Genomic DNA, 71,576 nt, shown 5'->3' with positions numbered 1-71,576 from the left:
TGTGAATTCTTACCCAATTGGCAATGCAAACACTTTTTTAATAGGGTTGTTCATTTTAGATTAATCGTTATATAGAGTCACAGTGCCATCTAGAGACCCCATATAGATTTCGAACAGCTTTCAGATCTGATTTTAGAACAGAGAACCCTTTGTTAGCCTACTTACGTTTAATACAGTACTCCTTGAGAACAGTGCTTTTCACTGAAACAATGGCTTGCTTTGTGGTTATTATTGTTCCGTTTTGATCGTAGGCCTATCACTTGCCTTTGTGGGTTTTTTTTGAAACCTGATCTTAAATATGAAAATGCAAAGAAGACCGGGGACTGGTGGAAGCAGGCTTAAACAAAACTAACCTAAGAATCAAACCAACCCCTGAAGGATTCGCAACCTGAACTGCAGCTGTGTGAAGACACACCAGAAGGCACTATGCACTCGCAAGATAATCCTTGTGAACTTCCAAGCTAACGCTGGTGGCGTATGCTTTCCCTTGCTGTATTTATCGGGGTGGGGGGTAAGGCTCAGCTAGGAAGCACTTTGCAGTTCCAGCCTTCCTGGTAAGGGTTGTGTTGGGAAGCCTGTCTGCTCGGCGCTGGCTAACACGCTGTTTTCAAGCATGCAGCTTCACAGCTATCACAAGGAAGGGAATGCTGCAGGCACAGCGGAGCAAGTGTCTGGGCAGTGTTAATTCTGCTCCGCTCCATAATCCGTGGGGAACAAACACTTGGCAAAAGCCACTTACCAGAAGGACCGAGGTAAACAATCTGGGATGAGCAATGGAGAGAAGTAACACATTTTAATTTTTTTAATTAAACCCAAGAGATTTAATTAATGTCCTGTAATGACAAGGAGCCAGTCTGAATTTTCCTGAGACCTGAAGCATAAGTTGAGATCTGCCCCTGAATATAATCACCTGCAGCTGTGACAGAAACTTTGGGATTCAGGTGGCCCCAGGGTGAAGAGCCAGTGTCAGGAGCTGGGCAACAGGGCTCTGTAGAGCCATGGCCATAGTTTGTGTAATTCAGCCAGGCATCCAAAACCAGTTGGGTTACGTCTCTTGTCTCTGTGGAGAAGATACAAACATTTCATGTAAACCCCAAAAGGGCAGTCAGGACCCACAGAAGTGCTGCCATTTGTGCTTACACTTCATATCCTTGGTGCTTTGAAGGAGAAGGGAGAGGAAGGTTTAGAGGCCTGGGGGGCTTTATAGATTATTCTGCTGTACTGGCAATCCCACACTCAGCCCTTCTCAGTGTCTGAAAGCTATTTCAAAGCTGAGATGATGGCTACCTCCCACCCCTCCCAATTCGTTACTTTACACTAGATGCTTGAATTCATGTGTCTTCTTTGCATACCATGCAAGTTTAAACTCTTTTTTTTTTTTTTTTTCCAAGCAGAGTGTAAATGGAGATTGGATAACTGAATGATAACAATAAAATACTGTGTGGGTTGCAGAAAAATCACTGGCAGGCAACACTGGACCTCATGTCTCCCAAAAGTATATCTCTACATCTTCTTGAAGAAATTGCTCTTCTCCTGGCAGAGGGAGACCCTGCTTTTTATTGCTCCGGGGATGAGCATGTGAGGGTGTTTAACTATCATATCCTCACCTCACTATGTTGTTTTTGTCTCGTGAAAGGGTTTTTTCTCTTCTGGAAATGAAAACAAAACAGTGAGAGAAGCTTGATGACTACCAGCCAATCCTGGATTATCCTTCTGCAGGAAGAGCAATTGTGCATATCTGCGTCCAGGGTCTGCCAGGTGATCACTGCGCAGAGTCTCAACCCTTCCTGAGACAGCTGATAGAGGGTCTGTATTGGGGGCATCTAGGATTTTGGAGCCAAAAGAAGTCCCTGAGAAAGGGCACACCACTGCTTTTTGCTCATGCAGTTGCTGTGCAGTTGGGCACAGCATACTCCATGGGGCAGTCCTGCTCCTCCTGCACCATCACAGAGATGTCTCTGAAGAAACCAGGGAAGCCCCATGTTGAGTGTGCAAAACTCTGCCTTGCTGCCTTCTGTTCCTGTCCTTTAACACATACAAATTTTTTTTTTCCACCTTATACAGGAGTGGAATGAATCCATGAAAATGGGACATATTAAAATTTGAGGGCTGGCCTAAGCATCCTGCTGCAGTCCTCAATCCAGGGAGCAAAGTCAAAGCAAAAGGGATGCAGTGTATTTGGGGTTATCAGTCACCACTGGACACATGGTACCGTGCACCCATCAGCCTGATTCTTTCCCATGATGAGGAAAAAGAGCCTTCCTTTTTTTTTTTTTTTTAACTCAGCTGAATGAAATGTAAAAAGGGGGAGAGAAAATGACAGCATGTCCCAGGCAAAAATATTTAGGCGAGGGAGCCCTGAAGAAGTCTCTTGATCTCAGTCTAGATTACAGATCCAGTTCCCTCATCCCCCTTCACAGGACTAGTCTTAGAATGGCAGAAAAACCCCTTCTGCCTTTCTTTAGATAAATATACAGATAGATGTGTATTGCTTAATTATAACACAGTAATACAGACAGGAGATCTCTTTGTTTTGTTGTTTTATACCAGTTGCCTTGTTGGTTCCTTCTTAGTTTCTATACATAATTTAGTCACAGTTTAAAACAAAGAACGGGACAAATTCTGTAACATTACCCAGAAATCTGTTTTCTTTCCCACTATGAAAGGAATTTCTCGCATGTTTTGGGGGTCTAAAGTTTAACAGTTGAGTACCTTTCTAAAACCAAAGTCTACAGCCAAAGTCTACCTGCTGTTTGCCCAATACTAAATGTAACCATTGCATATTTGTCTGTAACAAGCCAAGTGAGATGTTATTTTACGAAAGTTGTTGAGGAAACCTACAGAACTCTTTTCGGTTTAACAGGGCAATTTGTTGAATCACTTCAACGTGACAAACCAGCATGACAGACCTTCCGCATTTTTCAGCAGTCAAAAAATAACTCCAAGCTAAAACAAAATGCCCAGCATGTAGTAAAGAGCGAGGGCTGCAGAGCAGAGGGGTCTAATTGGGCTCTCTCAGAGGGTGCACAAGAAACCTGATAGCTCTGTTTAAAATTGCTTTTTAGTTTGAGATTAATAATCTTCAAATTTGCAAGGAAGCCTGTGGGTAAACCCTGTTTTTGCTGTGAATCCAGATGTTCCACTTGTACAGTTTTACAGTCACGTTCAGGGCTTTCTCGGTGGGGACGGGGATGGGCTGGGACCCACGGCTGGGACCAGGGTTTCCTGCTGGGCCTCGACTGAAAGCAGCTCCTGGGTCGAGGTCGCACTCCCCTGGGGGCACCCAGGGCCCCCCGCAGCCTTGCCAGCTGCCCCATGGGGGGCTGCGATCGGGGCCCTTGTTTGTAACTGAAGAGTTTCTCCATTGCATTTTCTTTCTCTTTGTCCTAATTATGGTGACAGAGCATTTGGGGTTTTTGCATATATTTTAAGTGGTGTCCTATAACAAGTTTTTTCTTCACAGGTGAGAAATAAGGTCCTTGTGAATTCATATCTAAATATGTGTCTTCTCTAGATCATAGAAGTGAGGCAGTGAGCAGCAAGTAGGATGGACTCAATAAAACAAAACAGGGAGCGCTTGCCACGCTTTTAGTACCAGCATGCCAGGTTGCAGAGCTAAGAACTGAGACACTGGGAAAACTGCAGAGCAAGGTGTATTTTGCTGCTTTTTAATGGAGCACATCTGTATACACAGATTATAACAGTCTTTATGTGATCACATATTCTTACCCTTCTCTCCTCTACAGGAGGAGTTCAGTGAGCTTTATTGATAAACTCCCAGATTTCCAAAGAAAATGGAAGTGTTCATGCTGCTAATTTTCATTCCTGCTTCCTTCTTCATGATTAACTTAACCAGTGCAGTGGAGTTATTTTCAGAGACACCAAGTCAGAGAATCATTTCACATAGCTTTCATGCTGTGAGATGGAGCATTTGGGTTTGAATATGAATTTGATAGTAGCAACAATAGCAGCAGGAAGCTTTATCTGCCAAAGGGAGTCAAAATGAAACAGAACTGAGAGCTCCATCAGCGAGAGTTAGTGAGTTATAGCTGGGCTGCTGTAGTTCACGGCCTTTCTTTCTCCCCACTTAATCAAGTGGCAGAAAAAGTGTTCCTCCCTGGCTCAGCAGTTCAAATCCAAGCACTCTGTAAAAACGTAAAGCCCTTGATAACTGTTGGCCTCTACTAATTTGTGTCAAAAAGAACAGAGGCTCGCTAACTAGCCTGAGACCTAATTTTGTCAGAAGAGCTAAACTATAATCTAGATTCCTAAATCTTAACCTAATTCTCTGCAAAATAATCAAAACTAGTAGAAGACCAGTTAGAGGTTAGGGAGAATATTTCTCGCTGAGACAGGGAGGTGCCTTCGCAGGTAAATAGTAAGCTGCCAACACGATGCTCCTAGGCTCTGAAATCCACGGAACAGGTGGAAACCTTCACATGGCCTCCACTCAGGTCACTTTTAGAAACTGTCCTTGAAACAGAGAAAAGTTGCTCTGCTCAAATACAGCTGTGCCGGAGAAGATCAAAACTAGTCATGTGAATTTGATCAGAGAAGCTGAAACAGTGCAGGAAAACCATATTGCAGTGCAGTTGATGTTATGTTTACATGAAGTCATAGTTCTAACATTTCATACTGCTCTAATTTATCACTTGTTGTATGATCAATGTTTGCTTACATGTCTTTAAACAAAATAAGGTTAAATGGTCTTTAGATATTTTCCCCTTTATATTATTCTCTTCAGCCTTTGACTGTTTTTAAGGAAAATCAGATTTTGCCTCACTCGCTCACCTTTTTTTTCCCTAGTTCCCCTCCTTTCCCTGCTCTGGTGGCTTGCCTCCACCTTTCCCTTCACCTGTGGCGTACCTCATCCACTGACCTGTTGCATGGTTGTAACTGTCTTTGAGGCAACTGTTGCTTTTCCCATTATTTTAGTGTCCCCCACTTTAAGGATTCCTCCCAGGATCTCACTTATTCTTCCCATCGCATCCTGCTCATCCTGTGCCCCTTTTGTCTGTCTCTGTCCCTTCTATCCTGCGATTTGCTCTGTTGTGATTTGCACTCTCCTCAAGGGATTCCCTTTGCCTCTTTCTGGCTTTTCTTTGAGAAATCCCACCAGATTCTGACTGAGATCTTTCTCCTGCTTCTTTTTGCTGCAATCACAAATGCATCCACAAGTTGTTAACAACTCGCTGACAGACCCTTATAGGTTAAACCCCTCTGTCTAAGTTAACTGATGCATTCTCTGGAATCTCTGGCTACCAAGCCAGCCTTCCTTACAACCATTCCTCCCCTTATCTTCTCCACTGTGGAGCACAACAAAATGGACACAAAGCTGAATGTCAGCTTCAGTGGGGCATCTCTAGACTCCCATATTCAGTCTTCATCTGAACTTTGCAGATTCTGTCTACCAACCCCAGGGCATGTCCTTTCCTACTCATCTTCACAGACAAGTTTCTTATCCTAGTTGTCCTTCCACAGTTTTTATCCTCGCTTGTACAAAAACTGTATTCACTTTTGTACAGAAAAGTGTATTTCTTACACTTCTTTTTTCTACATATCTGCTTTAGTGTCCATTGTTGGAGGTGGGATATAAAAATGACTTTTGGTTCAAACCAGGTGGGCAGTTTTAATGCTTTCTTTGCTTTTGATATGCTTCACAAATTCTGCTTTAAACAGTTCTCCTAGCCTATTCTTTTGACCCAATTATTTCTATGTCTATGACTTAAACTCCCATTTGAGTTTTAGCCTAGTTGATACTCACAAGTATAAGCGTCTGTATGGGGATTCATGTCTGTTTGCCTTGATTGAAGACATGGATTCAAGCCCAGGCTCTATGTGAACTTGTCTTGTAAACTCTTGAGAGTTTGGAGCATCATTTTGTCCTGCGCATGCACTGCATCGTGTACTTGGAGAGCGAGCCTGGTTCTCTGATCACCCCTCTGTAGTGTTGCCCAGACAATCAGTAAAGGAATAGGAATATGTGAAGGAAGTTTGGTAATTGAAGGACAATAATTAAATGTCGCCATCAAAGTGGTTCAGAAAATTATGCAAGAGCCCTCTCAAGTTTGCATGTTGTCATCCTGTTTGTTTTTCTTTACAATATGCAGTGCCTAATTACTACAGGAAGAAGTGTTATTTTCAAGATTATGCAAAGATGAGAAACCAGCGGCACTATGACAAGCCACTCTTCCAAAGTGGCAAGCTGTAGTTGCCAGGTACACAAGCGCTCTGGACAGGACAGTGGCAACTTAGTAACAAGGAAAATGTTAGTAAGGGTAAAAAGATCTATTAGTAAGAGTAAACGGAGAAAAAGATGTCACTGTTGATATTACTCTAGATGTGAGGACAGGTGAACACCCTAGTCAGAGTCTTGTTATCAAATGGCAAGATAAAAGCTACAAAAGAGACTTTTATAGTGAAGTTATATTGGATGTAGCATGCAGCAGAAGTATAGAAATGTGATTAAGGGTAAGTGGGTTTTGTCACCTCCCACAGCTTTATTTGCACATTTCTTAACACGAAGGCAGTACTTTGGGGACATTGTGATGTGAACTGACTTCTTACTGCATTTCATGAATTGTTTATGTGATATTTGAGACCAATGATGTCTCAGGAGCTGAATTTTCAGGGTGTATAACAGTTAACATGAATCAGGGCTGTCAAACTGGGGGACGAGCTGCTTTTGTGAAAACGAAGCTGAAGAATGTGCTTTCTAGGTCTTGAAGACTAAGTTATCTTAGTAGTGTAGATTTGTTACAAGAAAGTCTAAGTGTACTTCTCACTAAGATCTGTGCCGTTTAGGATGGATTGAATTAACTTCAAGTAAATAATTTTCCTGGTGGAACTGGTGTCTCACTGAAGTCTACAGAGGAATTTTGGTGGCATCTAGCACCTGGAATGTGTTTCCAGTCAGGCTGAATTGTTCCTCTGCATTTGCGCAGCAGCTGAAGTGCTCCAGTGCCAGTGGGATTCCACATCCCTCAAGCATCTTTGGCTGGCCAAAGTCTTTCAGGAGGCACCAAGGTCTCTTTGAGGGGCCACTTTATGCCACCAGTTTCTTCAGTTTAAAGACACTGAAAATTCTTATGTCAATGGAAACCTTTTTTTTTTCCTCATCTCTCAGTTCTTCTGATTTTTTTTTTTTGCAAGAAGTATATTAACTTAAATACAAAAATTGGAAATATTATAAGCTCAGGGAGTAATTGAATATGGATCGCTGAGAACCCTGACAACAGGGTGGCCAGTGAGAAGGAAAATGTTATTTTGTGACTCCATCTTGCAAGTAAATTTTCAAGCAAAATTCTAGATAATTTCAAGACGAAAACCCACTACTTATACATACTCATATATTTTATAGCTATAGAACCTTTTTTAATTGTTTGATTCTATAACTTTTTAATTCTAATTTTAGCACAGAGAAGTTTGCATTTTGAAGGATCATTTTCAATTTACTTGTATTTTAAAAAACAGATAATATGTTAAGAGGGTTATAAATCAGGCTTTTCCTCCTAGGTTTACATTTGATTAGAAAGCTAATGGCAGAGTTCTGGAGCCTTGGGGAATTATTCTGGCACTGCACATACAGCTCTAGCAGCAATCCGTAAGTAATAGACACACTAGTTAAATTTTCTTCTTGAATTTACACTATAACGATTTTTCTTTTGGTCTAAAGTAAATCTTGCCATTATCAAATATCACAAAAAAACCTTTGTACCCAGGCACAATACATTGCAAAAGTACAGACTGGTATAGATATCATGCTACAGTTGTGAATTTTGCAAAATTAAACGTAATTTGTTACTATAACAGTGCTTCTTGCAAAAAACTTTATTGGTTCAGTTTGTACAGTAAGCGACAGTACTGTGACTGCCTAGCAACATAGCTCAAGGAGAACTCAAATTTTCAAGAGACTTAGCTAGAACTCAGCTTTCTTTCTGGTTTTTTATCTTGTGTTTTTTGCCATCTGGTCAAACAACAAATGACCCTCCAGCTTCCTGCTTTATTCACATCAGTTGTCAAGCACACCGGATTTGCTTTTAGATGCTTTTGACCACAGCTTTCAATCTAACCCTGGTCTCCCACACCCTCCCCAATTATTTACTGAACACTTAACTCTCAATGTTGTCAAACAACCTAGCTCTTCCCCAGATTTCCTATTCTTACAAGAGGCACTATCAAGAGCTTTGCTGTGTGAGAGCTGCAGCCAGGAAAGGGAGTAGAACCAGAGCTCCAAATGTGCTCGATAATATGTCACTGTGAAAAGGCCCCACTAAGTTTTACACTAACAGAAGGAAAAGCTGAAAATGGGTAAAGGCAGAAATATGGCAGAAAACAAATTAGAGTTATGGTCACCCAGGACTCGGCACCGCTGCAAAAAACATTGCAGGTCTTGTTTCTGTAACAGCTGTTTTGTGTAAGGAAGAGTAGTTAACTATCCTGCTCTCCTGATCAAAAGATTTCTTCACTTATAGGCATCAAATTTTATAGAAATACTATCCTCAGTGGTGTCAGAGAAAAACAAAGAGAACACTTGCAAGAAAATGTGACTTGTGGGGAAAGACTGAAGGAAGTGGTTGCATTTAGGTAAGAAAACACAAGACTGACTTAAGGATGTAAGTGTTCTGACATACAGAAGATTTTTAGGAAGTGATAATCTAGCTATTTTTTTCCATGTAGGGGTAGAAGCAGACCAAGAGGCAGGCCCTCAGGAAAAAGAGCTTCATTTTTTTTCCCCCTTCTCTAACACCTGAAAGTCTAGTTAGTCACTGCGGGAGGCTATCCTAGGAACTGTGAAATCTCCTTCAGTGGGTGAGGAGAAAAAAACAACCTAATTCTATTTTAGAGCAGATAAAATGATTTTAAGAGCAGATTCACAACAGTCACAGCTTGGTTTGGTGTACCTAAGATTTGGGTGATAATGCCAGCGGCTTAGCCTGGTGTGACTGCCTCAACCACTCAAGCCCCATTGCTTTGGGGCATCACTGCCATTTTACCTTCGCAGGCCTCTCATCACAAACTACACAGAACTTGGAGCAGTTCTCAGCCTTTTTTTCCTCTGAAACGAAAAGCCCCTATTGTCACAAACTGTCCACAGCATGAATTAGAGCGGCTTCAAACTCTGTCACCGCTATGAGCACGGCCAACATGAGAACGAGCTGCTGGTGAGAAACGAGACCAGGCTCGCCCGCTGTGGTTTTCACCAGGCGGGGTTACAGCAGCTTCCAGGAAAGCGCTCCTCCGCACTGACCAGAAGCCCCGGCTCCACTCTGGATGCACAAAAATTATTACGCCATGACATATCCTGAATTCACTGAGAAAGACTCTGCTCCTAACTGTCACGTAGGCAACACCCCTTCCAGTTCTCTTCTATTCAAACGAGAGCCTCTCAGACATCAAGCAGGCTAGAAATTTCTATCAGTGAACACTGGCGAAGAAACCCAGGTGCTGCTCTCTCTCTGCAGCCCCCTAGCCCACAAACTGAAATATACACAGATTTCATCACAATTAATACCATCAGCTCGTATTTCTGACCACTCCTCAGACTCAGCTGAGACGGCAGCCTGGGTATGCAGGTTTGCGTAATCCAAAAATACTTGCTAAATTTGTTAAGCCAGAAATACTTGCTTGTTAGGAAATGCTTGCTCAGAGTTTAAAGCTAAATTTGGCCCATGAAGATATATTGTTACGTGACCCCAACATACATGGTAAAGATTCGATGCTGTGTAGTACAAGTCGTGGTGAGGCTCATGGCGCAGCTCTGTGGTGGCTGGCAAGGACATCTCCCACCGCCTTCCAGGTATTTACACAGAGCTCATCAACAGGTATCCCAGGCTGTGACCCGCAAGTCCTGTTTTGTCTTTGCCAGAGCCTTGCATTTTTGCCCTGGACTAGCCCACCAGTGCCGGAGCAAAGCATATATATGCATACGTATGCATACAAGGGACAATGTGGGCTTCCTGGGTCTGGCCACTAAATCATGTTTGTGGCTGAGTGACAGACCAGACCTTATTTACAGCCTCTCTCTTCTTTCTCCCTCCCAGACCTCTTTCTTGGTATATTTCTATGATTTCTGCTTTTAAACCAAGCTCCTATTCTCAGCTCCACTTGAATACTACAGGTAGGTAAGGTAAAAGGATCATATTAATTCCTGGGTGTCCTCTTCTATCGAACACTGTCAGAGAGCTGTGGAAACTGTATTGCCTTGACTTATCCTTTAAATTCTCAACTCTGCAAGAGCTGTGCTTGCATCGTACACAGTGCACGGTGAATCACGGGAAGGTTTTCTGTGTCTGAAGTTTCTGGTTTACAGTTAGAACTTCTTCCTGGGAATATCACTTCTTTGTTTGAATAAAGAACTGGAAACCTTAACAGGAACTAAAAATCCACCACTGCACAACTCCCCGCTTTTCATCTCATGATGCTTTCCAGGGGGAGAGATTTTTAAAACAATGATCTTAGATTAACCAGAGCAAAGCTCTAATCTTGCCACATCAAACACATCATTGCCCCTGCCTCCAGCCATCAGAAATACATTGGATATGGGACCATGCTTGTGAACAAATGAAGTGCGTTGCACAAAGTAGACCACCTGACTAGTGACACAGGAAATTTCTTCTCTTCCTAACAGGAACTTACCGTGATGGTTGGAAAATTTGAGTTGTTGCTGAAGTTTAACAAAGCTGGCTATGCAATTGCATACCAGTAAGAAAATCCGTGGTCCCAGGTTCTGACTCAGTGCTGTGGTTGATGGGACAGAAACAGAAGCAGCTTGAGTTTCTTTTTCTCCTGGAAAGCACAACGGAAGTGTTTCTAAAGAGGAATGGAGACAATACTTGGTTTTGTAGTAGGGAATTGCTGGATAGGTGCACAAATATAGTAAGGAAAGCAAACCTTCCTCAGAAGAGAAAGCTATTGAGCCCATTGTGTTTTCTCTTGAAAAGAAGTTGGTGGTTTCACTTTCATTTCTTTGTGTCCAGAGCAGAAACTAATTCTTTAAGGAGCAGGTAAAGGAGTTAGCTTCCTTAGACACAACAGAAGCAATTCATCATCATCTAGTGCTGCTTGAGATGTTGTAGTTATTCTGACTGACCCTCATCTGCCACTCCAAGAAGGTCATGGGTCTGCCCACACCAGTCCAGTGTCACACCTGCCAGCCCTGTGTGGCTATCTCAGATGTCCTAGGATGTCTGCTACAGCACTGGGCACTCTTTTAGGCACCTGAATCCAAGCTCTCAGAGAATTTTGGAGATGATTCAGTTCAGTGGTTTTCAAACTTAGAAACTAAGAAGACCGAGCAGAATATCATCAAAAGTAGTATCCAGAGTTGAGTACCAAGCTCAAAATTTGTCATTTTCACCAGTGTGAGCACCATTGCTCTGATACTATGTGAGCTCTGTAAGTGCCCAGACTTTGAAATAAGGAAGGTTACATGTATCACACCTGACAGTTAGTATCTTTCACTACATTCAGTTATTTATTACTAAATCTAGTAATCTTTGGTGTCTATTCCAGCCCCTTTCACTTATGCTAAGGCCTTCTCCCAGTTCTAACCCTTTTGCTGTCCTTGTTTTATTTTCTTTAAAAGCTTTTTCTTTTGGAATACTGAATTATTTATCGCAGGCTAACTCCTTTCTCCCTTTAACCTGAGTTTTTCCTTCTCAAATCTTCTTTCTCAGTATTCTCAAGATCCTGTCCACTTGTTCCCTTCTTTTTTTTAGTCCTACAAATATTACACGAATTAATACTTTTTTCATTAATTTTCTGATAATCCTTAGCTGTTATACCACTACAATATCAGCCCTTCCCTCAACTGTAGCTCCTGATTGCTATTCCAAAATTTCTCATCCCATTGAGCCTCTTGAAATTGTTGCAAGGCCTCTGATAAATTCACTGGCATTCAAGTCCCTTGATTTAAACTCTCCTTTATGTCCCAAATCCACTTAAGCATTTTTGTCACTTTTTTTTTAGGTCCATGACTTCTTCCCTGTCAATGTTTTTTCAGTATCTTCCCTGTCACTCCATTGTCTTGCTCCTTGTTGCATTTCTCCCAGTCCTCGCAGCTGCTGCTGCGGCTCCACGCAGAATCCCCTCTCCATGCTTTCCCTTCCTGCCACTGGCGCGTTTTCTCCATCCAAACCCTGCTCTCTGCTTCCCCTTGCCTGATGCCCTTTGCCTGGGCCTCAGTGTCATCTCAAACCTCACCATATCTTTCCCAGAGCTAGCTCAAGGCTTCTGAAGAGCGTCAATGAAACAGAAACGTGCCAACTTAAGGACCGGTGCCAACACTGCATCTGCCATTGGCAGGAAAAGGAAAAGGCTGGCAAGAATGAACTTGCAGCTCCTGGTGTTGCCTGAGGAGGAAGGTGGTCCAGGCTGTGGATGGCGACTGCTGCTGAAAGGAGCCCCCAGCCCCGATGTCTCCTAAAGCACTTTCTCCTTCTCATGGTTTTTTTTGTCGTCAGAGAAGCACTCTACTAAGCAGTCAGTGGGTAACTTGTGGCTGCCATTTCTGTTAAAGTAACTCCTAGGTTCAGACCTCCAAGAACTACTGAAATTACTGTCTTCTGTTTCTGCACCTAGCTAATAAGGTCTTTAGGGAAAATCGTGAAGAACGTGTAGTCATTACCTTCCCGAAAGAGGAATTTGCAGTGGTTTCCTCTTTGCTTTCCCTTCAATGCAGAGGAGAGAGAACCTGCCTGAACCACAGCAGCGCTGAGCAGCTGCTGCTCTCCCTTTTCAGAGCTGGCCTTCTGGAAAAGCCATTCACCTCGCAATACCTCATGGAAATATTTTATTTATAAGATGTGTAGACAAAAGCCCCAAACATTTTTAATCCGTAGGAAAATACAGGTGTATTTGATAGCAAGAAGAACCTTAGTGACATGCTCTTGAGGACACTTGCAAGGCGAGGGGGGGGTATTTCCCCCCCTACTCTCACTATCCACTTGGGGATGGGGACTTGTTTTACTGGTAATCGGTGGTCACTGCAGTACACACCTCTACTTTAGCTTCACCTTGGACTTGCCATTTCTAGGTTTCTCTCTCAGGGGAATCTTTTTTCCTAACTCCCTAAATGTCTTTGACACAAAGCTGTACATTTTTGGTTTATTTCTGGACTAACTAAGATGCTATCTGGAAATGCTTTTAGTGTCATGCATGATTAACTTGCAGTTAAACACACTAATGTTAATAGATTTTTGTGTGTATAAAGTTGTCAGAGTAAGAAACGTGAAAGTAACAGCTGCAAGTGCAACATAGCTGTCCTTGCTTACTAGTGTTCAGTCAGTATTTACCTTGTTTTTTCCACAGGATGTTCTTCCCACTCTGTGGTCAAGATGCCAGTGGTCACTGAATCTCACACTTTGTTTCTCTATTAAAATCCTTGTATAGTTCTACAGCTTATTTTGATGAACTCCGTTTAAAACTCTGCATGAACTCAGAATTGCCAAGTCTTTTCTGGAGCTTTCCATGACTTCGTGATTGAGGCTGATCAGGATATCACAAACATTCATTTTCTTTCCTCAAATTCAGCTATTAATTTTGAACAAAAAAGACAAGAGTTCCTATAGATCATTTCCTCCTCCCCTATACAGTCCTGACTTATTCCTGTAATATAGCCCAATATATGGCTTTAGTGAGGTAGACGACACACAGAAAAATAATAAAGTCCTGTGATTGACCATCTCCATCACACCTGATCCTTTACCATACGTTATTTGCACAAAGAAAGGAGAACTGAGATTTTGCCAGCAGCACGCTGTAACTCTGGCATATCCTAACTGTGCAGTACTTGCTATCACAAGTTTCTTGGAGTTTTGTGAAATGGGGGAGGATTTGTGAAAAAGAAGGAGGGAAATATTCAAATGTCATCTTTTGGCATTCCCTTGTTTTCTGTGTGGATCATCAGCAAGGTGGATCCTGGAATTGCACCACACAGGTCCAAAGTCACCGGTACTAATGGGGTAAGTGGCAGTAGTGGTGCCAGATGTTACCATCTTGAACTGAAATTGCAGGGGGTCATTGCCTCGGGATGAGGGGGTCACTGGCATGGCTTGGCAACCGGGAAATCATGATACATCACAAGGACTTCATAGTTCAGAAAGAGTTGGCCCTACATGTCAGAGCTGGGAGGTGAACGTGCAAACAGCACGTTTTGAAATCAGGAAGACCCTTGCCAGTGCCACCACTCATGTATCTGGACTCCATTTTGACCTCGAGAGTGGGCTGTATTGCAGGGGTCCCAGATCCTTCTCCCCTCCTTTGAGGACTCTGTCTCTCCTGCCATTCTCACCATCTGAATCGCTGCTTCCCCCACATCTTTAGGTCGTCCCTCAATTTGCTCTCCTTCACAAACACTGCCCAGCCTGGTTCTTATTTTCTGCTTCTCCAGGTCTCTGCGCTCCTACCCTGGTCCTTGGCTTCCAGCAGGGAAAGTACGAAACGCCTGGGAGAGCATCTCCCATGGAATTTCCTCCATTGGGGAGCAGCAGTTCTACATGTGGCTGTATCCTGTCCTTGTTGAATTGACAGCAGCTTCCCAGGGGTGGCAAAAGACACTGTCTGACCCCCTTCTCCTTCCCGCCATGTTTCCTAAATCGTGGCACAGAGACAGCAGAACTTCTTCATAAAATAGCTATAGTTTAAAAATAAGAAGGGGGCGGGGGGAGAATGCTGTGTTTTGAAAAATCTTATTCTCAAATATTCCTGACCAACTTTCACCAAAACTTGAAAAATCAAGTAAACCCAAAAAAAAAAAAAAAAAGAAAAAGGAACAAAAAAACCACAACAAAACCCAAACCACTGTGTTAGAAGGCAAGTCTGGCAAGGAAAGGAATCAAACCAGCAGCATTTTTCAAAACAATGAGCAAGAACCCTATTTGCAGGGCTTTGAGCAACTTTAAACATAAAAGTTAACTCAAAATTATCACTATACTTAGGTGTCAACTTAGCTACTGCATAGCTTAGAAGTAAGATTCACGGCTCAAATGTCTGCTGATAAAACGTGACAAAAGACCCTTCTGATGTAGACTGTGACCAGTGTAGACAAACCATTTCCCATTTCCTGCCCTCACGAGCTGTAAGCACAGGCTGATAGCCAACCTCACTACTGACCGGTCAGTGATACCAACACAGATGAACTCGTGTACGTACTTAGCACCTCCAATTTCAGCTGTCTGCAGACAGCTGCATTTGGAACAAGTCTTCTTTTAATGCCAGGCTTCTGACTTTCTCTGGAATTGGTTTGAAAGGCGAGAGACCTTTTTTCTTTTGTCCATGGATTTCCCATTTTTTCATGGAAAGATAACAAGAAGAACCTGTGAAGAACTGCTGAGCAAGAACAGAAAGAATGGTAGCTATTTAATACGAGAGAGCGAAAGCGTAGAAGGAGCCTTGTGCCTCTGTGTTTTGTAAGTACTCTAATACTAAATTTTTTATGAGTTTTCAAATAGATCCAAAGACAAGCGTTCATCTTCTCTCACATTAATAGTTCTTCCTTAATATTAACAGACTCCAAGGGATTGTGTATATGTATTCAAGTGATGCTGGTTGCCTTAGGCTACCTTTATAGTGAGTGGTGAGAGGGTGGCATTTGCAAAAGACATTTTATGGAACAGAGGATAGATGAACTGTAATCTGCTGATGCTGGTCCCTTTCTGCAGACAATAAGGGGAGCCCAGAGAAAATAGCTTAGCCTGCCAAAATATAGTAAGAACCTTACTCAAAGTTACTGCTTCTGTAATGATGAGTAAATAGCATTTTAGCACTGTTGAGACACTGAAAAGTCTCATGGTAGTTACAAAACAGTTCCTTCTTCGTAGGCTTTCTACCTGATGAAAGCTTAGCCTTGTGCTTCAAAGGAATTTTAACTGATTTAAGAACATAAGCTAAGACAGAAAGCTATAATGTCCTGTTCAAATTCATACGACAGGTCTATGAACAAGATGGGCATAGAAAATTGCTACTTCTAGTCCTAACTTTAATTACTACAATTAAAATTTAATTTTTTTTTTCCTGTAGGGAATAGCACTTTTATTTCCCTTTCAAGAAGCCTGTTTTACACTTTTCATATATAATTGATCTGTTCCTAATGCCTTCAAAGTTTATAAATTAGTAACTCTCAGTCTTTGTTTGACCCTCTGACGTTTTACACTCTCCTTGAGGGTATGTTTGAGTGTGACATGAAAAATTTTTAACACTACATCTAATTAATTCAAAAATACCAGAAAATGTTCTTACCAGTAATCAAAAATGCATTCCTTTTGAAACAAATCAAAGGAGAAGGAGAAAAAGGGAGAGGGAAATGGAGTACTATGGAGTTGGTGGGTAGAAGAAAGGAGGTCCGTGAAATGACGGAGTAAGGAGAATGGAAACAGCAAGCGGGGGACAAATGGAGCCCTCAGGGAGGGAGCTGTGGGAACTTGCCTTCGGCATGGTGTGGAAAAGAGACAACGCAGGGTGTGCGGGGAGGGCAGGCAGCGTGGGAGGGAAAGGGCGTGCATGCTCTGCCAGAAGGGACAAATGGGGATCCTGGCACAGAGGAAGAATGACATTAGTCCCTGACACGGGAAGATGGCTGTTGCGATCTTTTGCAGTAGAGGTAGACGAGAAAGTGAAGGGCTGCTTAGGTGTGTGCAGTGAGTTTGAACTACTGATATAACAGAGAGCACATCTACAGAGTACATTGTGGGCAGATGCAAGCTGACATAAAGGTTAAGCTTGGTGCCACACTAACACAGTTGCTTTCCCTTTCTTTATTTTTTTTCTTTTTTTTTAATGGACAAAGCAGATCTACCTTGTGATAGCTTGTAGACATGCTTTTGTCTGTCGACAGTGTTCTGGGCACGCATATGAAAAAGCATGTAACTTCCACCTAGCCTCTGTGGGGTTTTAGTGTCAAAAACTGTTAAAAACTTTAGTGTTTAGTGTATTTGACTTGAACTCGTGCATTGACAAATGTAATAGTTATACTGCAGGGGTGGCAGCAATGGTATAACAGATACTGGCTTGCAGAGGTAAAAGCAAGGGTTGTCTTCAGATAGCAAATGGGATGGTAATAGTATATTGGCTCAGAATCGCCTCCGAGACTGGACTGTCTGTCAGTGGTTGACAAGGCAGAGGAAAGCTGTCCTAAAGCTGGAGGCAATCACACTGAAACTCTCAGTGCTGTTTCAAGACAACTTTTGGATTAGAATTGCATCTTAAAGCATTGCTTAGCACCTAACATGGTTGGTGCACACCTCTCAAATTAGCTGATCCATGGGCAGAGATACCGATCCACTTGCTACAGAAAACAACATTTTTTGTCCTCTACTGATTGAGGTGTGGGGAGGGCACTCCCATAGAGGATCTGGGAGTCAGAATGATGGGACCAGTTCAAAAGCATCTCTTCTCCAATTGGGCATTGTGCACAGCTCTGCTGATATGTCTTCCTCCACAGCACACTGCCACTTTCATCCAAAGGTGTCCCAGGTCTCTGACAGTGCCTCAGTCCAGATCTACTGCTCTTGCTTCTGTCTTTATGACTTAACATGTCATTCTGCCAAAAAAAGCTCCTCTCATCCTGCTTTTCTGCCACTGGATCTCCCTTGTGCCCAGACCAGGCACTTTATTATTTGTACCATATGAAGCGGTTGGTAAGCATTTAGTAGTTATGTGGAAACAGAGGTTTCCATTTTCACGGTAGTTTCATGTTTATTCAGTAAAAATTACAGTAGGTAAATAATATCCAGGCAGTAACCTTTCAAAATTTGGATGATAGGTAAAGAACAAGTTTTAAAAATGACCAGTTTCTGAACACCCACATTTATAAAATACTCTTAAGCCAAAACCATGTGAATTTCCATGGGTATCTCAAGGAGGAAAAAAACAGAAGATGCATTCCTGTGATGTAACTCTTTGAATCAAAGTATATCTATTCTAACTGGAAGTCTTATCCTGATCACAGTTCATAATAACTTTTTTTGCAGAACGAAGAAGTTTATTTCCAGAGTAACTATTCATTTATGCGTAAGTCCCTTGAGCTAGGCTTTCACCCTAAGATTCTCCCTCTCATGACATCTCATGACAGCGCAATGCATGTAGCTACAGCTGAAATCCTTCTGATGAACATGCGTACCAGTCAAAAGACCTTGTTTTCAAACACTTTTTCCCCTTCCTCCCCACCCCCCATTATTTTTGGTTTACATAACTTTGCAACTTTACAGCCTTTTTTGATCATGGTCATGATCTCCAGTTCATCTTCTGAATAGCTGCCATTGCGGTATTTGATAAAGCTTTTATCTCTGTTGACAAAATATATCCAAAGCCATCAGTAGCCTGAGTGTTCAAATGCCGGCATATTATTAAAAATAATAATAATTAAAACACTGGGAAATGCAAAGGAAGAATAATTTTCTTAAATGTAGGACCTGTGCAGTCATTTTCTGGGTGCTGATGACTGGAGGCCATTTTCTGCTAACATCTCTCCAAGAATTCAACAGCCTTCTTGTGATACAACTACAAAATGAAGTTTAGGGAGGTATCACACATGAGGAGGATAAGAACAGAGGTGAGAGGATGGGATGTCTGTGGAATCAAACTACTCTTATATAAAGGCCTGTGTTAGGTTTAGTTCATAAGTTCTTTAAAACCCCGTGTTAGAGTAATCTTATACTTCAAGATATGAAGTGTTGTCTCATTTTGTAAACTCTAGGCTCCCTTCTGTTTTGCTTTTCTATTTCTGTCTCATTCAATTTCACTGCACAACCTCTCATGTCTGCAAACCTGCTGTTTGCAGACCTTTCCAGGCTCACGCTTTGTTAAAAATGTGGTGTCTCCTCTTTCCACCACAGTGTCTGCTTTTGGCGGTGGTGGTGAGAGACTCAGCCCACTGTTAAGTCCCTAATATCATACGTGCTCTTGAGTATCACATACATCTTTAGCCATACTCCGGTCAAATCAAACATTTTCTAGGTTGAAGTGGCCTGGGACATGATCACATCTGGAATACATGAAGGTACAGACAGCTCAAGGGGTCACTGTGTGGGGTAGCGTGGGGGGAATAACAGTATGAATTTGTGGTGCTGCAATTACTTGAAGGTTCCCACAAGGAAGCAGATTACAAGAAAAACATTGTGCTGTGCATGCTGTGGCAACCTCCTCACCTGTTCTCTTCTTCAGAGGAATGTCAGTAGATCTCATGTGAAAAGTGAACTGCAAGTTTTCTACAGAATCATTCTTTACCACTACTTAGATTAATATGGTTTTCTTTCTCTCTCTCTCTCTCCCCTCACATCCTTCCCAACTTCTACCGATATGATAGAAGACATTCGCGAAGACAATCTTTCAGAGTATCACTCCATGCCAATGTGCTTGTTTCCATACAGCATTGCAGCCTTGTGTCATATCCCAGGTGAATCTCTCGTCCTTGTTCTCAGCCGTAGATCAGTCCTTTGAAAGGTGACTGCTTCTCTTACGGATGTGGTAATTAGTTGGAAGCCAGCCCATTTTCCCATAGAGTATGAGTTCAGGGAAAGATGGGCACCTCACTTGTGTCTTTGTAGCTATTTAGGTCTTCCTTATAACTCCATTTTTGAAGGAGGGGTATGTGTTAGCACTGTCTTTCCATTGTGAAAAGGTTGTCTGATGATTAGTCCAACCCGGTGTAAAGTCTGAGAGTCAACCGGGCCGCGGCTCCCCTTCTCCCCGCTGCTGATGGAGATACTGCAGTTCTCAATGACGCGTGTGCCAGCCCTTTGCCTGCAGTTTATTCCCATGTTGACATTTGCACAAAGTGGTTTCTAGTGCCGTGAAGCAAGTCTGCTGGTGGGGAGCAAGGATTTAGGCATCCTATGGAAGAAGGACTCTTCTCTTACATGGCACCTGCAGTGGCGTTCCAGGCTCTATTTTGCGTTTTACTGTCTCAGAACAAGTAATACAAATTCTCAGGGACATCCATTCCTTTCTGGATGTATAAATTTGAAGCATTTTCACCGCTTTGACTTATCAGATCTATTTTATTGGAGCTGCAGTAGTACAAAACTCAGCATAGGAAATGCATCTAAGCTGGAGCAAAGCTCAGGCAGTTAGTTGATGTGGAGGTGAGCTAGCTGGACATGCTTATCAAGATCTACGCTAAGCAAAGTGCAGTGACTGCAGATTGAACAGAGCACTCTTAGCTACATTTACTGTACCTGGCCTAACTCTGCAGGGCAAAAAAGAGCACCATAAATTTGGTCCAAAATCAAACAGATCTACATAGCAATGCATAGGGGTTTAGATCTGAATTAGCAAGGTATGATAAAGTAATATTTGGGTTTCTGAGGCTTAAGGAAACAACACACATGACTAATTTTGTCTAACAGAAGATTAAACATATGACTTAGAGAATCTCAAGTATTTTGAAGGCTCCAATATACGAATCAAATGGAAAAATGAAGGTTCCAATATATGAATCAAATGAAAAAGTGAAGGCATATATATATAACTGAGTTTATTTAACATCAGGCATTCCTTTAGATTTGTTTCTCTGGTTTTAGTCTTTCACTGTATTGCACTTTACTTAAAGATACAAGCAAACAAACAAAAACTAAACCTGGCTGTCAAGACCAGCTGTGGCAGTCTAAGCAAGTTGCAGTGGTCTGACAGTTGATGAAAAGCATAATGTATACAACAATGTTTTTCACAGCTTTGAAGAACTCATCTACACTTACCGTATCTTCAGGGAACACCAAGGATATTTTAGAATACAGGTGAGTAACTCTCATTTCATCTGTAAAGATTGCACTAAAGACCACTGTCCTGACTAAAAAAATTAATATACATGAACACATTACCTTAGAAAATATTTCCAAGTTTGTTTTCTTCTCTACTCAATTCTTGACTTTTTAATGTTATACTTATTATTACATATGAGCTCAGAAGTTGCTATTATCTTTGTAGAAATCCCTTATAACCTAAGTGGATCTGTTATTTGTTTACCAGCTGCTTTCTGATTTGACCATTTCTTTTTCATAGCATTGAAGAAAAATCTATCACTTTCATTACTTGCTCCTGTTCCTAATTAGCTTTTTTTTATTTGAAAGCTCTGCCATTGCACCCAGCATCTGGTAGGGATTTTGAATATTGGAATGATCTTTTTGATTTAAAGAGACCTATCTATAGTACTGTGTGATTCTGGGGCACCTGAATTGATGACCCCTGATAATGCTGCTCACTGTTTGAATAAGCGTAAGAGCAGACTGCATCAATCAAATCCCTAGGCAGGGTGAGAGGACACTTAAAAGGCTGGCTCACTCCTCCGCTTGTAGTAAGACAGCCAACAGGACTGCCAACAATTAAGTAGCATCTAAGTGGAATGAAGTGCTCCATAAAGGACACACCAAGCTCTCATATGCTGGTAATTTCTTGCTTATTAGTGGTTTGGACTGAGTACAAAAGACACAATTTCCCATGAAGAATTGAATGGTTTGTTGACAAAAAATAATCTATTTTGGACTATAGCCACTTTTCTGGTTTTACTGTCATGCCTATCAGCAGATAATAACTCGACACTTTTCGTTTCTTCAAACCCAATTTTCCTTACAAGCTTTTGCCAAGAATGTGAAAGAAGAGTTCTGTTCTTCAAATTTTTAAGTCAGATTGTTTTGGCTTACTAAAATAATATACTGAAATAATATATTGATGGTGGAGGGCAGATTGTTCGGGGTTTTTTAAGGGCTAGATTCATCCACGAACTTTCTAGAGTACAGTAGGTTGACCCCTACGAGCAGCTAGGCACCCACAAGCTGCTTGCTCCCTCCCCCCCTTAGCGGGACAGGGTGGAGGGAAGAGAACATGAAGAGCAAAAATGAGGAAACTCCTGGATCAAGACAAAAGACAGTTTAATAGGTGAAGCAATGTTGTGCATGCAAGCAAAACAAAGAAGGAGTTTAGTCACTACTTTCCATCGGGAGGCAGATGTTTGGCCACCTCCTGAAAGCAGGGCCTCAGCACACGTAATGGTTACTTGGGAAGACAAATGCCATAACCACGAACATTCCCACTTTCCTCTGCTTTTATTGCTGAGCACAACATCATATGGGATGGGATGTCCCTTTCGTCAGTTCAGGTTCACTGTCCTGGCCACGTCCCCTTCCAGCGTCTTGTGCACCCCCAGCCTACTCGCTGGGGGAGCAGAGCAGGAAAAAGAGACAACTTCAAGGTTGTACAAGCACTGTTCAGCAACAACCAAAACACGGGTGTGTTATCAACACAGTTTTAGTCACAAATTCAAAACACAGCGCTACACTGCTACAAAGAAAGTTAACTCCATCCCAGCCAGACCCAGTACACAGAGGCAATGACACCCAGTCCATCCAGGGCTGAAGGGAAGATAAAGGACTACCACAGTTTAACCCCAACCAGCAACTAAGCCCCACACAGCCGCTCGCTCACTCCCCCCCAGTGGGATGGGGGAGAGAATCAGAAGGGTAAAAGTGAGAAAACTCGTGGGTTGAGATAAAGACAGTTTAATAGGCAAAGCAAAAGCTGCGCACGCAAGCAAAGCAAAACAAGGAATTCATTCACCACTTCGCATCGGCAGGCAGGAGTTCAGCCATCTCCAGGAAAGCAGGGCTCCATCACGCGTAACGGTGACCTGAGAAGACAAACGCCATCACTCCGAACGCCCCCCCTTCCTTCTTCTTCCCCCAGCTCTATATGCTGAGCATGACGCCATATGGTCTGGGATATCCCTTTGCTCAGTTGGGGTCAGCTGTCCCGGCTGTGTCCCCTCCCAACTCCTTGTGCACCCCCAGCCTGCTCGCTGGTGGGGTGGGGTGAGGAGCAGAGAAGGCCTTGACTCTGTGTAAGCCCTGCTCAGCAGCAACTAAAACATCCCTGTGTTAGGGATGTTTTCAGCACAAATCCAAAACACAGCTACTATGAAGAAAATTAACTCTATCCCAGCCAAAACCAGCACAAGGAGGCAGAAAAACAAAGAAAATAATGACATGTTTCTTTGTTAGATAGCAAATGAAGCGAAAGCAAAGCCCCATTCACTTTTAATGGCTAGTAGTAGAACCCTCGCTGTAATTAGAGCTGATTAATGTGCTTACTGTCTGTCACTGTCCTGAAGTCACCAGCACACCAGGGGACTGTGCCGCGGAAGCAGTTCAGCCCAGCTGTATGAACCCACACGTTAAAAAGCAGTTTGTGAGAACGTGTTCCCCCGCTGTTCCCCCAGAGTGCCATCCTCCGTGCTTGGCCTCAGGAGTCTTCAGTGCAAGTCACAAAGCTGGACAAATAATAAACTCCTGCCTAAAAGTGAAAGCTGGTGCTGGGGACTTTCATGTGGATCCTCAGACACGTCCACTGCTTCTGCAGATGTCCTTTGCTTGACTATGCTGATATTTTGTGAAACGTTTGGCTTCTGCTTGTTGCATAGTTGTTTAAATCCAACATTTTAAGTGAGAACTAAATGTGTTGTCCCTAAACTTGTTCTCTAACACCAGAGGGAAGTCTCTAATGCTGTCACTCTTTGACACTGCTGTAGTGGATTGCTGTGGTGCACATCTGAGCCAATGTTTTAAACTGATGTTCTTTTTTCAAAAAAAAGATGATGCGGGAGGTTACACTTAGTGCCGTAACCACGCCACCAAACAGGTGTCCCTAGTGTTTTAAGGATAGTACAATATTCTGTCAGCAAATCTGTTTACAAAACCGCTCCTTGGTAAACAAATAACCTATCATTCCTTTCATTTAGGGGACTCTATGTGAAGGGCAATTGCAAACAAACTTTTTTTACCTTTCCTTGCAGACTTCTGAAGGTGTTCCAGAGAAGATCTTCAGAACGTTAAAGGACCTAATATACACTTATGAAAAGCCAAATCAAGGACTAATAACAAACCTCCGCTACCCAGTAAAGAAACCAAAGGCCTCGCAAAGAAGCCAGAGGTTCAAGTCAGGAAAGGATGACATTTATGATGGTAAGAAATTTAGCTCTGCCTTCGTGTTTTTTTTTTAAGATGACTGCATTACATGTCTGTGGTGAATAGTTGCTACGTGTCCTCTGAGACAAGCTTGCATGGACAGAAGTTCAACATCCTTCCTTCTCTCTTATGTTCACTGGAAAACAGTTATTGCCAGCTCACAGGTTACATACATACCCTCATTCACTACAAATTAACAAGTTAAAATCACAAAAGATACAGAAGGCAAAGCATGATGTTGCCCATAGCTCACTCCTTCATGGGTGTTGATGCTTCTAGGCTAGGAAACGCTAAGACCAGTTTTACTCAATGTTGATCTGCCAAGCTGCCAGGCCCCTGCACTTCACTGGGATTTGAGGCTGTCCTTTACCTTCGTTGTCCAGGTTGAAAGCTATTTTTATACCAAAATCTAACTCAGTTATTTTTGAGATGCTAGGGAAAAAAAAAAAGAAAAAAAAAAAAGCCAGCCAGCTTGTGGTTTGTTGCGATTTGTATTAAAACGTGACTAATTTTTTAAGTTAATATGTTGAAAATAAGAAGCATATATCCTTGTGCTCAGGACCACAGCTTTGGAACCAGAGAGTTCAGTCTCTGGTTGATCTTCTGCTAACTTATGCTCACAGGTCCCACGTATAAGGTAAGGATACAAGGTTTCTACTTGACGGAAATATAATGCAAATGGCTACGATAAAGATGGAGGTTTTCACAAAGTGGTAGCCCATGTTTTATAGTCCCATGACATTTTTATGTCCTTGGTTTGGGGAGGATTAATAGATACTATTGGTAACTTGCCAGCATCCCTCACAGACTTTTGAAAGCCACTTTTCATATTACTGTTGTACGATCCTCAGCTGCAATATCCATCAGGTCACAGGCTGCAAAATAACCTTGAAACTCTTCTAGGTCCTCTGACTAGTATAGGGAAATCCTTTAATCATGTACAGTTATCGTAAAGGAAAAAATTATTGGAGTATCCAATCTTCTGTGTGATTTATATCTCATGAGTAACACCAGCTAAAATGCGGTCGTGTGGGCCAGCCTCTCTGTGCTGCAGTCATACCTCCTGTCTGTACAACAGGTGCTGGTTTTTTGCACACAACAGTGCAACAGCTCCCTGTGTCAAGCAGACAGGATAGAAAGGGGGGAGCTCTCCCCACTGCTTCATGCACTAAGCTGCATTTTTAGGGAGCAGTGCAGCAACAACCTTGCTGAGAGAAACAGTAACAAGGAGACATTTCCAGTGATCCCAACATTACATTATCGCTTGTATCACTAGGGCAAGTATGCCACATTTGCTCTAAAAAAGGTTTTTATGGTATCGTGTCATTGCCACTCCAGGGGGATAGAAAATACTGCAGTAGCATGCATGTATTTTTAGGAAAAATCAGGTGTAATACATATTTTATTGTCTCATCCTGCAGCATGGACTTTTCTAGAAGATGCACAATGTCTTCGTCTGGACTCACAGGGAGGAAAACAAAACCTTTCATTTCCTATCAAAATGTTTGTGGTTGTCACAAAAATAGAGGCTTCTGGAAATAATCAAATCAGTTTGGAATTTTTGCTGTTCAATTTTAATTTAAATTTCACTTGTACAGCAGTCCAAACTTCCCCCTCAGACTGCTTTGTTACGTGCTTACAGGGGAAGTTTAGGTTAATGTCATGATGGATATCTCTGAAATGCAGGCACCACGTAAAACACCACAGTGCTTCCTAAAGCAAGCACCATACTTTTCTGGCCCGGTCCCTCGTGTTGCACCGGCAGCTGGCTTTGTGGCACATGCAGGACTGAGTGCTCCGGTGCGACCAGTGGAACAACTCACAGGACTGGGGTCACAATACTGGTTGTTGGACAGTTTGGAACATTGTTTTCTAGCCCAGAAACAGCTTGTCTAAGGGTGGCTGCTTGAAGAGACAGTAGGTTTCCATAGTGGAGATGGAGTCCTAAGCATTCAATTTCTGCCTTTCTGCTATCTTCTCAAAAAATATAACAAATCTGACAACATCTAAGAGAGAAAGGTTTTTTTTCAGGCTCTACTCCCTTAGTTGGGAGGAGAGCTTTTCTGTTGGGTATTTATTTAAAGAAGAAAGGGTGTGTTATGCTAGAGTCATAGCAATCTCAGCTATTGATCTGATTTACTAAGTATGGATGATTTCCAGAGTTTGACTGTTCCTCAGGAAGAAGGGGTCTCACGCGGATACAACCATTTAATAACAGAGCTTGCTGGCTCAGAAAAGACAATGCAGGCTTTACCTCCATACAGACTCCTGGAGGACCCAGTCCATAGGACTCGGCGCCTGAACGTTGGCCCTGCAATAGCAGAGAGAATACCAAGAAACCAAATTGAATTATTGATGGCCGTGGGCTTTCAGAGGAGCCATCTGCAATGACATCATCTTTTTTTTTATTGATTTCTTTACAGAAATTGATGACAGCGATTATGTCACTCTTCTACCCTGAATGATCTGCAACCTGACTATTTGAGAAAGTGCTGTTTCAGGCTGTGCCACAGCACAACGGATCAACTGGGGAGAGCTGCCAGCTGGGCGCTCGCCGCTGTGGATCTGGACCTCTGGAATTAGTCTCCTCCTTTTGCAGACTGTCAGAACAGCTGTATTTTCTCCCAGTGCAAGCTACTACATATTTTTGTTCAGCAATGAAAGAATTAATTTTTATAAGACACATGCATACATATACACATACATGAGAGGGGGAAGAGTATCTGTGTGCATGTATATGTATTTCGTTTTAGTCAGCGAACTGTCCAAGATGTCTACTGCTAAAATGAATAATGTTAGAAAGCAGCAATATAAAAACAATAGATGAATGTGCATAAAGCAGTAGTTTATGGCAGAACTGATATATGTTGAAAAAAGGATACATGATAAAAATTCTATTAGCATCCTACGATGCTTAAAAACCTCTAAACTGTTATTTTGTGCACAATTCATGCTACCTTGTTGGATAAGTGGATAGTATTTCAGCTACGTCAAGGAATACTAGTATCATCCTGCAGTTCAGATTAATCTAAATTAAAACAAAAAGGCTGTGTTAAATCCATGCTGTAAAGAATTAATCAACAACATGAAAATGGTTTGAAATACTTTTAATATCAACGAATGGTTCTGGTAGATTACAAGAGGAGTGCAAGTTCTACATGCATATCGTATGAATACATCCTTTTTTTTAATAGATACTGTACAAATAAGAATGCTTACTACACTTCATTTGCTACTGCCATTAGCTCTGTATTGTAATATGTATGGGTTTTGTTATTTTTTAATGTAAGAATTTGCTTTAATCTTACCCCTCATTTTAAATATTTGATATATACTTTTGTTATGAAGGTGGCCTGCAACTAGCAGCCCAAGCCAGAACTGGAACATATGTCCTGATTCTCCTGGTCGCTAGTACCAACTGCCTCTCCATTTTTGATCTTGAGGAAGACATTTATATTGGTTATGTGTTTGTTTAAGACCTTTCACAAATTACTTATGTATTTTTATCAGTAATACTAGTTAGATTTCTTTCTTATTATGTTTCTTTCACACCAGTATTTGTTAAAAGACTTTTAGATCTTTCAGTGTTTTGGACTTTATTATGAATTTAACAGTGCTAACCATTTTTGGTGCCAGGCTCAAATGGTACTTGTGAAGGAGACAAACAAGAATATTAAATCTGGCATTGCCAAAAATACTAACATATGTGTCCAAAAATCATGAAAAGAAAGCAGTTGTCCATGAAAAATGGCACTATTGGAGAGAAAAAAAGCAACCCTTGCTCTGTAGAAGCACATACTGATGTGTCCCTTTATTTGCAGAATTCAGCAGCCCGCCTGATAGTTGGTTATCGCATGTACCAGACTGAGCAGCTGCTGTGCTGAGACATCCCAACTCCACAGCCTGGTCTTTAACAGTACAGAACACTACAGGTTTTCTGAAATTATATCCTCAGCAGCCCCCCACGTGCTAAGCCAGTCACACTGATGTTCAGCCTCAGGAAAAGGCCGAGTGACAAGGGATCCCAGGCCGTGCCTCATGACCCTGACTGCGTGATTCCTGATGGCTGAACAGACTATTACTTACAGCCGACTCGGACAAGCGGCTGGGCTGTGGTGCTTTTTAAGCCAGCAGTTGCTCTGGTTAACATGCTGCACTGCAGGCAACCCTGCTTTGGACTTAGATTTACAATGCCGCTGTGGCTGCAGCTCCAGACGCTACATCCAGACCCGCAGGCCTCATACATTAGAAAACAATCTGTGCATGAGTTTCAAAAAAGTATGTTCAAAAGCTTCACACACCAGCATCTATCTTCCAACAACCCAAACGTGTTTGTGTGCATGTCTGCATGTGGGTTGAGCAGTGAGGGGCCAAACCATGTTGCACCTGAACGCTCGAAAGGTAAAAGAACCAAGTTTAAATCCACATTCAGGGTGCCCCAACTGGAACGGGCGACCTCATGTGCATGAGCAAACAAAATGGATTCTTGTCACGCTATCCTTTGCATCCCAGCCTCTCTGCTGGGTGGGCACGAGCCAGCTGTGAAATTTTGGTGACAGTCCAAGGCCCTGAGCAGGTACCTGGCAGCAGCAGGAGGTCTTCCGCTCTGGCAGCAGCAGAGGAAAAGTTTGCCGGAGAGGAAGCAGCTGGCAGGCAAGCGGCGAGGAAGGCATGGGGCCGTGGTGGTCCTGCCTGGCTGTAGCTGGAGGCGGGGGGACAGGTGGGGTTGGTGTGGGGCTTGAGGTCCTGTGCAGAGCGGGAGAAATGGAGACGGGGGGGGGGGAGGGGCGAGAGGCTGGTGTGCGTGTGGCGGAGGAGCAGAGCGGTGCGTAAGGCGAGCGGCGTCGGGGTCCCGTTGGCGTGGGAGGCGGCGCGACCGTGGGGTGGGCGCGCAGGGAGTGGGTCCGAGCGGTGGGGCGCAGGGCCTGTAGGGGTCGCTGTGCGCCCTCCGCCGGTGGGCATCTCCGTTAGACGAGCGGCCAGGTCGCGGGACGCTGGACCCGGTTCGATCCCCACCCCCAGCCCTTGCCCGCGGGCGGCCCGCCAAGGGGGCCCCGCGCACCTCGTCTTCTCTCTCGGCATCGCCTCGGCCGCACCCGCGCCAGCACTGCACGGGCAGCTTCGGCTTTCCTCGTTAACCTGTCATGATCCTGAGCTGGAGGCTTTTTGCCCTCTTTCCTCCCCTTCCCGAGGGAGAGGGCGGGGAGCCACAGGCAGGAAGGGCGCCCGGCCTCTGGCCGGGCTCAACCCCACACCAAAGGGGTAGGCAAGGCTGACGTGGAAAAGAAAGGCAGCAGCAAGGCAAAGTAGGGCTGTGGTGCAGATGGAAACCTGCGGCGGTTCCAGCCCTGAGGCTGCCTTCCCGAGGCGGGGGGGTGGCAGACTCAGCACGCCCCAACCTACACCTCCTCTTAGGACAAGTCTCGTTCCCTAACTTTCCGCACCGCCCCGGCCGCACGTGAGCCCTAAAGCCGGAGGCACCCACCCAAGCGGCTGTATGTCCTGGATTTCCCCCACTTCTCCCTCAGGGGGTAACGCAGCAGTACGCCCGCGCCCCCAGCCCCTACGCGCCGCCGCTGATCGCCGAGACACACCCTGCCGGGGCTCCTCCCTACTCCATCCCCCTTAAAGCAAGATGGCGGAGGCGGCGTCTCCCGTCATGCCCCGCGGGGCCGGCGGCCGCTCCCCTTCAGTGGACGCTGCCATCAAAATGGCGTCGGCGGCGGGAAATACGAGTGGGGTTTGTCGCTCGCGCGTCTGACAGGGTAGCTGAGGCGTCATGGATGCCTTGGGCTGCATGAAGTCCTTGCTCCTGGCAGCCACGCAGTACCGGGCCGCCAAGACACCGCCCAACGCAGCGCTCCTGCAGCGCAGTCTGGAGGTGAGAGCGGCCCGGTCCTGGGACCCCGGGCCGTGGTGGGAGCGGGACGGCGCGGCCGGGAATGTGGGGGTGGCCGTGGTGTTTCCTCGGGCTTGGGGGCTCGGGTGACTCTTTTTGGGCCCCGGCCTCGGCTGGCTTCTCTCCGCCGTCATCGCCCTGGGCGGCCGGAGCGCGGGCTCCGGAGCCGCCGGGGCCTCGGCCGGCTCCGCCTCGCCGCTGCCTGCAGGCGCCTGTTGGCGCGGGCCCGGGCGGGCCCGCGGCCTCCCCTGTGGCTCAGCGGCCGGAGACGAGGAAAGTCGCCCGATGACCGATTGCCAGGGGAGCTGGTGGCCGAGCGAGGCCGTCGGACAGAAGAAGCGTTTCAGTTTTTAGCAATATCCTCGGACTGTTCCTATGTCCTTTATTATAATGTGTTATGGTCTTTGAGTGTATTTACAGATGTGTGCAGTGTGTTTATATGCACATAGGCTAAGCATATAATGTGTCTTATGAGGAACTTTTTTTTTTCATATCTCCTAAATTCTGACCCAGAAGGATCATTTATTTTTACAACTTAAAAATAGGGTTTGAATGATGAACTGGTCTGGTATCTGGAGTTTGCCAGTTTCATGCAACACATAATCAAAAGTGTTTGCTGCTAAGGGGTAGGCCTGTCCATTTGCCTGACCTCTAGGTAGAGCCTTGTGTATAACCCTTGCGGTGGGCATGCTTGGCAGGGCGAGAGATTGACACATTGGCTGAATGCTTAATCTGCAAGGTGCCTTTTTCAAATACAGATTTATTTTTTTAATTGCTAAAACATTAGTATAAGAGTTAGTATTCGGCTTAGCTTTCTTCTCTGTATCCATTGTAAAGAGGTAGACAGGGAATATGCAGAAACAACATTATGTTGCTCTCTTGTGCAAGTATAACTTGTGTCTACCTGTATTGATGCACAGGTGTATAATTTTCAACATCTTCTGATATAGGTTTCCCTGAACTCAGGTTCCATTTTTTCATCTCAAGTACAGAGTGCTCCCAAAGCAGCACTACCTGTTACTGCTTATCCTTCCTGCAGAGTGGCACCTTTGGGTTCCTGTCTACGTCTTTAGAAAGCAGGCTGTTGGGCTGAGCTGAAGGATGATTACTAAATGTTTGTATTGAGCAATCTGTTTCGTTGTTCTTTCAAAATAAATAAACATTATCTTTTCTCTATGCTAAAACATATGTAGGAGGAGTAACCTGTATTAATTCTGTTCAATGTGTAAAGAAATACAAAGTGTGGCTCTGCTATAGCTATGAGATTAAAAAGAATGCTGTTACTATGAATGCTGTCAGCAAGCAACAAAAGAAGCCCCAATATATTATAAATGATCACAATGTAAACTTGGTACTTTCTAAGAGTAAAGGGAACACAGCCAATGGAATGAAAACCAGATTTTTTTTAAAAGCTTTTTTTTTTTTTGCAGCAAATGTGAATACAAAGGTCCTGTTAGAGTGGCACTTACACTTTTGATTTATCAAAGAGGGCAAAATCTATTTAATACACCTCTGTGCTTTGACTTCTGTGTTAAATACGTTGTTGTAGTTGAGTAATTAAGGTTGTTTTTCTCCCTTTATCTCCAGGTTATCTCTGGACTGAAGCTTACACGATTATTTGCTTCAAACCAGATTCTACCAAGTGAATGTCTCAGTTGCCTAGTAGAACTCCTCGAGGATGCTAATATAAACCCATCTCTAACCTTGTCTGTGGTTACTTTGCTATCACAGCTAGGTAAGGTTTGCGTCTGAACTTTTTATCTTTGGTCTGGGAAAGAGAAGACAAGACAGGTGCTGATTCTGTGGCATGGGTGATGAACTTCTTGGGAGAAGTGTAAGGTGTGAAAGATGAAGTGTTTTTCATTGTAGTGGAGTGCTTGGCTGAGCCACCTGACTGTACATACAAGACCAGATAAGATGTTACATCACCATGAAAAGCAGATTTGAAGTCATCACTGTGAAATTACGATGATCATGCCTGTCAGAATTTGTTTCCTCAATGGGTAGAGTGAGGAATTATTCTCTTGTCCTTGATTTTTGGAGCTTGAAGAGACTACCTTTTTTAATGAAGTGAAGAAACCTGCGTAGGGGATGCAAAGATAGGGAGAAGCCATGTTACATCAACAACTGTCATCACTTCAGTTTACCTCTCCCATTGGAGTGTTTGCTGGCCGGCAGTTTGGGCTCTCCAATAGCGTCGGCCTGTGTGCACCAAGTTTCCCAATTATGAAATAGGTTCTACTGCCTCTTACGTGTTTCTTGAGATGCATTTTTTTTTTTTCCCCATTTGACAGAAGTAGGACTTCATTGTCTAGGGAGTGCTCACCATAACCTGCATATGTAGGTTACATATACAGGGAAAAATTATCCCTTCTCTGCTTAGTTTCTCATCATGTGTGAGTAGTTATTCAAGATTTGAGTCCTTTATGATGACACCTTGTTTATCTTCTCTGATTTTTGGGGTTTCCAGCCTCTTTGAGCTTCCTTTTAGGTTTTTAAAACAGTTACTGTAGAATATATTTGTTGCTGGGGTTCTTACCTATCTTTTCCAACCTGTTGGATCTGGAAAACTTTAAGAATTAGTCCTCCTCCAACTGATCTGTTGCTTTACCTGTCATCCTTGTTTGCTACATCTTTTCCAGGATCTTTGCCTAAGCAAAGCTGGCTTTTTTTATTTAACTATTGCTAGATAACCCTATGAAGGTATCAGTTTTAGTCTACTTGCCCACCATAGCGTGCAGCAAGAAACTGAGATCATTGATTTTAAGCTTTAAAGCCTTTTAAGTGGAGGTTTCAAGATCTCAAACAGAACTAAAACTTTGTAGGTAGGAGGTAGGCCATTCCTTCAGTGTCCAAGAATCTTAAGGAGAAGTATTAGTGTTTCAATTAACTGTAAGTTCAGAAGTAAGGTAGAAATGCAGGTGCATAGGAGCTGTGATATATTTGTAGTTATTTGTGAAATATACATGAAAAACTGGTCAAAGACTTTGGCTTCTGCTTAGATTGGTAGCTAATACAACAGTTGCTTTTGCTATTAGATACAGTTTTTTGTTAATAATTCTTAAATTCTAGCTTTAGAGAATGAGACTAGAGAAGCTCTTCAGGATATCTACAATCTGACCAGCGTGCTGGCAGGAGTGGTTCGTCGAAGTTCTACTAATCTTAGCGACCCAGTCTTATTACAGGTAACAGGAACTAATGCTTAATAATATTTGGCTACTGTTGCATAGTATACATTATACTGTATGTATATAATAACTCTTTAAAAGCTCTATCTGAAATAATGTGTTGAGGGAAAGTTGATCTTAGCTATGTATTTTATTTGCTGTATGAGGCTAGTATGACAGTATTTTAACACTGCATAGAGTTCTTTGTATTCTCTCTTTAATCTTTCTTGTGCTTCTCACCTGCTCTAATTTTAAAAAAAAAAAAAAACACACACAACACCAAGGCCAACAACCAAACAAAAACCTGTTTTTGAAATTATTTCAAGAAATCACTGCTTGAGAGCTTGGAAGGTTATTTTCTGCTTGAGGTATTTAGTTATTTCTCCTAATGTTCATAACAAAAGCCTGAAGATTGTTTTGTCTAATCAATACTTTGACAGGTAATTGTGAAGGAGTGAAAGGAAAGCTGTGGCTGCCGGTTCTTATGGAAGGTTTGCAGGGCATGTATGCCTCCTTCCCTCTGGTCAGTGCTATCTGCCAGTGAATGCAAGGGGGCTGTGCTAATGGAAGCTTCCTTTTAGGAGCCAAGTGCAGACGTTATAGGGGCTTTTTTTGTGAATACATGATCTCTCACAGTTTGACTTCATCAATTTTAACCTGTCCTTTCTATACATTAAACAGTAAAGTTGGGCAAAATTTTTGTTTCCTTTTTTTTTTTTTTTTCCCAATATGCACAGGTTTTCTCATATGTGGCTCTGAGCTCTCAGCAAGTACTTGCTGGCTACCTGTGGTCACATCTCTTTTCTGGAAAGGGAAAACAGAAAATGAATTTGCTAGGAGTTCTGTTGCCCTTGATCTGTGGAAAATGAGTCAAGCATTCAGTAAAGAACACTTCACACAGTTTGTCTATTTCTCAAAGCACTACGAGTACCAGAAGACTTAGGGATCCAGGTGACTTGCCAGTCAGTGGGAGAGATTTTGTAGTCACCAAGTAGATCCAATTATAAGACCTTTAAGTTCTTATATCAGATATTTATACGGTGATATTTTGTTTCAGCTGCTATCCTATGCTGTGATTTTTCGTCATGTTTGAGTATACATCCTGGTTTCAGCTGGGATAGAGTTAATTCTCTTTCTAGTAGCTGGTGTGGCCGCTGTCTTTTGGATTTGGTATGAGAGGAATGTTGATGGCACATTGATGCTTTAGTTGTTGCTAAGTAGTTCTTCCACTGGTCAAGGACTTTTCGGCTTCCCTTGCTCTACCGGGTGCATGAGAAGCTGAGAGGGAGCATAGCCAGGACAGCTAACCCAACTGGCCAATGGGGTATTCCATACGATATGATGTCATGCTCAGTATATAAACTAGGAGGCATGATCCGGGAATCATGGCTCGGGGACGGGCTGGGCATCGTTTGGCGGGTGGTGAGCAGTTGCATTGTGCATTGCCTACTTTGTATTCTGTTGTTGTTATTACTACTGTTCTACTTTGTTTTATTCCAATTATTAAACTGTTTTTATCTCAGCCCACGAGTTTTCCCACTTTTGTCCTCGCGGTTCTCTCCCCCATCTGACTGGAAGCGGGGGGGGAGGGAGGGTGAGTGAGCGGCTGTGTGGTGTTTAGTTGCTGGCTAACTTCATATTCACTCAGTTATGTTATGTGCTGAAAGAATGCTGTATGAAGGACTTTACTACCATTAGATCTGTTGGCAGTCTTTACAGCAAACCTGTTTTCCTATAAACATACTTTCCACAAGAGGTTGCAAAGCGCTTTTTGGATTTTGGTGAAACTTCTAGATTTTTCAGTAGGACAAAGCCCCTTTCTTGCAGAATGGAGAGCTTGCTGACGAGGCAAAGGGGAGAATTGGAGGGACTAAAAAGGTAACTCCTCTGTCAAAATAAAACCTTATTCATCTGTTTGGGCTTTTAATAAGTACATCAATGTGGTAGGACATGACTCACTGTGCTTGCAGCAGCTCGTGTAATTGTTATGTTAACATTAGAGTCTGAAAATTAATTCAGTTGTGGTGTCTTATTATTTGTTCTTTCAGTTTCAGCTTTTGTAACTTGTAACATTCTTCAGTGAGATGCTATAGGAAAGACATATGTGAATAGCTTTTTATTTCCTCAGAGTATTCAGTTGCTGCAGAGGCTAACCTACAATGTTCCAGTCTTTTGCGCTGGTGCCAACATCGATGAATTAATTTCATTTCTAATGCATCATGTGTAAGTGTGTACTCAGTTGTCTTTTCTTATGGGAAATATCTAGCTAAGTTTCTAAACTTTCTGAAGGCCATTAGCATATTGCACTAACCTGGTCTCCAGAGTGAGCTGTGGCATTTTTGCTCTGAAGTTAACAGAGATTTTTCTTTGAAAACCATGTTGTTACAGATTGTCAAATGCAGTGATTGTGGGACTTTGGGTGATTGAATATTAATTGGCCTCTTAGCCCACACCGACACTGGGAGGAGGGAGCTAACAAAGAGAAAAGCCAGGAGAAAATTCGTGCTTGTCATTAGGAACAGACTTATGTTAGATTAATATGAATTCTGTGCAAGTGTTGTAAGAGATCTAATGACTATTAAAAGCACCTGCAATAAATGTCCTTTGATGGTGCTGATCTCTGATACTGTTTTTTTTTACAGATGTGCTTAGTTAAAAACTGCCCATACTATGGGGATTGCAATCTGAATTTTGCTTTGCTTGGTGGAATGGTGTCTAATTTAAACAAACAAAAAAAAAAACACCAAACAAACCACAAACAAATTCTGGTAACTAAATTCTGGATGCTTTACTAAAAATATCTTTGTTTAAATTTCTGGACTTTTCTTTTAAGTCAATCCACTGAAGATGAGTTAACGATACCATGTTTAGGACTCCTGGCGAATCTCTGTCGTCACAACTTGTCTATTCAAACTCAAATAAAATCTTTGGTAAGAGTTTTGTTTTTGTGGCATGATTCTATGGCTTGAGGGCAAAAGAGAGTTACTTGACTGTGGGGAATCACCTTAGTATTTCTTACACGCTTTTTTTGTGGTAATAATAACCCTGACCTGTTTGTTTTCCAGAGTTGGCGGTTGTTTCTCCCATATTGGAGAAAATAACCAGTAGAACAGGAAACTGGGTATTCTCTTTCCTTCTCTACAGTTCTGTGTTGTTGCACTAGCTTGTGTTATGCATTCAGTTTCTGCAACTGTTCTCTGCAAATGAAAGATGAGTTTCAGATTTGAGCATTCTTCCTTAGAAAAACTAAATGTTGTTAACATATGAAGACTGTAGTTGGATTTTTGGTAAGCTGCTTTAACTTTGGCCAAGAAAGAGCCCTGCCTTTTAAAAGATAAATCAATAAAATGCCACTGATCTTGATGTCAGGTCAGGGCCCTTGAATCCTCAAATACACATCCATATCTGAGCTACTCAGTTCCTGTCTCTTCATAAATCAGTGCAAACATAACTTATTTTTCAATTCAGAAAAACAAATTCATCTAGGTGGCAGTGAATGTTGTACTGTTTACCTTGGAAGAAAGGCGGGAAGGGGAGGAAAGAAGGAACTATTGTCAGATCTGATCACTGAGCAGAGAAGGGATGGGGTCAATTTTCAGTGGTTATTTTCTATTAGACACTTTAGCAAAATTACTTTCTCATCTTTCTTTAAAATAATGATAGAATTTCTTCCTTGCTTTTTTTTTCCTTATACAAGTTCAACAGAGAATTTAATCATTGACATCAACACTAGTATTGTGCAGTAGAACTTTAAAATAATTTCCTAGAGAACAGTTATCATTCTAATATTTTTTTGTATTATTATTCATTATTTGTATGGCTTATTTATAAAATATCTACAATCTGTAAGTTTGGTGTTTTTCTAGAGCAGAATAAAATGTATAATGCTTATGTTTCTCCTTTTTGCTTTAGAATAATGTGAAGAGTTTCTATCGTACCTTGATAAGTTTCCTGGCCCATAGTAGTTTGACTATGGTTGTGTTTGCACTTTCAGTATTATCAAGCCTTACTTTAAATGAAGAAGTAGGAGAAAAAGTAAGTGATACTTTGAAGTCTGTTCTACTCTTAAGTTGTAGATAAAACTAATAATCACTGACAAAATAAAATTCTAATGCCAGCTAGTTTTAATAAGCAAGAGACCCAGCAAAGTAAGTACATGCCCATACATAACTTTTTTCTTCCTTTCAGCTCTTTCACGCTCGAAATATCCATCAGACATTTCAGTTAATATTCAATATTGTTGTAAATGGAGATGGTACTCTAACAAGAAAATACTCTGTTGATCTACTCATGGATCTTCTGAAGAACCCCAAAGTTGCAGATTATCTTACCAGGTATGGCTTCACTTCCTAAAAGTACAGGATATTTTTCCTAAGTTCTTGTTCAGTTCCTTTGCTGTATGCTATTTGTATTCTGAACCAAACATTGGAAAAAATTCCCTAAGTGCTTTTTGAGTGTTACTGGTTGATTATAACTGCTGTACCTGAAACTAAAGGATTCTTGTGTTACTAGTTTCACACAGAAGTGTGAATCAAAATCTGTGTTTTCATTGTCACTTAAGGAATATTTAATAGTTGTGTTCAGTAACTCTTTGTCTGGACAGTATGGGTGGTCAGACAACTTGATGAATAGCTATCTTGCCTTGTACAAGCCTATATTATCTTGAAGTAGAGTAGTATGGTTGAAGTTGTAATAATTTTACTGGAGGGCATTACAGAGTAGTTCTGTGGAGGGCTTGGTTAGTTCTACAAATTCAGCTAGCAGAATTTAGTTGCTGAATTTGAATCTAAATCTAGCAGTAAAAATAGCTGGAAAATCTCGGCTTATTTTAAGGAATTTGCTTTCATTCTTAGAATATTTTTAAAGCTTAGTCTATGTTAAATAGAAATTACATTATCAAAATTATGACTGTACTTGGAAGTGTTGGGGTAAGGAGGAGAATAGGGCACTTGCATTCATCACTCGGTATAAATGTCTGAGTGAAATTCCAATTTTTTTTTTTCTTTCTCCTCTATGTATGCTGTAGATATGAGCACTTTACCTCATGCCTTGGTCAAGTATTAGATCTTCTTCATGGAAGGGATCCCAATTCATCATCTAAGGTATTTATACTTTTTCAGTTTAAGCTTAAGAGGGTACAATTCCTAATCTAGTTCCACTTCTGCAGTCATAAGTAGGTTTCTTGTGTATGAGGGTTGATAATGAAATACATTGACTTCAGGACTCTTAAGTGACCTATGGTATTCATCAAGTTTATATTTTCTAGTTGTTCAAAAGGCTGTCAGGTTGAATTTGTAATGGTTGGGGTTTTTGCCAGATTATGTGTGTCTGCTTTCAGGCAACAGCCATAAAGGCAAAAAGCCAACATAAACACTTTTTGTGCTTTGGCTAAGAAGAAACTTTGGGATCTACCAGAAATGCAGTGTGTACCCCACTTCATTAGCTAAAACTTGAATTAATACTACTCAGACTTTGAACTGATGATGAGGGAACAATGATGCTAATTTCAAAGTCTTTGGAATAAGTTCTTTCATATTAGTTGAACAAATAGATGCCACGTTCGGTTAAGCAGTTAATTGTTGCATTCAACTTTGTCTCACTGGCACTTTACATAAATGAAAAATTGGCCAGCTGTTGCTAAAGGCTAAAAAATGAAATGTTGTGAAAATATTTGGGCTAAATACATCTGTGAAATGAATTTTAAGCTTTTTTCATGAAAGTGTCTTGCATTATAGTAAATGATAAATGCTAATGTTTCTGTGTATGTGATGATGTTGTTGTTGTTGTTGTTTGTTGGTTTTATTTAGAAAGGATTATATGGACAAGGAGCTTTCCGGGGTGCTTTCCTCTTTGTCTCTGAGTATGCACGTGTGCATCTATTCATGTCCCAGCATATTTTCCCTTCCATAGCTTTCTTCATTCTGAGCATATACGCATTTCTACTGCTTATTAGATTGCTAGCTAGCAGTCGTGCTTTTTAAAAAAGACGGGAAAGCAATACATTGGATACTAACTGTCACAAGCCTTCACCAGTGTAATGCACTGTATTTCTGCTGCTGACTTGGCTTTAAGGAAAGAAAACTATTCTTCAGAAAACTTTGAAGTGCTAAAAGGAGTTGCGTAGAACTTGCATATCTTTTTAGACTTGTCCTATGTGAGTTGCAATTTCTCTGTAAGTACTTGATTTAAAAGTACTCTTGAACTCTCATTCTCTTCACACAGATCTTAGAACTGCTGCTTGCCTTCTGTTCTGTGATAGAACTGCGTCATACCCTGCGGCAGGCTATACTGGAGCCATCTGGCTTGCCAGTCTCTGGAAATACCAGATTTGTGACTTGTTCAAAGACTTTTGAACCATCTGTTGCATTGGTGCACTTGTCAAACCAACCATTGGACAACTCTGAAGACTGTTCAGTTCTAGCATTGCAACTATTTAAAGAGATTTTTGAGGTACCAAGACTGATAATTGAGTTTAAAGAGCAGCTTTAAACTTTATTGAGTTTTAGCAGTTATATTTTTAATTGCTTTTTAAACAAGTACTAGCATTTTCCTTGAAACATAACATGTAAAAAATATACCTGAAATAAAATTCTTCCTGTTCTAGAATTCCATACTCTGTAAACCAACTTTTCTTCTAAAGACACGCTGTATTTTAGAAATATGTCTGCATTGAAAGTTAAGTGGAAGATATGGCAGTTCATGAAGTCATGAGATAGATACAAAGCTATCAAAGAATTACTTTCTAGGACTTGTAGAAGTGAGGAAGTTTCTGCTGTTTGTGTGCTTTTTGTAAACTTCCTCCTCCAGTATGATACTGATCAGCAGTCTTAAACCTGAAATAGCAAGAGGCTGGGAAAGCTTCAAGGCAGGCTGGTAGAGGAAGGGGTAGAGAAGGCTTGACTTCCTTGTTCCTTGTAGTTTTAAATATTGACATAAAATGTATTTATTACAGGATGTTATTAATACTGGGAACAGCGCCTCAGCTGAACACTTTGTGGAGCTTTTGCTGCCTGTTCTTCTTGATCATCTTCAGATGCCAGAACAGATTGTGGATGAGCTGTTAGTGAAGAAAAAGTGTGAAAGAATGGTCAAGACTATTAATGTCCTGACAAATATCCTTTTAATGTGCCTATTGGCAGTTAATTTATTATTCCTCCACCATGATCTGCTCTAAGATGTTAGAAGAAATGTCCATCTTGGGTCCCTTTAATAGCTTTTAATGACAATAACTGCCCTAATTTTACTTAGGACTGTCTTCTTGAAAGACCTTAAGTAGGTTTCTAATTGCTGTGAAATTAATGTGTGATACAGTGGTGCAGGATAAAATGTGGTGGCTGCTCAACAGTACAGAAGCACTTTGCAGATCAAAAATGAAGATGAGTGTTTTCTGTTGAAATTGCAAGGGGAGTTTGAGTGGCCATCTTCTTGATTAGTATTAGTATTTTCACCTAGCTAAGTCAAGTGCAGCACCCAGCCAAATATGATATAAATTTAAATCAGTGAAACGAGGAAAAATAACATGGAATGATACGGCTTTACACTCTTCTTGGAGTCCTTAGTGTCCACAGTGTCATGTAGTAAGGAGGACATGACTACAGGACATAGTCCTGCATCTAAGCTGAGTTCTGTGAAAAAGTCACTTTGCTAATTCAGTCCTAGAGAACTAGTTCTTGTATTAGGGACTAATTGTTCACTACCTTTTGTTCATCATCTTTCTTTATGCCACTCATTTTGTTGTGGTTTCCCTTAGCTGTCTGTTTCCAAGTAAGTGTGTATTTTAATTGAAAAGTGAAGCTTACTTGGCTTGTGAGTTACACGTGAGTTAAGCATGATTTAAGTGGTTTATGTAGTTGAGTTTTAAAAGTATTTTTGGAGGCTTTTGTGCTTTGTGTCCTTTATTATTAGAAAATGTTGCCTTTTGGTGCCAATACCTAAGCATAGGTATATTAAGTTTATTCTTAACTCAGTCTACTGCTCTGTAGAGATGACATTCTGAAAATGCATGCCTCGAAGGTACTGACTGCCAGCCAATGCATGTCTCTAATAGAACACCAATTTACGTATAGTGGGATTGATACTGGTTTTGGGACAAAAGTAGTGGACTCTAAAATGTGGTGAGCACATAAATTTATCTAAAGTCTAATGTAGCAAGACTTGTATGACAGTTGTGATATTGTTCCAATGGAAAGTATATTGTAGTTGAAAGGTACCATTTAAATGAATGTAAATGGATACTATTTTTAAATCAAAATTAGTATTTTTGTGGCAATAGACAGTAATGTTGCTGGTCAGTTCAATAGGTAAAACCTAGCTTAAACACTCAGATATTGTTTTCAGCATACTCTGGAGACCCACTTATGTGGAACAATGACCTTAAACCTAATGCAGTGGTTCAGGCTTATCCAAGTTGAAGCTTACCAGAACTGCTCATGGCACCTAATTTTTCATTTTGATTTTATGCAACCAGAGTTCAAAAATATCACGTATTGGGAGGGAGAGAGAATCATTGCACTGAAGATGGAATATACATTCCTTCAGCTCAGTGTCATTAACCTGAATGTCGATATAACTAAGAGTTATATGGCCAAAAAACAGTGAAACATAATTGGACCTACAATTAAACCCTCCTCACTTTCAACTTGAAAGTGGTTTTTTTGGTCTTCACTGTTGCCATCCTTGGCATGCTGGAGAAGCATGTCCAAGGAACTCAGTGATCTCTCTTGGTGTTGGCATTGTTGCCTTGCTAGACATTTCTTTGTGAAGGTATTTATTCATTTTTTTTTAAATTGACTGAATTTATTCATCAGTGCTGATTTGACAAATCTCACTCTACCTTTTTTTTCCTCCCACTTTGCTTTTCTATTTATAAAAGCAAACTTGCTGCTGATATTATTTTGAAAACACTTGATCTTATGAGCAGACTGAAGCAGGATGTACCTGGTATGGAGGTCAGCTTCTACAAAATTTTACAGGTATGATTTTAAAATGTCTTATGAAGCATATCTGTGAAGCAAAGTGTCATTGCACTACAGTAGTTTTAGTTCTGAATGTTTTGCATGCTTATCTCTGAAGTGGCAAAACTTGTAGAAAAATATAGTCCCCTGGGCTTAAGGCTGTTTCATTTTTAATTCATCTAAAATAAGAGCAGTTTGCTTTTGCTCCAATCATTTATTTCAGTAATGCATGTGAAATCATTCAGCTGCCTGGTAAGAATTATCCTTTTAAGACTGCATTAGGACTGCAGTTTAAAGGTAGCAAACTAGAAAAAAGCTATCACAACCATATAATTATTTGTGGGGTTGGTTACTATTAAATATATACATCTAATTTGTGACTTCGCATAGTCAAAACAGCTTCTGGTAACTATTGGTCAGATAGTACCCTACCAATTTATTTTGTAGGTGGAAAAGTAACCCAGATAGTCAAACACTTCATGCTGGTTTGGAGGGGTTTTTTTCAAGAATGGGAATTGTGTAACTTAATGAGTAGCAATGAGTTTCTCACCCTCAGGAAATCCTTATAAAACTTAAGCTTGTGACCCTTGATGATGGAAATCAAGCACTTGAAAACTTGAAAGAATTAAGTAGTGTCTTTACCTGTTGTGTTGGCTTTAATGGGAAAACATGTTTCTAAATACTCCAAAGTGTAAACTATTTTTAAAATTACTTCTCTTACCCTTCTAAGTTTCTGAGCCTGAAGTCAATGGAAACTTTAAGAAGGTAGCTTAAGTTTTGAATAAAACACTTCTGTGCTTGTAGGCCTTGATATTGTGATGTCTGGGTGGTTTTTTTGTTGTTGACTGTTATATCTTGTTTTGACCAAAGTAGTTTCTTTTTTAGGATCAACGCTTGATTACGCCTTTGACATTTGCTTTAATATCAGACCATAGAGAGCAAGTCCAAGTGGGACTTGGAATACTGTTTGAGGCTGCACCCTTACCAGATTTTCCTGCCATAGTGTAAGTTTATTTTTGTGGTAGTCTGGTGGGATTTGACATTTTTATGGGCTTAGTGATGTTTCTTGGCATATTACTTTCAGTTCACCAGAGACAGAAACTTTAGAAAAATTGTCTTTTTTTCTTTATCTGCAGTTAAGAGACGGTAGTGATCTTGGGGCCAGAGGAAGTAGTTCAAATGCTGATGGTATCCAATAAACATCAGATCCTAGCAAGCATAGTAGTGACTGACTTCTGTCCTTCAGGGTTCATTTTTTTGAATTCTGTTCTTGAAACTTTCTACTCGGAGTGTATCTAATATTCTGACTGACAGATTTCTCTCTCCTCTCTCTACTGAACTTTGTCACACATGTCACACTTCAGTTTGTAAAGCTTTGCTTACCCTTTTGCAGTAACTTCAAAGAAAGAACAGAATAGGATAAGACACAGGCAGATGGCAGTTCAGATAGTATTTAAGGTGGTCTAAGTGGGGGAAAAAATATTGAGAAACTCTATTTGATGGAGTCCTTATTTCTGTGGATGTAATAAAACAGGGAAAACCTTTTTGGCATTTAAGCCACTTTTCTCAAGTGAAAGATTTGTAACGTAACTAGCTTATCTTGGAACAGTGACTGAATTATTACTTATATAGGGGAAAAAAATAAAGGAAGATGACCTAACCAAATCATGGTAATTTGCCTCATTGTGGTTTTGTGGTTGTTTTTGAGAAAGCTTGTGAAGATAGTGGCATGAACCGGAACTTTAAAAACCAAACAAAACTAAACAAACAAAACTCCTCACACTGTAGGGAATCATACTCTTTTCTACCATAACCCAAAAATAGGCCAGTGATAAGAACACGGTAATAAGAGTCTAAAACTGTGTTCATCCTGAAAACATCAGTGCTGTTTTTATGATTACCAAGTACTATAGGACTGTATATCAATAATATCAACATATCTAGTTAGCTGTAGACTTTAGGAAAGAAATATGAGGGGGAGCATGTGTCATTTAAGTAGAGGAATGTCTGTAAAACCATCAAAACGGGTACAAAATAAATTTTGAAAGCTGAAGCACCAACCCAAATAGAGTTTCAGAAGAGGCATGCAGGTCCCGATATCTTGGGCTGCAGGGAGTGTTTGGGACCTCTTACTAAGGCTGGGGCAGTAGGAGATAGTCTTCTAGCCTGCAGGAGGTGTGCAGTTGCTGAGGATCTGTGGTGCCAAGTAAAGGAGCTGCTGGAGGTCAGCAGCCTGCTGTATCAGAGATGATGAGGAAGAGATTGACCAGATCCTTCAAGACCTTGCAGTTTCAAGTGCCTGAGACCCCAGATGTACCAAAGGAGGGGCAGACAGAGTCTATGCCTATTGGGTTGGGAAATGGAGACTCCTATGATGGCTGGAAGCCATGGGGACACAGGTGATGTTCCCCTCGATTCTGCCAGGGAGAGGGGAAGGACTTGAGGAAGAGTGGACAGATTCTGTAGGTCAACAATTGGTTGTGCAGCCAGTGTCAGAAACAGTTTTGGTTTGGTTTCCATGACCATGAGACTGAGGATCATGGACTGGCCAACCTGCTGAGGAGACCTTTAAACTAAAAGTGACAAGGAAGGGGAAAAGATGACCAACAATCAAGTGAGGAAGTGGTAAACTGGGTTGGAAAACAAAGGGGTTGGGTTTATGTGAACAGGAGGAACCTTACAATCAACACAATAAGGCTAAAGCTGCGTCACCCCGATACGCACATAAATAAGAGACTGCCTACAGGACAGTATTGTGGAGGAAAAGCCCTCATACTCTTCCTGGGAAATCCGTGAGGTGGGGTGCCGCTCTGAAATGCTTGCAAAATAATGCACACAACATTGGGAAGAAACAGGAGAAGTCTGCATGCAATTACAGGGCTATGGAATCACAGACCTGTGGTGGGATGGCTCGTATGACTGGAGTGCTGCAACGGATGCATACAGGATCTTTAGGAAGGATGGGCTGGAAAGGTGAGGAAGGAGAGGTGCCCTTTTTATGAGAGAGCAGAGGGAATGCATGGAACTCTGCCTTGGGATAGATAAACCAGCTGAGAATTCATGAGTTAGGATTGGGAGGCAGACCAAAATGGGCAATGTCCTAGCGGGTGTCTGCTACAGACTGCCAGATCAGAAAGAAGTAGACAACTGGAAGAAGCCTCACATTCACAGGCTGTGGTCCTTGTAGGAGACTCTAACCACCTTGATGTCTGCTGGAGAGGTAACACAGTAGGATCCAAGCAATCCAGGAGGTTTCTGGAGCACATTGATAACCACTTCCTAACACAGAGTATTGAGGAGCTAATTACTACCAAACAAGGAAGAACTGTTTGGGGATGTGAAGGTCAGTGACATCCTTGGTTGCAGTGACCATGAGAAGGTGATGCTCAAGTTCCTAAGAGGAGGGAACAGGGCAAAAAGTAGGATCGCAACCCTGGACTTCAGGAGAGCAGATCTTGGCCTTTTTTTCCATGATCTGCTTGGAAGAATCCCATGGGATGCAGCCCTGGGGAGAAGCGGGGTCAAGGAGAGCTGGTTGGTTGATATTTTTTTTTTTTCTTTCCCCCTCTCCTGCCCCATCCCCTTTACCCCTTCTCCCCAAAGGATCATTTTCTTCAAGGCCTTAATGGGCCATCCCATTCTAACGAGCAGAAAATTGAACAAACGTGGTAGGAGACCTGGAAGGAGCTCCTGACAAAATTAAAATATAAAAAAGAAGCATACAAGGGGCGGAAGCAGAGAAAGATGACCTGGGAGGAATATAGAGAAAGTGCCCAAGTACACAAGGAATGGGGTTAGAAAAGCTAGAACTCACCTGGAGTTGAACCTGGTGACTGATATGAAGGGCGACAAGAAAGACTTCTACCAGTACATCAGCAGCAAAAGACAGTAGAAAAAATGTGTGCCTTTCTGCTGAATGGGGCAGGGAACCTGATGACAAAGGACATGGAAAAGGTTGATGTACTCAATGCCTTGTTCACCTTGGTCTTCACTGGTATGATTTGCCTTTGGGAATCCTAGGTCCCTGAGAGCAATGGGAAAGTCTAGAAGAAGGAAGACTAACCCTGGGTGGCAGAGGATCAGGTTATGGAACATTTAAACCAGCTGGACACATACAGAAGTCCATGAGGCCTGACAGGATGCATCCATGAGTGCTTAGGGAGTTGGCTGATGTCATTGCAAGGCCACCCCAGATTATATTTGAAAAGTCACAGTGATTAGGAGAGGTTCCTGAGGACTAGAAGAAAGCAAATGTAACTTCTGTATTCAAGAATGGTGAAGATGATCAATAGCGCCCTGGACTGCGTTAGGAAGAGTATTACTGGCAGGTCGAAGGAGGTGATCATTCTCCTCTGCTCAGCCCTGGTGAGGCCACATCTGGAGTGGTGTGTCCAGGTCTGGGCTCCCCTCTACAAGAGGTACAGACATACTAGAACGAGTCTAGTAAAGAGCCATTAAGATGTTTGAGCATGTGTCATACAAGGTGAGACTGAGAGATCTGGGGTTGTTAGTTTTGAGAAGACTTGGGGGGATCTTATCAATGTGTAAAAATGTCTGATGGAAGGGAACAAAGAAGATGGAGCCAGAGTCTTCTCAGTGGTATCCATTGACAGGACAAGAGGTAGGCACAAACTTGAAACAGTAAAAAAACTTTTTAATTTCTTTAAATATAAGACTCCCCTTTTACTGTAAGGGGAGTCAAACACTGGAAAAGGCTGCCCAGAGAAGTTGTGGAGTCTTCATCCTTTGAGATAGTCAAAACTACTGGACATAGTCCCGGGCAACCTGTTTAGAGCAGCAGAGTTGAACTAGATGATCTTTAGAGGTCCGTTTCAACCTCAACTATTCTGTGATCACATGATTTTGTGGACATAGGAAACATTTTATAATGGCCAGTAACAAATACTTTGGCAGGAGAATGAAGGATCTGTACAATCCAATATGTCTGGAGTTGTACAATGGAATAGCCAAATAACATGTCTATAAATGCAAGTTAAAAATGGGCTCTGTTCCCTTAGGAAGCAATTGAGACAGCACTTCAGTGAAGTGGTTGGGATAACTTAGTAATTAAGGAATTTATCGAGAGGAAAAGATTTTTTTTGGCTGGTGCCTCAAAAATCAGCTCATTTGGCTTCTCATTCTCTGATTTGGAACATGTCATTAGTAGCTGCCTTGAAAATACCAACCACAAGCTACATACAGACACTGGAGTATAGGTACTGTAATTATTTATGTCTAAGCTTTTGTGTTGTCTTCCTTGTAAAAAATTTAACTGATTGCACTTCTATCTGCATACTTAGATGTTTGTTAAAACTTACAAAATGAAATGTGCTGTGCTCAATATAGTAGTATAAAATAGCATCACAGACAAGGAAAAACTAAGGTTTATTGGTAGCCCTCTGCCTTTTCATGATTCAATCTTCTTATTTTTATGCCTAATAAAAATCCTTACTCAATACCTTTGCAATCTTCCTACTTAGAAACAGTGGCCTAGTTAAGTTGAATAATGATGTGAAATAACCTGTTTCTCAGGCTAATAAGAGACAAATGATCTGATCTGTTCTGCTCAAGAAGAGCTGAACACCATGTCCTTTCTGGCAAGATACTGCATTTGTTTCTAAAGCCTTGACAGGCTTTCATTTTTTTTTCTATTTTCTGTATTTCTGGACAGTTTGGGCACGTGCCTGATGCTACATCTTAATGTTATGTGATGATGCAACTGTGACTGTTCCCCGTAGTCTATTTTCAACAAAAGAGAAGTTAATTATATTATGAAATTGTTCTCATCTTCAATCCTTGCAATGATATTTGTAGCAGGTTGTTTCATTAATAGCCTTTATGTTTGTACAGGCTTGGTGAAAGCATTGCAGCAAATAATGCTTACAGACAACAAGAAATGGAGCACGCATCAAAAAGAATCCAAATGCAGTCACCCGTGGCCAGTGTTACTTCCGTGAGGTGTTCTTCATCCTGTCCTTCAAGTGATGAATCCACAACTTCAAATATTCAGGAATTAATACAAAAACTTCATTCTGGACTAGAGGTTAGTAGAATTTATATACTGTTGTTAAATATTTGACACTTTTACTGGGGAGGACGGAAATTAAAATCCAAGTGTCAGGCTATAGCACATGTATCATTTGAGTTCAATTTAGATTCCCACCTATTTAGAATGTGCTCCTTTTACTAAGCTCCTTAGCAGAATTCAATGATGATTTTGTGCTGCATCAGAAGCTGCACTCCTTATTGAGACCCCCTTTCTCCAGTGGGTTGCCCACACTCTTCTAGCTGTCAGATGTGGAGGCAGGTGTGAGATATAGTTGCAACTGCCTAGACTTCCTGAGACGCATACAAGGAGCCTCCTCCCCCCTCTTCCTAAGAAATAGCCTGTGATAAAATAGAGATGATAAGCTGCTTTATAAGAGTATGATGCATCTCTTGGATGCCTAAACAGGCATACGAACATTTTCCTTTTCTTGCCTGTAGCTGACTCTTTAGCATTTGCAGTTCAATTTTTGTGGCCTTCTTGAAAAGGCACTATTATTACTTCAGAAGAAAGTTTTTGCTTCCCTCTGCAGCAACATTCATTGTGAATGAGACACTCAAACAGGCACGACATACAGTGCGCTTCTTTGCAAGCCATGCTGTCAGATACTGAATATATTTCCTCTTCTGCTCAAAGCAAGTTAGTTGCTTTGTAGCTGCTTTAGATTGAGTGATGGATTATTGCTCCTATTTTCTTTTGACTTAAAAGAACAGTATGCAAATTGGGAAAATTAACAGAAAGTGCCTGATAACGGCTTGATATCTGTATTAGAGGCATTGCCTCTAGCTTTAGCTTTGCAACCCTCCTCTCTCTGTTGTAACTGATAAGAATGAAACCAAGCAAGCTACCAGTTCCAGTCAGCTGCTAGAATAATAGTGAAAATGGCCAAGTGAGTCTTCATCAGCTTACTTAGTACTCTGTCACTGGATGCTCCCATTGATCATCCTTTTCAGGACTGTACATGACAGTCTGTAGGTGTGCTGCTGTGTATGTATTAATGTAAGTCAAAGCAGCCAATGGTGCCTAACTGCACTAGTGCAGCAGCTTCCAGTAATGTGACAGATTGTAAAGCTGCTTCGAATTTTGAGGGGAGAAAGTTGTTGATGAATTGTTGAGTGAATCTTTTCTTTGACCTTCTAATTAGTAGAACTTTCCTTTAAAAATCAATATACACATTCACTTAAAATACCCAATACTTCATCTCTGTGTGTGTTCCGTATATTGTGTGAAGCTCAAATGTGTGTAAAAACATAATCGAGAAAACACTTTTAATAGTATTACTATACAGAGAGAGTGAAGGGAACTTACAGAAGCTTTTCTTATAGTAGTAATATCTAAAAGGACATAGAGGTAACAAGTTCGCAAGCAGAAGAAGAAATTACTTGTTTCCTACTTCAGGGACAGGAAAATGAGCTGAGAACTGGAGCTATGTGTGGGCTACTGTTATATGCAAAAAAATTCTTACATGGTGGTTCAAAATGGTGCAGAGCTGGTAGCTTTTCAGTAGGTGTTCATTGTATGAACAGCTAGGATAGCTTGCACTTGCTTATGCATCAGCATATATGAACAGCTGCTCAAAACTGGTGTTATAGTAGCACTGCTTAAGAAAAAATATCGTAAAATCACCAAATAGTGTTCTCACTTGACTTGGGCATATATTTTAATAAACACTTAGCACTTGTGCCATATATGGTAAACAAATCTCCTCTAGTAAGTCAGTGGGTTAACATAGTAAGTTCTGTTCTGGATAGTATCCTTTCAGAACAGCTTTCCTGGGCCTCTTCTGATAATCTGTATGTTGAGAAGGCCACAGAGTATGAACAAGGATTTTTAGCCTTGTGCATTTCATGCTGTTAATATTAGGGCAAATTACTTACGGTCTCTCATAAGGTGACTGCTAATTCTCTAGCAAAGATTAGACCAGGGGGAACCATTTTAGAGTGGTGATGTTACCTTTTCATAGTGCTGAACAGATAGTCTTCTGCAGAAGAATTCTGTTCAGCCTAAATACTTCAATTATTCACAATCTTTCAACAAAAGTCAGGTGGATGCATTTCAGCAGACAGTCCAGGTATAAAAATAAGAACTTAAAAAGCTAGTGGATAGGTGGAGTTCTTTAGGTGCACGTTACCTAAGTAAATACAAATTTACAGTAGCAGTAACTGGAAAACATTTCCACAGATGAAGGAGCCGATTGCTGATATGAGGATCTCTGACATAATGGATGTCTATGAGCAGAAGCTGTCGGCATTAGCAGTGAGTACAACCTAATGTGTATGGGTAGATTGCTGTCTGTACATTCAGAAAATGTTAATGAAAAATGTTCTTCCAACGTACAGTCTAAAGAAACTAGGCTGCAGGACCTTCTGGAAGCAAAGGCATTAGCTCTGGCTCAGGCTGATAGGCTGATGGCTCAGTACCGATGTCAGAGAGCCCAGGCTGAGTCCGAGGTAAGTAGCAGAAGCTCTCCTCTGGGACTCTGGGGTGGGACTGAGTAATAATTGTCTGGGTAGCTTTAACTGTGGTTGCATGCGTGGAAAGTCTATACTGCTTAGCTGTAAGCCATACTTGCAAGTTAGTGCAGTCTTCATTTTCATCATAAACATCCTGTTTTCCTCTGGATGTTTTCCTTTGGAACAGTTTTCTTTAATGTCCTTTCCCTGACAGAAAGTCAACAAAACTAACCTACTGTACTGATTGTTTGTTAACCATTAGTGTTAATTTAATGGTAGTAATCTTGAAAATGAATAAAGCCACTTACTAGAATTCTATATAGAATTTGCTGCTATATGAAGAATTTTCCTGTTTGTGCCTTTTAATCACTTGTCAAAGATGAACTTTCAAATAAAGCTTGCTTCTGTGGGGTATGTATTTGAGATGTGCATTGAAAACTCAGAATCATTTCTATTCTTTAAAGGTTATAATGAAGGTTGGGCTGCAGATTACTAAATCGATAGCTAAAATGTATCATCTTGTACTTTATTCTTCCATCTCCCCTCACACTATCTATAAAGGGAGCTAAAGGAATTTAGTGAACAAATTAATTTGTAGTTAATATTAGGTGAGACAAATCCTTTTCTTAATGTAGCTGGTAGCATTTTAGTGTTAGATCTATGGCCTCTAATATGCCTGTTACAAAGTGACTTGTGAAACAGAATTGCTTGTAATTATGGGGGTTTTTTTGGTGGGGGGTGTCTTTCCACTCAAAGGCAAGAACTCTTGCTGCAGTGTTGAAGGATGCAGAACGAAAAAATGAAGAACTTAATGATTTGCTGAAAGCTCAGCAGGTAGAATCTGAAAGAGCACAGACTGATATTGAACAGCTCTTTCAACACAACAGGAAATTACAAACAGTTGCTGAAGAACATGAAATACTGAAAAAATCCTCTGTCGATCTTCTTCAGAGGTAAGGCGCATAAGACCTCTAAGCAAATACTTCATATTCAAAAAGCGATGAAGCCCTTTACTGGGCTAAGCACGTTAGAAAGGTAACATTACATGCTACTTCATGTTTTTAAGTGAAAAATTCATTATTTTTTCTTTCTTTTATATGCTTGGCAATGAGGTTAACTTAAGTCATTCAAGAAGTTAGTATGTTAAATGGATTGAGAACTGAAATTGTAGATGTTGAAGGTCCAGTTCAGGAAATAGTGTGAACTTTGTATAAAAGGGAGCATTGTTCTCTAAGAAACAGAATTAACAATGCTTAGTTTCTATTGGTGTTATACCATACTTTCGGCTTCTTTCTTTGATCTTACATGCTATCTTGATGACATGCTATAAATAGTCTGGAGAAGCAACTAATACAGTATGTCTGCATAAGGTAGGAGCTTACATCTTTGATCACTTCTGTAGCAAATTTGAGTCAAATTAGGTAAAAATAGGTAGGGAGGAAGGAGGCACCTTGTGTGTCCTGAATTATTTACAAGCATTATTTCTTTTAGGAGAGAAAGCTAAAAAAGGACATGTGAGACACAGAAAGTACATAGAGATAGAAACTATTTATGAAAATAGAAAATGCTTTGGAAGCATAAAGGCTTAAAAGAGCTTTGGCTTTTCAGCTGACATGAGCTGGTCTTGTCACTAGGTGTCAGCAAGGAAAAAAAGCTGATAAAATTGAGAGCAAGTTTCTTGCTTAATAATGGGAGCAGGCATTATATTAGGCAATTTTGAAAGTATATTACTGCCCATAAGGGAGTCATTGAGGGAGTAAAAGTATATAAAAATTTTGTCGATTATGGGGTTTCTTGAATAAGTATCTAGTGTGGTCACTGTGGAAGTGCCTTCTTTTTTGCTTGAATTGTATACAGCCATACACTCTGTGAAAATGTATTTGATTAATTTATGTGAAACAAAACAGCCTCAATCTAGTATCTAATAGTTGTAAATTCTCCAAAATAGGAATAAAATAGCTTTCTGATTCTTACAATGTGTTTATAAAGCAAAAACTTGCTTTCTAAACAATTTGCACACTTTAAATATACTGTTCCTTAAAAACAATCAGATAACTGACATCAGGGGAGAGAATTTTCCTTTTGGTAGGAAAGTGGAAAAACATTTGCTTAGAGCATGAGATCTGCCTCATAAACTTGTATTATTGCATTGTCTTCAGTATGTTCAGTTTTTAGTATCGCCAGACAACTGGAGGTCATAGACTGACTCAAAGGGTCCCTTAAAAGATGACTGCAAGTAGCTAATTTATAAGAGTTTGTGTATGTCAAATTTCTAAAGGCATCTGTATGTTTTGTCAGTTCCTAAGTTTTCTACTGGAGGAAGGTTGCTTCCTGATCATTAATAATTAAGCATATGTAAGGGATCCACTGAAGCTTGGCTTGTTTTTTTTTTTTCTTCCTCCAAGTATGTTCATTTAAAAAACAAAACAAAACAAAAAAAACCCACATAAACAAACAACAAGCTACGACCAAAAAATCCTCAGCCAAACCCCCCCAAACCACCTTGCTTTTAGCTTGAATGGGATGATTGCACACATGATATCAAGGATTTTTATTTGACAAACTATTAAAGTAAAAGCTCTTCAAAAGTACTTATACCCTTCAACCATAACTCCTAATTCTTTTGTAGGTTTGAAACAACTGAAAGACAATATAAAGATCTACAGATTACATGCAATTCACTAAATAAACAAATGGAAGCAATGAAGAAACTAAATGAATCACTCAAGCAGCAGCATGACAGGTAAGTTCAGTTCAGTCTTTTTAAAGCAAATTAAAGATAAACAGTAAAACTAAACAGCACTTTAGTCTCAATTCTTCAATTGTGCTTTAAGTAACATCCGAGAAGTGGAGTTAGAGGAAGCAAAAGATGCTTCAGTGTTGCATTATATGGGTATGTTAGACGAAAATTCGTAGTAGTGACTTTGGTGGTTTATTTTGTTTGTTCCTGTATTGGTTGGGGCAGGGAGGAATACCCACAGACTTCAGCGACAGTAGGAATTAAAAACAGCAATGAAGACAACCCAATTCCTGGGTGCATTTGAGGAGGGGGTGGGGAGGTGTCTTTTTGGTTGTTGTTGAATTCTTAAATGCTGTTATCACGCAAAGATTTTCACATATTCCCTTTTAGCTTGCAAAGTGTCTCTGTAATGTTACTAGATCAGAAAAAGAAAAGTAACCCTTCTAAACTAATACATTTAAAATTTATATTAGAAATAGTGATGGTTGGTATTCTGTCTGTGGTATAAAACATCATTCCTCAACCATAAAACTAGCATTACTTATGTCGTCTTGAGGACTAAATATAATTCTTTTCCTCCTTAAAATAGAGGTCTGATGTACCTTTCGCCAACACAACAAAGGGAATAGGGTTTGTAATTGAGAAATTTTATTTAAATCTTAATTTTGCAGAAGATATCTTTAAAATAGGCTCATAGGCAGGCCTTGTATTCAGTTTAGAAATAAAATGCTATTCTTGGTTTTACTTGCAAAGTTCACTTCATCCTTTCGGGCTCTTGCCTTGTCAGTAATCAGAACAGTCCAAATCACTATCTTAAGTTGTGATTCAAATGGAAAAAATTTCTTACCAATACATTAGTTTGCTACTGAACAAATTTGGACACTTACTTTCACTGGTGCAATATGCAGCTCAGTGTAACTGGGGAGATATTCTGATGAAAGCTGCCCCTTTTTAAAGGCAGGTCAGAGGAGCAGTTATTGTATAGATATTCTTGAACTGCCATGAATAAAATGGAGACCATGGAAATACACTCCGCCCTCTCTTGCCAGAGGCTGCAGCTTAGAAACTGGTAGATAGGAAGTGGATAAATAAGAGTGACAGCAGATGCCATATAGGCAAGGCAAGTGGCACTTAGAGTATACTTTAGAAAGTAGCCTAGCTAGTAATGGAAAAAGTAGACTAGCTTCACAGAGTATAAAGTGCTCGGGTTACAGCTATAATGCTGGTAGATGACAGTACCTATATATTAAATGATCGTGGAAACTAAATATTATTCATAGAATCATTAAGGTTGGAAAAGACCTCTAAGATCATCGAGTCCAACCGTCAACCCAACACACCATGCCCACTAAACCATGTCCCTAAGCGCCTCATCTACACGTCTTTTAAATACTTCCAGGGATGGTGACTCAACCACTTCCCTGGGCAGCCTGTTCCAAGGCCTGACCACTCTTTCAGTAAAGAAATTTCTCCTAATGTCCAATCTAAACCTCCCTTGGCACAACTTGAGGCCATTTCCTCTCGTCCTATCGCTAGCTACTTGGCAGAAGAGACCAACCCCCACCTCGCTACAACCTCCTTTCAGGTAGTTGTAGAGCGCGATGAGGTCTCCCCTCAGCCTCCTCTTCTCCAGACTAAACAACCCCAGTTCCCTCAGCCGCTCCTCATAAGGCTTGTGCTCCAGGCCCTTCACCAGCTCTGTTGCCCTTCTCTGGACACGCTCCAGCACCTCCATGTCCTTCTTGTAGTGAGGGGCCCAAAACGGAACACAGTATTCGAGGTGCGGCCTCACCAGTGCCGAGTACAGGGGCACGATCACCTCCCTGCTCCTGCTGGCCGTACTATTTCTGATACAGGCCAGGATGCCGTTGGCCTTCTTGGCCACCTGGGCCCACTGCACTGGGCACTCTAACTAGTGAGAACTGCAGCAGACCTAAATATGGGCTATGGTGATATCTTAGGAAATGGTTGGTTTTGCTAAGTGTTGCAAGACAATCTGGAAGATGTTCAGAATGGTACTGGAAAAGCTTTATGCATAGATGTGCTTGCATGGATAATACCCGAAACAGGTTTTACTAATGGTATTGTCAATTCAGGAGCATACTAAGAGCTAAAAACCCAGCATACTCAATCGCTAATGGCAGTGAATTTTGACTTGGGTTGAACGACAACTTCAGTTCTATCATGGTATTTTGAATGCTTTGTGGCTGTAATCAAATGCAACAGTAACTGGTGTTTAAGCTCCAGGTATGAATGTTTTCAGTAGTTTCCACCATGTGTCCGTGATCAGAGAAGGGAAATGACTGTTTCATGGGGGGGAGGGGGGGTGGGGAGGAAATAAAACCTGTACTCACATCCTGCAAATTCATAAGTTTGTTGATTTGAAGCTCCTGACAGCAATTGGAAATGATACAGAAATCATTCTAGCTTCTTAGGATAAAGAAATGGTGGCATATCTCACTTTGATCATTAAAATTTATTTCACTGCAACTTTAGGACTGCTGCACAGTTGGTAGAAACCGAAGATCACAGAAAAGAATTACAGCAACAGCTACAGGAGAGAGATGGCAAAATAGCGAGTAAGTCGCTTATCTAAAGGTCGCTGAACCTAGAGAACTAACTGGATTAACTAGATGTTGTTAAGTGCTCTAGATAAGCAGCTATATCTTACTAAGTAACTTGTAAATCTTAAAGTTAGCCAGGGATACATAATTTAACAGTTGAATGAAACAAATATAGATTTTTGGTTTTTTGAAAGGCTATATGAATGTGATTTCCCAGACTATGTGGACTTCACTGAATCTCTGCACAGCATCATATGTCCCTTCTTTTTGCAGCATGTCCATTAGAACTATTTTCTGTAGGAACTGCAAATTACAAGAGCTTAATTTTACCTCTTCTGCAAATGACTGGAAGCAACCACTAAAACTTAGCAGTAGGTGGCACTACTCAGTAATTCAATTAATAGCAGCCATGTTGAGTCCAAAAAAAAAAAAAAAAAAAAAAAAACACAAACCAAAACAACCAATCAACAAATTTGTTTCCCAGGCAATGCAGTATCTCTTTTCTAAGTTTGCCAACCCATCTTTTAATGTGTTTGTTTTCTTAAGCCTTGCAACAGAAAATAAAAGTTCTGGAAGAAAAACTGACAGCTCAGCAGAAAGAAAAAAGAGATATGGACCAAACTATAGATGTTCTCAGAAAGGAATTAAGTAAAACGGAACAAGCAAGGAAGGAACTGAGTATCAAGGTAAGGAATTATTTGCAGCTGCATTCTAGAGACTGGAATTTTAGATATCTATATAACTGATAGAATTGGTAAATCAATATTTCAGTGGTAAAATGGCTAAAGAAAGTATAGCAGTCTATGTAGTGGACAAGAACAAATTACCTCAGCTTTAACTGTATACCTTTTGAGTAGCTTTAGTTGTATACCTTCTGAGTTTTGAGTAGCTGAGCTTGAATTTAAGTGAAAAGAAGTTAGGGTTCGGTTCTAATGAGGCTATATGAGGCACGGTGTGTGAGTACATAACGTTTGGAAGAAGGCGGGGGGGGAGAAACACAACCCAGCTGTAGTGCAATATTAAACAAGACAATGTAGCACACTCCTCTTCAGTAGTTTTGACTACTGTAAAATGTGGATTGGCTTACTTTTCTTACCTTTGTCGTGTCCTGAATTAAGGTACATATACTACATATGTACGCACCAAAATGCATCTGATTTTCTTTTTGATCTTTGAAATTCTAATAAAATATCTATTTTTATCTCTAAGAAAAATAGTGTATTTTTTCAAAACAGAGACCAGTTTGGCTATACTAAGTTAACCGGGTAATGTTTAAAAAACAAAACAAAATCTCCAAAACTTCAGTGCAACCTGTGCGTCCTTGCCTGTAAACTCACAAGGCAAAGATTCATTTTACATGCAAACTGATCAGCAATCACAAAGTGTGCAGCCTGGCAAAGCATTTGCTGTATTTCCATTCTCTGGAAGCAAAGTCTAATCTCTCCAGGCAATATTATCCAGTATATAGCAAATATTTCCCTTCTTCTTGGTAAATATTTACTGGTGTGGGGCTTGAAATGAAATGTGGATGGCTTAACTGTGGACACTTCTGCTTAAATAGGACAATGATAACATGGGGGTTGGTACTTTCCCATGGCATCTAACGTTTTGAACTGGCAGTAGCTCTAATCATTCATGTGCACCAAATGTATAGCTAAGAAAGATATTTCTGAAACAAGCTTGTGATTTTAAAACCGTGCTTTTTAATTACTTGCTTAAATTCATCACCAGGCCACTCAGCTTTCACTGTATTGTGTATGTTTTTCAGTTGATAATGGAGGAAATTATAACATTTTGTTTGTTTCTGCAGGCATCTTCTCTGGAAGTTCAAAAATCCCAGTTGGAAGGACGCTTGGAAGAAAAAGAGGCACTTGTAAAACTACAGAAGGAAGAATTGAACAAACACTCCAATATGATTGCAATGATTCACAGTCTAAGTGGTGGGAAGTTAAGTGCAGAAACGGTGAACCTCACTTTGTAGGGCTCTGTTATTAAGGTTTTAGTATCTTATACATATGTATGAATATATGTAAAGATTTTTAAACTTGAAGCTAGCATACTATCTGGCTTAAAAAAAAATCTAAAATTAAAGTAGCTTACCTATAAATTGTGAAGAAAAGGTAGTAATTGTGGAAGTTTTGGTCTAGAAAAACCTGAGCAACTATATAGCAAATAGGTCTTCTGATGGTCTTGGTAGAACTATTATCATCTGTATTGGGAGCTGAATGCAACTTTTGTTGGTGACTAACCTTCCTCAATATATATATAGGGAAACATAAAGCAAAACAGGAGTCACTGTCAACTTTTTTGTCTGTATATTCTTCTATTGGCTGCCTGGCAAGCAGTGTGCTTCATAGGTTAAGCACTTTTATAGTTTAATCTTGTTAATTTTGACTCTTCTGAATACCATTATTATTTGTGCAGTGTTGCTTCCTGATGTCTAAGATACAAACATAAAAATAAAATGGATTATATCAATTAGAACATGTTACATTGAAAGCTGTATTTATCACCATATTGGTGCAAGTGCTTCATGTAGTAAATATGTGGAGGCATTTCTAATTATGATGAGATATGAATTTGAGCAAGTAGAACACCACATCTGAATGACTTTTCAGCAAATAGCATCAATTAGGGAAAGCATACTAAAATGAAATATGTGAATGTACAAATATTTCTTAAATACTAGATAATACTTTCCTAATCCTGCACTTCCTTTCATTCTTTAAAAAAGATCTGCACTTTTTTGACAGTCCTATCTGGTATATGCTAGCTATTGTCAGCATTGTCACTTTCTACTGTACACCAACAGGATTTCATGTGTTGTTCATAGTATAACTATTTAGGTAACTTTGTTTTTTAAAAAAATGTAGTTTCATATGAAAGACTAGTACTAGAATTTGATGCACGTTTTTGAGTGGCAGAACACTGTTCTTAGTTTACATGTGACATGAATAACATGTCTTTTAGCAGTTGGCAGAATTATTTCATTAGTATCTGTATTTTGATAGAACTACCAGAGCTTTGGGTGATCTAATATATATCTTTTTCTGTAGCATTACTGCCTTTATTTGTATCTGATTTGTAATGACTAGGTTTTAAAATACTGAGATTCTTTGTTTTTTCAGTTGTATAATAGATGTGTCTTACTGAATCTGTTCAACTCATGTCTAAGCACAGGCTTGTGCATTCTGTTGCCATTATACAGACAAATTGTATCTATTTTAACCTGTTCCTATATTTTTTATAACTTAATCACAGGTAAGATTTAAAGACATTGTTCTGGTCTCTGTGAAGACCAGGGGAATAAAAAAAAAATATAATTGCTCTATTTTCTGTGTTTTATGTATTCTCTTAAGTGAGGTAAATTATAGGGATGACTGCCAACTTTGTGCACAATACATGCAGTTTGGTTGCCTTTTTGCATAAAATGCAGTTATTGCTTAGGAAGGTCAAAAAAAAAAGTGTTATCAGAATTGCTGAGGTGAGGGGTTTTGTTAGAGTTTTGCAAACTCAATTGGGAAAGAAAGCTTCATTAACCATAAACTTTTACTTCAGTCTAATGGGTTAAGAAATTTGAATGTCAAAGTAAATTTGCAGACATGGGTTCATTTCTATTAAATCTCTTGGTTATGGGGAAAGGCTAAGTAAATTTTTTTTTTTTTGCTCCCTTTCTGCCAGAAACTGCTCATGTAAAGAAATTAAAGTAGGAAATGTCAAGCATGTTACTAAAACTGATAAATGCTGGTCTGACTTTGTTTTCAAGTGGTGGAATGGGAGGGCAAAAACATCAAGCTGCTCACCAGAGTAAGGTTATGCAGTAACCAGAAAATGGTAAATGAATTTTTGGAGTTTACATGATAGAATCCACAGTAATAAGCGTGGTGTATAAATACTGATTGTTTTTTCTTCCCCGGGAGAAAAGTGCCGCTTCAGTATGCCGTTCTAAGCCAAGTGTTGCTGAACTCTGTTGGGTTGCATAGCAAATAAATGCATGGACACATCAAGCTACTTTGACAGCATTTCTGCGTTCTTTCCTAGCAGTGCTTTTCCAACTGGTAATGAATAGTGGGCTAATGGAACTAGCAAATAAATTGATGTCTGTTTAAAATTTTGTTCAAAGCATACAGTGCTCTTCACTGTAGAAAACCCTGTAGATTTTTACACTGAACTCATGCAGAGAAATAGCTGTGTTCTGGGGTTTTGCTTTTAGGTGTCTTGATATTATCAATGTTGAAAATAGTTCTGCAATAAGGTTCTCTGTACAGTTTTAATATTCTTGCTACATGCTGTATCCAATATGCTATTGGACTTTGTTTTTTTTCTTTCCCCACAGGCTCCCTCATTTAGTGCAGAGAGTAGCTGGCACCAGCACAATGAATAGCTCTTCAGTACAGTCGATTTTTAATTATCTGTGTATTATGTCAGGTTGTCAATTGCCTGTTTTATAAGTGCAGAGACTCTTGAGCTGTCTTAGTTCAGAGCAACCTCATGTCTCAATATCGGGCACTCTAGTAATTCTTATCTGAAAGTAGCTGCCTTATTCTACATAATCTGGAGAAAGCTTTCCATTCAGCATGTGGTTCTATATAGCTTTGTACATTATTTCAATCCTGCTGTAAAAACAGTATTTCTTGTTCTGTAGTGCATGTTTTCTGTGCTCTTTAGTTAATTTTTTTATGTACTTTTTTTGGGATAATGAGATGGTAAAGTTTGGCATTGATAGTCTTCAATTCATCATCTGTTGTATGTTGTCTTCATCTTACCACTCTCCTTCTCTTTGGTCTCGATTCTGTGTTCTTTGATCTTTTTCTACTTCCCTGCTAGTGGTTTATTTTCGGCTTTCACTTTCCCCTACTTCTGCATCTCTCCACCTCTCTTTCACCACTGATTCCAAGTGACAGTGCCTACCACTTGCTCTTGCCTGGTGAAGTCTGTCTTGTATTCAAATTAGGAAGCTCTTCTTGTGTGCTGTTTGCATCTAGTAGTGGGATCTTTCGCACCTCTGGGATAAAACAGGCTATGGAATTGAACTCTGACTTTTGAATTAAGCGCAATTGATCATCCTTACCTGCACAGAAGATGGAACTTGAAGCTTTTCCTGAACCAATTGCTATGCGGTCATTGCCCTCCCCCTATGCTTATCCCTGTTATAAACAAGACGGAACATTTTTTTTATCGGTGTGGTCAAAATATCTAAGCTGTGGTATTTGTGCTAGCATATGCAACTTAATGTAGGCCAAAAACCCTTTCCTCCCCGGCTTGTGAAATTTTGGCTGGAGTTTTCTTACTTCAGGATGAGGTTAACATCCCACCCAAACGGTAGGACTTCTGAGCTGAAGCAAACTGAAAGCATGGCCTTGCTGTAGGAAGTGATCCTAAATGTAAGTGCTGGTAAGTAAGCCTGTTTAAAACAAGCAATATTATGAACAGCTGGTATGATCTTTGATAGATTTTTCAGGAAGTGTTTAGTACTGATTGTGAGTAGTAGGATTTATTTAGAGATGGTGTAAACAAAATATAAAATTCTGAGTAAGGAAGTCTAAAAACCAGTTATGCTACAGATTCAGCAGTGCCAAAAGTGTTAACTGCTGGCCAGGATTTATGTCTTGTTTACGCTTACAATTTTCTTGATTCAGAGGTACATGTCTAGTTCTCCAGGAATTCTCTAACAGTGCACTTTTCTGGAATAAGTGCAGGTCAAAAATGGGACAAACTCCACTGAAACTGTGATGCCCAGCTTTATAGGTTTGGTTTAAGTGTGTTTGTGAAGATGTAAGGAGAAGTTCCCTGCTCCTTTTTCTTAGAGTTTATTGTTAGCAGCCAAAGATCAAGTATTTTTAGGCAAGTAGTTATTTCACAAAAAATGCTTTCAACCTTGCAAAGTTGATTTATATATAAATAAACTCCTCCATGCATTCCCATCTGGTTACTTTTGAAATCTTCAGATTTGTTCACTGTCTGAAACAGGCCTTCTTTCCAACTCTTTCTTACCAATTTCCCTTCTGCAGTGTGATGAAATTGGGAACAGTCTGCTAGCTTTATATCCCCAGTGACACATTCATATCTCTCTACCCCAGTCCAATCTAAATTGGCTACTTTCCTAGGAATACACAGAAATGAGGGATAACTAGTTAGGCTGAATTCTGCCACACTGAAAACTGTATAGCTGTTGATGTAAATATCCTGGTAGTCCCGGACCATGCCTGACAACCAGGGCAAGGTGCTTCCCCACCTCCTGAATGGCAGTCTGGATTGTTCTGGTCACTGCTGGAAAAATTAAGTACCTTTATCAAAGAGGGCATCCATTTCAGAACAGAACAAGATATTATGATCCTCATTTTTATGTCCAGCTTCTGTTTGTATCTGCTATGCCTGCGGTTCTCATAGTTGCAATATGTTAAACTCTTCCTAAGGGACAACCTCGTGTCCCTTCTGATGTGTTGCCCTTTGACCTGGGATTAACTGGTGGTCTTGGCTGAAGAGCTGGTGGTCAGCTGGAATATCTTGTCTTATTATGAATGATTCTTGTAAAGGGGAATTAGTGAGAAGAGCCAGCTGGATCCATGCATGTGTTTTACGTTCGGCATTAGTGTCATGTGTATGTGACTAGAAAGTCTCCGTGTCTCCTCTTATGCCTTTCTAACTGAACTATAAATGCAAGTTTGAGTCTAGAAGGTTGGATTTGTTTTGGGTTGGGTTTTTTTAATGGCCATTAGCTTTTGTCTGAAAATGGAAGCTCTGCAATTATGGGAGCCTTTATATGATATGTTGCTACCACCCTAACCCATTATTGTTGGGCTGTGTTGGGTTTTGAGTAAATATTGCAGCCATTTTGCTTATAACAATAGATCTTTTTTTTTACTGAGGATGACTTTGGAAATGGAAATATACAAATCTACTGATGTATCTCTATTAAAACTTCTGTGGTGTTTGCCCCACTACCCCATCTTTCCAGGAGCAATGTCTAAGAGCATCGCTGCATGCTGCATTCTTCCTTCTGCCAGTATATTCCCTTTTAAACAGAAGGTTTGTGGAGAAACCACTAAAGAGGGAAAACAATGTAACAAAGCTAGTGAGGCAGCAACTTTCTCCTTTAGCCTTATGAATTGTCAATGTTGACTGGGGAAACAACCAAAAAAAAAAAGATGATGTTGGGGTTAAGGCACCTGGCTGGGAGGAATGAAATCTGGGTTCACCTAGCACAGAACGTTAGTCTTGCAGTGCAGGCTCTGGCCTAGCTTGAAAAAATGGTCTGCATGGACAAAATTGGTCACAGTCTAGGCAAGAAGTCTTAATGGCAATAGGAAGTGTTCAACCTCAACTTAGTCGTATCAAACACGCACAGCCTTACACTTGTAAAGCTGAATCCGAAGCATTTAGGCTAATAGCTGAGCCTTTGTTCAACCTTGAGGAAAGCAGGTAATGAAAAACTTTATTTAGTGTATGGGGGCAGGAAGGAAGAAGGTACATAGGACCTTGAAGCATATTTGGGAATGATCTGAAGTATCTTTTCAGTCAGTACACAATCCCAGTCCTGAACATGGCATACTACGCGCGTGTGTGTGTGTATGATGCAAACCTCTAGGGCTCTTAAAGAAAGGAGAGACAAAACCAAGGACAAGATACATTACTCAGGAGTGGGCATTGTAGATCTTGTTGCTTAGATGGACACTGAAAGCACTGCTTGCTTGCAGGGCTTTAAAACATCTCTTTTCTAAAGCTCTGCATCAGAAATGAACTCTTCAGTGTTTGAGAAATGTGATGAAGGTGGCTTGCACATTCCTCATTGCAACATGGGGAGCCTAGGGAGATGGCCAGTGCAATTGTTGAGTTGTTTGGTTTTTTTTTTTCTGTGGGAAGTTCCCTGCACTGCTCATACTCTGGCATAAGGAAAGGAGAGTGCAGGGAAAGGGGAGGATTGTGTCACCAGATCCTAAAGAAATTGATAGGAGTGGAAAAATCCCAGATTTCCTTGGCTAAGCTACGGTAGTATAATAGTTGACTGCAGTTTTCTTTTAATGTGGTTGGCTCATGATACAGAGTCTCTGTTCCAACTCCAGCCTGTGGGTTGTCACTTAATACGTGCTGCTTGAATTCTGTAGGGTCCTGTTCCTTTGGGCGAAAGTACATCTTTGAAAAGGTTATCTCTGCATGGCGATACTGCTGGGATCTCCTACATAGCAGAGACAGCTAGCCCTTGATTTCCCCATACATAGCTAAGCCTTTACATGAGAGAGCAAATACTGTATTAGTTAAATTTTTCTTCAGAGTAACTGAGCTATCAATGTGTTTCAGGGTTTTGCACCGCATTAAGTTATTAAAAACTAATTTTGTAAGTAAGCAGCTGTTGTTTTGGCTCACTTTTACTCTAGAATAATCTATCTGGGTGTATTATTTGCTTATATCGATACTCAAGTGTTGCATTTCAGTTGTGTTTTACAGTACAGCCAGAATGTCCTATAACCTTTGAAGGAAATATAAGGCTGTTGTAATTTAAAAATCCAGAGGCTTATGATAAGCCCTAGGGGAAAAAAAATCCAGTGCTGTGCAGTTACAATACATTTTGTTTAATCTTGGTTGGAGGGCGGGGGCCATGGTCAGAAGCCATTTCTGCTTGCTTATGTCATATCAAGTACCTTAATTGTTTCTCTTTTTATCTCTTGAGGATAAAGCTTAGAAAAATGTCTTTGGTTGATTTTTATCATGTATCTAGCAATTGGAAGTGAATCTAGGTTTTAAAAGAAGCCTTTAATATTCTTACTTATATTCAGGATGAGATGAATCAATCCAACTTCTTTGTTGTGGCTTTCTAAGGCAGCAAGAAATCTCGGAGAGCTGTTGTGTTCGTTTCGGTATCAGTTTAACGGTTTGCTTCAACAACGAAAAGCTGCTCAGAGTATGCTTCGAGGTATTGTGCTGTTGTCTTGCTTGTGTTCTGCAAAGACCAAGTAAATGCCTTTGTGCCTTTCACTGGCAAGAGCAGAAGTCGTTTTTACTGGAGGCCTGGGAGTGTTAATGTGCTGGGGAACAGCATCCTGTCGGCATGAGGCTGTTGTCACTTCTTCACCTGTTTAATGACTGTGGCTTGAAGTGCTGTATATTTTTAGGCATGGTGTGCTTGGAGTGCAATCTCTGGGCTGGCTGATGCACGCTGCCCTCCAAGGTGACTGTTTTCCCCCCAGAGGTAACGGACTACTCGACTCGGAGGAGTGCCAGAACAGAGGTTGCTCCCGCCTCTCCCTGCGTGAGCAGAACATGGCTGCAGCTTGGTACTGCTCAAACGCGTCCTGCTTCTTAGACTGTGCTCGAACACTTGTGTATGTGTGAAGAACCTTTGCCAATACGTAGCTATTAAACAGATGAAGGTAAAATATGTAACGTGCAGCCCCTTTCTCTCTCATTCATTTCTGTATGGTACTTATCATTATGGCACCTACATACAATTACCTCCCTGTTACCAACAGAGAATCAAGATGCAAATTGGGGTATACTGCTAATGTGGGGCTCCTTATGTGAAAAGTTGAAAGCCTCCATTTGTTAGTCCATAACACTTTATACACGCGTGCACAGATATGCTTTCTATAGCTCCAGAGAATGGTTCTTGGTGGCTTTGGCTGCAGCCCGGGCGCGCAGTACTTTCATGCACTTCCACTCAGCATTTCGATGCAAATCAGGGGATTTCAACCCAGTTGCATGGAAAATAAAACGAGTTATGGTGGTCGCCAGTCCAAAGGGTGGTGTAAATGGCTTGCCTGCCATCACACAGGTACTTTGTGGTGAAGCCTCCTGCCATGCTAATGCAGGAAGCAATTACTTGAATCTTAAAATCATTTCTTTTCCCACTTCTGACTCATACGGAAGACAGCTTCTGCAACAGAGTGAAAAGGGACATGCAGACAGCAGTGCCTCCTTCACCACCTGACTTTGCCTTCCTCCCCAGGCAGGCCTATCTCGTATGCAGAATGAGGCAGAGCCCCCAGGGGAAAAATAGCATCTAATCACATCACTGGAAGCGGAGTGCTTACGCACGCAGGTGCTGAAGCGAGGTTGCACAGCCTCCAATTTTCGTTCTATTTCTGAAGCCTAGAGTACTCAAATGACATTTTTCCTTCCCCCTTTCCCTCCTGCCCCTAAGCCTTGTTTATTATAAATCTAACTACTCAAGGCCTGATGATAAACTGTCATGTTTATTCATGAGTTGGTGAGAAGAAAGGATAGAAGCTAGACCTACACTGCAGATACAATGTTATTAGCTTGCCAAGTCTGCACAGAAGGAGGATTGCAAACGATCGTTGCTAGAGGGTGAAAAGCCTTTTGGTGAGCCCAAGCAGTGCCAGTCCTGAGGTACAGAAGCTCTCCAGGAGATGACTTCACTGTTTGATGGGAGGGTGATACTCAGTTACGTCTCCTCTAGCCCTTCTTAATATCCTGTTGAGATAAAACTGGTATTTTATGTCAGTAAGAGGGAAGGTTTAAGTTCTGTAAGACTTTTACTATCAGGCATGATGTGTGCAATTAAAAATACTATTACAGTACAGCCATGGATAGGCAGGACATAGGAGTGTCTTTTGGCCCACAAGCAAAGAAGCGTGGGATGGCTTGCATTACAGAAGCTGGAGTGTCCCCTCCACCATCACCTCCCCAAAATTCTTTCATTTCTCAGAACTTAAGGTAGAAAGTGATTAGAGGAGAGATAGGAGGAGCAGCGCTAATCTTTGGGAAGTATTTTCCATTCATTGCAGTGTGGAAGTGTGATAAAAATTTTAAATCAGGTAGCTGAAGTCTGCCATTAGTCTCCGTTGTTCAGAGATAACATTTTCCTGGATTTCTCCCAGGCTCATTAAACATGGTCAGTCCCAGGCAAATCTAACAAGGTCATGTGCTTGGAAGAGAACTCTGCTGGACTGAATATTAAACAATGACCATTCATACCAAAAGCTGGTGATTTTTTTGTTGGATAGTTACAATGATGCCTCACAACTTAGGGATAAGCTAAAGGGTTCAGTGGGCTACTGATGCCAGCTGGGTTCTGGTAACTTCTGCACTTGTGCATAGCCCGAGGTAAAGTTAAGCTCAGCAATTGAGGTCAAACCTGTTTTACTGCTGTCTAAAATAAGTTGCTTTCCACAGTTCATGCACATGGCCAGCTTCCCTTTCATTCACTAAGGTACTCTGTAAGAATTAAAAAATATCCCAATAGCTTTGAGCTTTTTCTTAGTCTCTACATATTATTCCTCCATGCAAAGGTCTCTGCAATCTCTTTAGCACTCTCTGGGGAAGGAGGTAGGATTTTCCCTTCTTCCAGGAACAGGACTGTAGTCTAAGCTATCATCTGGATCATTAATTTCATATATAAACACCACTGTTTATTATAAAGGACTCAACAGTACTTGCTGCATGACCTTTTGGGGTAATCTTTGCCGCTCAGCTCAGTTCTTCACAGTACACATGTACTTCCTTCTTTGCGATGTTTTTGTCTCCATAAAGGGCAAGAAAGGATGTGTTTATTTTTACCCATTTAGAGAGGGATAAAGCTTAGATCAAATCTGGGACTTGAGTTCGAGCAACACTTACAAAGGCTGATCTAAGCAAGTGAAATTGGATTTTCTTATCTTGTGTTAAAGGCTCTGGCATGCTTGTATCTTTAAAACATTAAAAGCTAAATGTCCTCAGATTCAACATCCTTTAGGCAGGCAAAATGCTAATGCGAATGCTAGCTACAAACCTATTTTGCTGTGAAACTCCATGGACTCATTGAAAATGGTTTTCCAACATCTTAAAACTATTAATACCTTGACTGAGAAATTTGTTTGGAGATATTACTGCACGTCGATGTTGCATTTTTAATAACCCTGTTTAGCAAAGAGAATATTGGCTGGTTTATATAGACTCAAGTGGGTCGATAACTGGGTAACAGATGCATGTGACATGCTGGAAAACCACTTAGAGAACAATAGCCAAGGTCACTCCATGTCATTTCTGCAGCGTGTGGCAGAACTGCGGAGCCAGGTCTCCCTTACCTACTCTTCCAACCAGGAGAAATGTAAACTCCACTTCACAGATCCATGCATAAGTAATTGACTTCAGAAGAGAAGGAAAACTCAGTGGCAGGAGCTGGTTACTATGGCTATATGCATTACTCACTCTAAATGGAGAAATCAAGCCAACAATCGCTGTATACATTAACTATATTTGTATACGAAGGAAGCTCATTGCCAGCAGCTGTGTGAAGGTGTCGTGCTGAAAATCCAACTTTGTTCATGCCAGTCAAGGACTCACTGACTTTCATGCATTTAAAACAGTGCACACTGGAAGCAGCAAAACTTATGCACTGTGGGATTGGGTCCTTTGTCCTCCTTACGCCCTTCTTTTGCTCTACGTGAAAGTGACCTCAGTTTCCTCATCTCTGTGCCCCTAGTGATCACAGAACAGCCCAGGTTGGAAGGGACCTTGGCAGATCATCTGGCCTGACCTTTGTGGGAAAGGGAGCCTAGATGAGATTATCTAGCACCCTGTCCCATTGCGTTGTGAAAGCCTTCAGTGATAGGAGCTCTACCACGTCCCTGGGGAGGGTGTTCCACTGGGGTGGAAACAGCACGTCATGATGCTCGCTTGGAAATTACGGAGGTGATTGTTGGCCCAGGCTCTGGTGTACAGAATATGAGAAAAACAACTTCTGCCCATGTTGGCTTCAGAGTCCAGCTTCTAGCCGGCTACTGACTTGTAGGACTGTCACCAGAGTCACTTTCCCTTTGTCAAACATCATTGCAGTTGATCGGTGAGGATAAAAGTAACTGTGGCTTTGGAGAGATCTATAGCACAACCACAAGCCTCATTTTCATTGGCTACAAACTTAAAGTAAAATATTTTCTTTCCTTTTTGAAGTCATCCACTGAAGCTAGCATTTCTGGGGGTACCTGGCAAATACAGTTCCCTTATTTTGTTGCAAGGTGGCTGTCAGAGCTGGGCGTTGGTTTCCCCCTTTATACAGTGCTGTACAAACAGGTGAGTGTGTGGTAGGTGAGGGGGATTAAGCCAAGGCTGTTACCACCAAAGGCTCTGGCTAAAGCTCTTGTTTCTGTCTCCGGTGCCTAGATTTTCACACGCTGGGAGCAGTGGACTTGGGTATTCTCAAGAGACAGTTTGTAGCTTAGACCCCACACCGATGGAGCACTTCTATTACCTGCTGTCAGCTGTAATTTCACTGTTAAGGCTGAAGAGGTTCTTGCACTTAATATAGAAGCTGAATCTTTAATCTGAACAGAAAATAGAGCATATTTTCTGCAGATGTAAAGCCTGCCTTTTGAAAATGGACTAGATCATTGCAATCTGCAAATCTTTTAATTAGCGTGAGTTCAAATTAATTAAAAACTGTCATTTAAAGAATTAAGCCTTTGCAGGTTTTACTGAATTCTGAATGGTCTTAATCTTTTGCCTGCATGTATATGAAGAAATCGGCTAATAATTAAGCCATGTTTTTAGCAATGGCTGTATTTAATGTTATGTATAGAGTACAGCCAGGCTAAAAAATCTTAAATAGGTCCATCGTGATATCAGAGATAATGCAACTTATTGCCAGCCTTCTGCAGATAATTTGCAGGCAAGCACTTTACTGGCTGAAATGCCATTCTTCTAGGGGAGACAGGGCACACATAGACTTTCACTGGTGGATTAACCATGCCACTTAGCTTTAGTCTTTGAAGGTTAAATGACTTAACGGTTGAATGGCTTGCATATTTCTGCTTGAAATGTCCCCCATACCACTGAAACCTTGCCAGCTGGTGGGAATGAGGGAGAAGCACAGAGAACACCAGAAGTTTGGTGCTGGCAGGACTCAGAAAGTAGGATCTTCACACCATTTCTTTGTACGTGTTCTCACTTTAAAAAAAAGCCCCAAGCCACTTCTTCTACTGCAAACTAAAAACCAAACCTGTGAGTGGAAGGGGCTGCTTTGTGAGGCTCCAAGTCATGCAAAATAGGTGCAAGCCTCTTTAGAGGACTGGCGACCACTGGTTGTCTTATGCTTCCCCAGCAGCTCTGCCCTTAAGGTAGCGCTCTGCCGTTCGGCGCTCTGCTCCTCCAGAAGGGCAGAAATCCCGTGCAGGAGCCCCAGCGGGCGCTGCTCGCTGAGTCTCCACGCAGTGATTTTGAAATGGGAGCTTCCTGAGGGGAGAAAAGAGAAAAAGCCTGATAAAATGAATGAATGCTAGCGATTACTCATCCAATGAATTCAGAAAGGTGGAATCAGCTTTAAGAAAAGCTTGTAGGAATACAAACACTCAGATGCCTTAATCACTGTCTGTCCTCACTATACAGCAACATTAAGACTTTTTGAACTCCCTAACCATATGTTTCTTATTTCAATTTAGTTTCTTTTTGTCTGATCTCTTAATTTCCTGGATCAGTGATGCTTGGTCGGAGGCTAATGGCAGTATCATTGTCATATTCCTAACTGTAATTCTGTCCTTAATACGTATTTTTCTTCAAGCTGAATAAATAAATACCAGGCTGGATTTACTTAGACTGGCTGATCAGAAATACTCTTGGTGCAGGAGGGTGGTATAAGCCTCTGTGTTTTTCCGTTTTTAATACTGATGATCTGTTCCTATCATCAGTTCACGCAGAATTTTCATCTTTTTCAGCTTTTCTTTTATGTAAGGGCCCTAATCCTTTATGGCTAGGAAGACACTGTCTTAGCAAGTGCTGGATTCTTTTTTTGGTATTTCAGATGATCTTTAAAAAAACTCTGATAGACATGACAAGTGCAGAATCTTGAGAATGATGAACTAGATGTCAGTGCTTAAAATGTTTTATCAGGTTGTAAAAACATCCAAGGTGCTGTGCCCATCCTGTTGTTTCAAGGAGGGGTTTATTTGGGGAGGGGAAGGGGGTGTCTTTGAAGACAGTAATGAATCAAGGAGGAGTAAGATTGAAACAATACCTGCTAATTATTCTTTCTTGCCAATATATGGTTGCCTTTGTTTTGTAAATGCAGAGCCACAAGCGATGAGCTCTCCAGATGCTCTCTTTCTGCCATGCGCTTCCCCCAAGTCCAAAAAGAGAACGGTGTGGAGGGAGATTACGGGCCGGCTCCTAGGTCATCTTGTCTTTAGTTGAGGGCAGGGAGAGAAAGGAGGTGACGCTAAGGAAAACTAAATGATATGAATATGTTAAGGCATGGTTGAAGGATTGTCATTTGACTTGCTCTTTGAACGCACACCGTTACGAGCAGCCTTCGTGGCTGGCTGAGGTCCTTACGCGCGCCCTCGCACACAGGCGCGCTCCTCGCTCAGCCCGATGCTGCTGAGCGGGACGGTGGAAGTCAGACACGAACCCTACCCAGTGGAAGAGCACTGTGCAAAAATATCTTTCCTTTGCCAGTACCTTTTCACTTCTGGTTCTGATAACAGTGGTGGGAGACACTTAACAGAGATAGCTGGATTAAGGTGGGCACTGCTGACTCCCAGAGCTTGGCTATTGTGAAGGGACTTGGACGGCCCTTTTTTCCATGTTATGACTTTATCAGTGATTTAGTGTCAGAGGTCTGGAGCTCAGCTCCACAGAGCCCCGTGTGACATGTCACACGTTGTTACTGCTAACAAACAGGCTGTGGTATGGGGAATAGAAAGAGTGTGGAAGATTTCGTTTCATTAGTCCTTCTGCAACCTCCTTTCCATAAGCTGTACAGAAGCGTTCATTCATACTTGGTATTTTTAACACTTACTGAAACACATCTTGAAGCTGTAGTCTGAAAGACCGTGTCCTTTCTGGTTAAGGCAGTATTTAGGTGTTTTTTTTC

At 41.1% G+C, this 71,576-nt stretch overlaps 2 protein-coding genes across 2 annotated transcripts; both read left to right on the top strand.

Moving 5' to 3' along the window:
* The first annotated feature begins 14,372 nt into the window (after positions 1-14,372).
* On the top strand, positions 14,373-26,412 carry SH2D1B (SH2 domain containing 1B). Its single transcript, XM_075171880.1, has 4 exons — positions 14,373-15,410; positions 20,669-20,732; positions 23,780-23,948; positions 26,375-26,412. The coding sequence occupies exons 1-4, from the start codon at positions 15,277-15,279 to the stop codon at positions 26,410-26,412; spliced, it is 405 nt and encodes a 134-aa protein (XP_075027981.1). The 5' UTR covers positions 14,373-15,276.
* Positions 26,413-29,623: 3,211 nt separating this feature from the next.
* Positions 29,624-59,729, top strand: CIP2A (cellular inhibitor of PP2A). Its single transcript, XM_075168958.1, has 21 exons — positions 29,624-29,832; positions 31,438-31,585; positions 32,923-33,035; positions 35,146-35,240; positions 35,851-35,947; positions 36,930-37,052; positions 37,206-37,351; positions 38,044-38,119; positions 39,240-39,467; positions 39,970-40,129; positions 40,990-41,131; positions 41,890-41,989; positions 42,857-42,975; positions 47,822-48,014; positions 50,199-50,273; positions 50,357-50,467; positions 51,227-51,423; positions 53,100-53,213; positions 55,707-55,789; positions 56,321-56,460; positions 57,585-59,729. The coding sequence occupies exons 1-21, from the start codon at positions 29,731-29,733 to the stop codon at positions 57,753-57,755; spliced, it is 2,733 nt and encodes a 910-aa protein (XP_075025059.1). The 5' UTR covers positions 29,624-29,730; the 3' UTR covers positions 57,756-59,729.
* The last annotated feature ends 11,847 nt before the right edge of the window (positions 59,730-71,576 follow it).

This window comes from Calonectris borealis, chromosome 1 (genome assembly GCF_964195595.1).
Source record: "Calonectris borealis chromosome 1, bCalBor7.hap1.2, whole genome shotgun sequence".
In the NCBI taxonomy this organism is placed as follows: domain Eukaryota; kingdom Metazoa; phylum Chordata; class Aves; order Procellariiformes; family Procellariidae; genus Calonectris; species Calonectris borealis.
This window is presented reverse-complemented; position numbering and strand designations above follow the sequence as displayed.

What these genes read in the sequence shown, in the direction of transcription:
- CIP2A (XM_075168958.1), top strand. Translation starts at nt 29,731, where the DNA reads ATGGATGCCTTGGGCTGCATGAAGTCCTTGCTCCTGGCAGCCACGCAG. An exon ending in GTTGCAGATTATCTTACCAG is followed by an intron (nt 37,352 to 38,043) that starts GTATGGCTTCAC and finishes TGTATGCTGTAG; the next exon opens with ATATGAGCACTTTACCTCAT. An exon ending in GGAAGGAACTGAGTATCAAG is followed by an intron (nt 56,461 to 57,584) that starts GTAAGGAATTAT and finishes TTGTTTCTGCAG; the next exon opens with GCATCTTCTCTGGAAGTTCA.
- SH2D1B (XM_075171880.1), top strand. Translation starts at nt 15,277, where the DNA reads ATGGATTTCCCATTTTTTCATGGAAAGATAACAAGAAGAACCTGTGAA. An exon ending in GCCTTGTGCCTCTGTGTTTT is followed by an intron (nt 15,411 to 20,668) that starts GTAAGTACTCTA and finishes TGTTTTTCACAG; the next exon opens with CTTTGAAGAACTCATCTACA. An exon ending in AAAGGATGACATTTATGATG is followed by an intron (nt 23,949 to 26,374) that starts GTAAGAAATTTA and finishes ATTTCTTTACAG; the next exon opens with AAATTGATGACAGCGATTAT.